Source organism: Jaculus jaculus, chromosome 2, assembly GCF_020740685.1.
Source record: "Jaculus jaculus isolate mJacJac1 chromosome 2, mJacJac1.mat.Y.cur, whole genome shotgun sequence".
Taxonomy (NCBI): domain Eukaryota; kingdom Metazoa; phylum Chordata; class Mammalia; order Rodentia; family Dipodidae; genus Jaculus; species Jaculus jaculus.
The window spans coordinates 4,741,246-4,812,180 of record NC_059103.1 but is presented as its reverse complement, the minus strand read 5'-3'; the positions used below and the strand labels follow the sequence as shown (position 1 = coordinate 4,812,180).

General features: G+C 45.9%; 2 protein-coding genes across 6 annotated transcripts in view; one reads left to right on the top strand and one right to left on the bottom strand.

Moving 5' to 3' along the window:
• Rac1 (Rac family small GTPase 1) overlaps positions 1-19,129 on the top strand; it is a 30,093-nt gene extending 10,964 nt beyond the window's left edge. For both annotated transcript variants that reach the window (XM_045144089.1, XM_045144088.1), the window contains exons 2-6: positions 5,428-5,499; positions 8,115-8,232; positions 16,574-16,636; positions 17,068-17,227; positions 17,480-19,129. In XM_045144089.1, the coding sequence (XP_045000024.1) occupies positions 5,428-5,499; positions 8,115-8,232; positions 16,574-16,636; positions 17,068-17,227; positions 17,480-17,610 (544 nt within the window). In that variant the 3' untranslated portion in view covers positions 17,611-19,129. The remainder of the gene's footprint in view (positions 1-5,427; positions 5,500-8,114; positions 8,233-16,573; positions 16,637-17,067; positions 17,228-17,479) is intronic.
• A 2,323-nt stretch (positions 19,130-21,452) lies between these two features.
• Daglb (diacylglycerol lipase beta) lies at positions 21,453-66,393 on the bottom strand. 4 transcript variants are annotated; one of them, XM_004666249.3, is made up of 15 exons: positions 66,258-66,393; positions 62,610-62,761; positions 57,897-58,068; positions 56,739-56,997; positions 53,109-53,231; positions 51,734-51,861; positions 49,097-49,223; positions 38,990-39,073; positions 36,414-36,491; positions 30,357-30,437; positions 30,148-30,275; positions 25,299-25,367; positions 25,142-25,214; positions 22,959-23,209; positions 21,453-22,873 (listed from the first exon to the last, which is right to left on the bottom strand). In XM_004666249.3, exons 1-15 carry the CDS (start codon positions 66,350-66,352, stop codon positions 22,675-22,677), a joined length of 2,019 nt encoding a protein of 672 aa, XP_004666306.1. In that variant the 5' UTR covers positions 66,353-66,393; the 3' UTR covers positions 21,453-22,674. The 4 variants fall into 4 exon arrangements, with proteins under 4 accessions (XP_004666306.1, XP_045000297.1, XP_045000298.1 ...); XM_045144362.1 differs by lacking the exon at positions 53,109-53,231; XM_045144363.1 differs by lacking the exon at positions 62,610-62,761.
• Positions 66,394-70,935: the final 4,542 nt, after the last annotated feature.

Genomic DNA, 70,935 nt, shown 5'->3' with positions numbered 1-70,935 from the left:
GCTTATGTGGGACCTGGAGAATTGAACCTGGGCCCTTTGGCTATAAAGGCAAGTGCCTTGGCCACTAAACCATCTCTCCAGCCTCCTTCCTTCCTTCCTTTTCCTTCCTTTCTGACAGTCTCATTCTAGACTAGGCTGTCCTGGAATTCACTAATGCAGCACAGGCTAGCTTTGAACTTGCTATAATCTCTTGCCTCAGATTTCCAAGTGCTAGAATTACAGCCTTGTACCACCGTGCCCTGCTTTAATTTTTTTAATTTTAACTTTTTTATTGATAGCTTCCACAATTATAGACAGTAAACCATGGTAATTCCCTCTCTCCTCCCACCTCACAAATCCACCCTTCTACAGGATAGGGTAGAGGAAACAGATAGGTTAACAAGTTGTATTGTCATGAGCTAGAGGAAGAGCCAATATAGAACAGACATAAGCTGTCTTCTAGTAGGTTCGTGCTTATTTTCTAGAGTTACAGTATATTTCAGGGATTAAAAAGAGGTTGATTTAGCTGAGTGTGGTGGTGTATGCCTTTAATTCCAGCACTAGGGAGGTAGAGGTAAGAGGATTGTCCTGAGTTCAAGGCCACCCTGAGGCTACATAGGGAGTTCCAGGTCATCTTGGGCTAGAGTCAGACCTTACCTCCATCCCCTCCCCCCAAATAAGAAGACATAAAAGTAGGATTGCTGTGAACTCCAGGTCAACTTGGGCTATAGAGTAAAGACACTGCCTCAAACAAATTTTTTTTTTTTTTTTGGCAATTCCAAAGTAAATAATTATTTCCAGAAATTCTGAAGCAGCATCAGTCGTGGCTGTGACCAAATGTGGCTTCCGTTCTCCATGTGTACACATGCTTGATGTTCTAGTGGGATGTTGACTTTGGCCACCAGAGTTCATTTTGTCTTTTGTTTACAAGGCTTGAATGAATGATGGAAAGGGAATAAGTAACCTTTCTATTTCATTTTTGCTAACCCAGTTTTAAAATTTAAGTAAAAATTTAGCAAAGGCATATATGCTAATCTGTAAAATCAAAGGTCTACATTCCAGGTCAGCCTGGATAAGAGTTGAGACCCTACCTCGAAAATCCAAAAAGAAAAAAAGGAGGGATGGCTCTAGTGGTTAAAGTGTTTGCCTGCAAAGCCAAAGGACCCAGATTTGATTTCCCCGGGACCCATGTCAGCCAAATGCACAAAGGGTGCACACACTGGAGTTTGCAGTGGCTGGAGGCCCTGGCGTGCCCATTCTCTCTCTCCCCCTCTTTCTCTGTCAAATAAGCAAATAAATATTTCTAAAAAGAAAGACCAAAAAAACAAAAAGCAAGTAAAAAGAAAAAGTCTGAGATTGGAGAGGTGGTTTAGCAGCTAAGGTGCTTGACTGCAAAGCCTAAGGACCCAGGTTCGACTCCCTAGAACTCATGTAAGTCACATGCACATGTATTTGGAGTTCATTTGCAGTGTGCGCCAATCCCCTCTCTCCCTTCCTTTCTCCTTTTCACTCTGCCTCTCTCTCAAATAAAGAAAAATAAAATTGTTTACTAAAAATAAAAAGTCTGTATCATTTAAAAAATATTTTATTGAGCTGGCTGTGGTGGTACACACCTTTATTTAATCCCAGCACTCAGGAGACAGGTAGGAGGATCACTGTGAGTTTGAGGCCAACCTGACACTACATAGTGAATTCCAGGTCAGCCTGGGCCAGAGTGAGACCTTGCCTCGAAAAAGAAAAATTATTTGCAAGGAGAGAGAGAGAGAGAATGGGCTCACCATGGCCTCCAGATGCATGTGCCACTTTGTGAATCTGATTTTATGTGGGTACTGGGGAATTGAACCTGGGTCCTTAGGCTTTGTAGGCAAGTGCCTTAACTGCTGAGACATCTTTGAAGCCCTTGGTTTTTTTTTTTTAATATCTTGTTTATATTTATTTATTTGAGAGAGGAAGGGAGACAGAGGAAGAGAAAATGGGCACACCAGGGCCTCTAGTCTCTGCAAGTGAACTCCAGACACATGTGCCACCTTGTGCATCTGGTTTTATGTGGGTACTGGGGAATCGAATCTGGGTCCTTTGGGTTTGCCACCAAGTTCCTTAACCATCTCTCCAGCACAAGAAAAGGAAATTTTAGATCATTTAAACACAGTTGCTCATATTTATAGTAATGACTTTAGAGACATAGGACAGGATTTAGAAGTACTAATGTTATTAAAAAAATTATTTTTCAAATATTTTTCTTTGTTTACTCATTTAAAACAGAGAGGCAGATAAGACAATGGGTGTGCCAGAGCCTCTAGCCACTGTACATGAACTCTAGAAGCATGTGCCACCTTGTGCATGTGGCTTACGTAGATACTGTGGAATTGGAGTTGGGTCCTTAGGTTTTGCAGGCAAGTACCTTAAATAATAAGCTATCTCTCCAGTCCCCATGTTGTATTTATTTGTGGGAAGGGGGGTTGAATATAGGCATGCCAGGGCCTCTTGTCACTGTAAGTGAAGTCCAAAGGCATGTACCACTTTGTGCACCTGGCTTTACATGGGGAATGGGAAAATCCAACCCAGGCAGGCAGGCTTTGCAAGCATTTTCCCAGTCCCACCCATGGCATGTGACTGATCAAACCTTTTAAAATTTTATTTGTGTGTGTGCATGTTTTTGAATTGTGTTTGAAGCAAGGTTTCTTGCTTGGCTGTTCTTTGCTGCCAGTTTATCCCCCCCCCCCCCCCCCCCCGTGGCTACTTTCTCCTTGTCCTGTATCTCAGTTCAGTTTCCTCAGTTCTTTCCATAGGGCACTCAGGCTCCTTCTAAAACCCCATGCTTTTGTGGAACTTAAAACCTTTTGTGACTTCCCAGGATCAATCCCATGTTCTTAACAAGAAAGAAAAGATGACAACTTCAATCTTCAATTTTTTTCTGTCCCTCCCCCAGTACTTCTTTGGTCTTGGGTTGGACAGGCCTTTTCAGCCCTGTGCCTTCACATCTGCTCTTGTGTTTCTTTCTCAATACTGTTCCCATTCCCTTACGTCCTAGGTGTACCTCAGCCACCTCTAACCAGTCCCATGATGAAGTGACATCTTTTCTGTACACTTTCAAAGCATCTTTTTTTTTTGGCTTTTCAAGGTAGGGTCTCTAGCTCAGGCCGACCCGGAGTTCACTGTGTAGTCTCAGGGTGGCCTTGAACTCTGCCTCCCCAGTGCTGGGACCAACCACCTTTCCCAGTTACTTTATGAGATGCTGTCCAGTGCAGTATCTTTCTCACCTGGTACCTTTCTTGATATAAAATGAGTTAATACTACTTTGCATTCATCTAATGTGTAAGAAAACTGAAGCATGTAATTATGTTAAAATATGCCTAAAAAATTACAAGTCAGGGCTGGAGGGATGGCTTAGCGATTAAGGCATTTGCCTGCAAAGCCTAAGGACCCAGGTTCGATTTTCCAGGCCCCACGTAAGCCAAATGTACACGGTGGCACATGTGTCTGGAGTTCATTTGCAGTGGTTAGGAGTCCTGGTGTGTCCATTCTCCCATCTCCCTCTCCCTCTCTCTGTCTCTAATAAGTAAAAATCTTGAATGTATTCTTTAAAAAAAAATTACAAGTCAGTGATAGAATTGATCCTGGATCTCGGACCCAGGCTTCTGGCTCTAGATTTTAAGCTCTTGTTCATGCCAGTTTGTTAGGCACAAGCCTTTCACAAGATGTATGTCCAGTGAGTCATTTCTTTTCAGAAAACTTTTTGGAATTGGAATTTACCTCCTGATGATGTAATGTTTGACAGTGAGGTCTTAGTGCTAGGGAGTTCCAACTTTAGTTAAAGCCCTTTTAATGTTGTAAATACAGTAAGTACTGAAGGGTTTGTGGAGACATTTTCACTTTAGCCTAAAGAGCATGAGACAAAATGAGGAAGAACTTTCTTCTTTCTGGGGAATCCTGATGTCCTGTAGTAGTCAGGCTGAACACAAACTCTGACAAGCCAGTGGAGGTGTGGCAGACCTACAGGAGACAGCAGGGAGCTGGGCCGAGCGGAGAGCATTTGGTGGATGAGTCTTAGAAACCTTGACGTCAGCTAGTGTTGTCAATCTTAGTGATTTTGTTTTTAATGGTACAGCGGTCTTATTTTTAGAGATACTTTTTAAAAATAATAAAAGCCAGTAGTTGGGAGGTTTTTCCACCACTGCTGCCTTGACATTTTGCCTGAGAGGATATTGGTAATATTGATATGATTTATCCCAGTACATACTTTTTTCTTCTCACTCTAGCCTAGGCTGACCTGGAATTTACTATGTAGTCTCAGGGTGGCCTCAAACTCACAGCGATCCTCCTACCTCTGCCTCCCGAGTTCTGGCATTAAAGGCATGCGCCACTGTGCCTGGCCCATTACATACTTTTACATGCGTCTCTTTTTTGGGGGGACTGGTCAATGTAAGATCTCACTCTAGCCCAGGCTGCCCTGGAATTCACTATGTAGTCTCAGGTGTCTTCAAACCCACAGCATTCCTTCTACCTCTGCCTCCTGAGTGCTGGAACTAAAGGCGTGCGCCACCATGCCAGCCTGTACTCCTCTTTTACTTTCTCTTTTTGTTTGGGGAGTTTTCTCCATCCCCAAGCTATTACTTAACATGTCTAGAATTTATTTATTTTTTTTTTTAAATTTTTATTTATTTATTTGAGAGTGACAGACACAGAGAGAAAGACAGATAGAGGGAGAGAGAGAGAATGGGCGCGCCAGGGCTTCCAGCCTCTGCAAACGAACTCCAGACGCATGCGCCCCCTTGTGCATCTGGCTAACGTGGGACCTGGGGAACCGAGCCTCGAACCGGGGTCCTTAGGCTTCACAGGCAAGCGCTTAACCGCTAAGCCATCTCTCCAGCCCATGTCTAGAATTTATGTTGTTAGCTTCAGTTTTGAAAGCGTGTGGTGACATGAAGATTGTGTGTGTGAAGGCAGCAGGTGCTCTTGAAGAGTTAGTGTGAGCACAGTGCTGTGGTGGGTGATTGACTCCACACACTCATCGCTGATGGTCCAGGGCAGGCTTTAGGGAGGTGATGGGAGTTGAAGCTGCAGGGGCAAGCCGTTTGCATATTACTATTAAGATGCTTCAGAATAGAACTTAACATTCTCGGTGAAAGGCTTCTATAGATGTACATAGAAGAAACTTGAGGTTCTAAAATGTTCCTCCTGAGTCTTGTATATTTATTTCTTGAATATTGGTGCTTGATGCTGATAGAATGTAATGGCTCCTCATTCTCCTCTCTGGGGAGTTGTATTTTAATTTCTTTGAATTTTAGGATAAAAATGTGGTTGTGTTAATAAAACTAATAGAAACCTCCTGTTTACTTATGACTGTGGATACTTTTAACTTTTCTAGAAATGAATACGGCAGAATAATGAAAGCTGGGATTACATTCATGTTGACTAAGCAGCCTTTTTTTTTCTTCTCTCCTTTAGAGCTGTAGGTAAAACTTGCCTACTCATCAGTTATACAACCAATGCATTTCCTGGAGAATATATCCCTACTGTGTAAGTATCTCCATTCGATGGGGAACTGACGGATGGGGGCTGTACTGTTCTCACTGCTCTGGCATTTGCTTTGCGGTAAAGCCCCCTTGCAAGTTTGTTTGAGGCTTCAGAAATATATAGGTCAATTTAATGTATAGTTTTCTCATGTGATGGGATAACTGCTTTTCCTGATTGATTTTTAGACATTCAGGAAACAAAAGAAAGTCAAATTAACTGGGTAATGGAAAGAAACCCCAAATTAGACAAAAGGAGCCTGGTAAAAAGTTCCATCCAAAGACAGTCCTTGTCCATGTGAGAGCTCATGGGAACTGGAGCATGAGGCATTCCACGGGTTTCAGTTGGTCTTTTCTGGGAAGTCATCAGTTGCTTCTGTGTAACTGTTTGCAGGGCTTTGGATTAGCATAGGGTGAGGGGACGGTGGAGTCCACAGTTGAGCTACTTACTCCCTGAGGATTGCAGGATGGGGTAAATAAGGAAGGGTGCTTTCTTTATGACCGTGCAAGTAGGCATCCTGATGCTCCTCCCTGTGGCTGTCCCCTGTGAACGCTCAGACTAGGGAGAGGCAGCAGCTCAGTCAAACCCCACTCTGCTTGACACAGCACACCCACTAAGCGCTCTAAAGAATCATGTACATTTTTCCCCTCTTCATTTTATCAAAATAGGTTCTCGCTCTAGCCCAGGCTGACCTGAAATTCACTATGTAGTCTCACAATGGCCTGAAACTCACAGCAATCTTCCCACCTCTCCCTCTAGAGTGCTGCTGGGAATAAAGGGATATGCCACCATATCTGGCTACATTTTATTTTTTTCTTTTGAGGTAGGGTCTCACTCTAGCCCAGGCTGACCTGGAATTTACTATGTAGTCTCAGGGTGGCCTTGAACTCACCACGATCCTCCTACCTGTGCCTCCTAAGTGCTGGGATTAAAGGTGTGTACCACCACACCCAGCTTATGCACATCTTTTAATTTAATTTATTTTAGAGAGAATTGGTGTTCCAGGGCCTAAACCACTGCAGTCAAACGCCAGATGCTTGCGCCACCTAGTGGGCATGTGTGACCTTGTGCTTGACCTTTTGTGCATCTTGCTTACGTGGGATCTGGAGAGTCAAACATGGGTCTTTAAGCTTTGCAGGCAAGTGCCTTAACCGCCAAGCCATCTCTCCAGCCCTCATGCACATTAAAAAAAAAAAAAAAAGTAACTGGAAGGGGCTGGGGAGATGGCTTGGCAGTTAAGGCATTTGCCTGCAAAGCCAAAGGACCTCCGTTTGATTACCCAGGACCCACGGAAACCATATGCACAAGGTTGTGCTTGCATCTGGAGTTAGTTTGCTGGGATTAAAGGTGTGCTCCACCACTCTTGCCTACACTCTCCAGAGGTTTATGTGGAGTTTACTTAAGAAGAGCATTCCTGCCGGCCATGGTGGCACATACTTTTTTGTTGTTGTTCATTTTTTATTTATTTATTTGAAAGCGACAGACACAGAGAGAAAGACAGATAGAGGGGGAGAGAGAGAATGGACGTGCCAGGGCTTCCAGCCACTGCAAATGAACTCCAGACGCGTGCGCCCCCTTGTGCATCTGGCTAACGTGGGACCTGGGGAACCGAGCCTCGAACTGGGGTCCTTAGGCTTCACAGGCAAGCGCTTAACCGCTAAGCCATCTCTCCAGCCCGGCACACACTTTTAATCCCAGCACTTGGGAGGCAGAGGTAGGAGGATCGCCATGAGTTCGAGGCCACCCTGAGACTCCATAGTGAATTTCAGGTCAGCATGGGCTAGAGTGAGACCCTACGTTGAAAACAAACAAACAAAAAAAATAAATAAAGAAAGAAGAGCATTCCTACTTAAATGAAGCAAAGATGGTCGGTCTCTGTATTTTGTGCCTAATTTTTGTTTATTGCCCCACCCCCCAGGGTCTCACTCTAGCCCATGCTGACCTGGAACCCTGGAACTCACTCTTGCTCCAGGCTGGCCCTGAACTCATTGCAGTCTTCCTACCTCAGCCTTCTGAGTGCTGGGTCTTAAGCCTGTGCCATCAAGTCCATCTTAAAGCAAGCAACTGAACTGATTACTTTTTCTCCACTGGTGATACTGACTTTGTAGCTCAGGCTGAACTCTTGATCATCCTGCCTCAGCCTCTTAAGTGTTAGGAATATAGGTGTTCAATATTTTCCTCATGAAAGCTAGCTTGGTCACTACATTCTACACATCACACTAGAATATCACTTAGATTTTGACTCTTCTTAATAGTATGGTGGCCTGTGGTTTAAGTCCTGTAATAGGTAAAAATAAATCCTTACCATTGTGACCTAAAACTTATGCAGTGTGTACCTTGGTTTAAATTGCAGCGCTTTTGTGTGTGCATTTGTCTCACTTAGCCCTAGCGCTTGCCTTTGCCTCTCAGCATGTTTCTTTCTTGGGTGTGCTTGGTTGGATCTCCACATACTTTTCAGCCAGGTTCACTTCTCTGTAGGCTCTTTGTTGTGCCTCAAGGGTGTTTCCTGTGGCTGTCAATCCCCTTACCTGCCTTCACCATCCATCTTACCTGGGATGCTGTGCAGGTACCACGTCTATGATTAACCTTTTTTTTTTTTTTTTTTTAATCTCATTCTACAGCTTTGACAACTATTCTGCCAATGTTATGGTAGATGGAAAACCAGTTAATCTGGGTTTATGGGATACAGCTGGACAAGAAGATTATGACAGACTGCGTCCCCTCTCCTATCCACAAACAGTAAGACTTGCACTGGATTTTTTTGTTTGTTTGTTTGTTTGTTTTTTTGTTTTTTGAAGTAGGGTCTCACTCTAACCCTAGCTGACCTGGAATCCAGTATGTAGCCTCAGGTTGGCCTTGAATTCAGAGATCCTCCTACTTCTGCCTTCGGAGTGTTGGAATTAAAGGTGTGTGCCACCACATGGCTGCACCTTATTTTCCATGTGTCTCTTTGAGTATAGTTCTTGAGTGTACAAGAAGTGCATATCTTTGTGGATTTGCTTGTTACCATGATCTGACTGTGTGACTCCCAACAGTTTCTTTATTTCCGTGGTTTATGCTTCTTTGTTCTTGGGATGAGTTGACACAGAACAGCCCTAACATATCCTGACACTTTCTGGCATTTGCTACTATTTGGCTTCTTGTGGGGGTGTCCAACCCAACTGCGTGTTGGCCACATGCAGCCTAACACAATGATAAACTTACTTAAAACGTGAGATTTTCGTGGTAGGGAAACCCGATTTGCATGATTTTCAAGAGTGCACTTGTAGAAGACAGCATTACGTTGCTTTTATTTTTTTAAGAGAGGGACAGAATTAGTATGCCAGGGCCTCAGACATTACAGTCGAATTGCCGATGCTTGTGCAACCTAGAGGGCATGTGTGGCCTTGCCCTTGCCTCACCTGTGTGTGTCTGGCATGGGATGGGGTCATTTGTCTTCACAGGCAAATGCCTTATCTGCTAAACCATCTCTCCAGCCTTTTTTTTTAATGTATGTATGTATGTATGTATGTATGTATGTATGTATGTATACATATGTATGGGGTGCATGTGCATATGTATGTGTGTTCACACCACGGGCATGTGGAGGCCAGAAGTTGATGTCTTCCACCTTATTTATTGATGCTGAAGTTCTCACTGAACCCAGGTATCTCCTATCCCTGTCTTGTAGGTTTTGGGACTATAGGCAGCCACCACATTCTCTTGGAATTTATGTGGGTACTGGGAACCCACCTCAAGTTCTCACTTTGGTGTGTCAAGCCTTTTCATCCACTGAGCCATGTCCCCAGCCCCAAGTCTACTCAGTTCTTACATTTTTTTTGTCTAGCTAGTGATAGTTTTAAACTTTTCTTTTTAAAAATATTTTTTTTGTTCATTCTTATTTATTTATTTGAGAGTGACAGAGAGAGAAAAGGCAGAGAGAGAAAATGGGTGTGCCAGCACTTCCAGCCACTGCAGACGAACTCCAGACGCGTGCGCCCCTTTGTGCATGTGGCTAACGTGGGCCCTGGGGAACCAAGCCTCGAACTGGGGTCCTTAGGCTTCACAGGCAAGCGCTTAACCGCTAAGCCATCTCTCCAGCACGGTTTTAAACTTTTCAATAAACCTCTTTTCTCCCATTGTGTACCTTTTGTTTCTTGTTAGAAGCATTGCAAATACAATCTATTTGAGCTATAGCAGGTTTTTTTTACAAAAGCGGTATTTATTTGATAAAGAATGGATGCATCATGTCTCTTGTCACTGCAAACAAACTCCAGACACATGGGCCACTTTGTGTGGGTAATGGGGAACTGAAGCAAACTAGTGCCTTAACTGTTGAGCCATCTCCTCAGCCCATGTAGTAACTTTTTAGTAATTGCCCTTGAGGTTAACTATAAGACAAAAGACCCAGGCGGGGTGGTGTACACCTTTAATCCCAGCACTTGGGAGGCAGAGGTAGGAGGATCACCTTGAGTTCAAGGCCACTCTGAGACTTCATAGTGAATTCCAGGTCAGTCTGGACTAGAGTGAAACCCTACCTTGAAAAACCAAAAAAAGGGATGATGTTGCATGCTGCTAATCCTAGCACTTGGAAGATAGAGGTAGGATCACTATGAGTTTGAGGCCAGACTGGGACTACAGAGTGAGTTAAGTGAAGTTTGAATTGGGTAGTTTCTCAGTTAATCTGATTAAGTATTAACACCCCTATTACCAAACAGATTAATTGTTCATTATCATTGGCAACTGTTTTTTTGGTGGTTTTTTGAGGTAGGGTCTTACTCTAGCTCAGGCTGACCAGGAATTCACTGTGTAGTCTCAGGGTGGCCTTGAACTCATGGCCATCCTCTACCTCTGCCTCTCAAGTGCTGGGATTAAAGGCGTGCACTACCATGCCTGGCTAAAATACCATGCGCCACCACATCCAGCTTGGTAACTGTGTTTTTATATGTAGTGGATTCTGAATAATTTCAGATTTAGAACAGTGGGTGGCATATCTCCAACTCAGTGGATATATCCGGAAGGGTGTGGCATCATTTCTGAGAAATGGGAGCCACCCTTTTATGACTCAGGGGGCACAGGGTAAGGCGAGGCCATTCTGAAGGAGTACTTAGGGCAAGTCAAAGGTGACTTGGCCGGAGTCCACCTTTGTGCCAAGGAGCAGAGATGAGTAAAATGGGCTCTTTCTAGATTGAATAAAGCTGTCCTATTTGATACTTGAAGTCAAAGTGGGTGTTGTCCTTATGAACTTAAAAAACTTCTTATATCTTGTCTGTATATGAAATGACTTGAGTAGCAAGAAGGTGTAAGACATTCTTGCTCATAAGTACTAACAGGAAGTCCCACAGATCAGCTTCTTTAATACACCCAAGGTATATTAAAGAAGTTGGGTAGTGAATGGACATTCTTAGCAGAGGAGAGAGACCCCAGCTGACAGCTGAAGACATAGCTGCTTGTGTTGCTAGGTAAGAAAAGTATCTTAGCCAGGAATGGTAGTGCACGCCTTTAATCCCAGCACTTGAGAGGCAGAGGTAGAAGGATGGCCATGAGTTCAAGGCCACCCTGAGACTACATAGTGAATTCCAGGTCAGCTTGAGTGAAACCCTATCTTGAAAAACCAAAAAAAAAAAAAAAAAAAAAAAAAACACCAAAAACTGTGGGGGGGAAGCTACCTTGATAAGTAAGGGTCAGCCCCCAAATACTCAAATATTGATGCCTGGAAAGTTTTACTCTTAAGTGCCACACTGTTAAACAAGACAGTGGATCTGGGAGTTTTAGGCTGGCACCTTGTTTTCTTGTTGGCCAAGGGTAACCCTAAACTTGGATAGCCTGTGGGCTCTGATTTTGGCTCCTTGGGCTGTACCCCTGTGTATGTGGCTCATCCAAGGTACTTGCTTGGATCCACTCCTGAAGGATGGGGAGGAGGATCTCTTAGAGTTTTGTAGAAAGAGATGTTAACATCTCTTGTGGGCATTTTAGGTCAGCATCCTTTGGTGGGCAGGTCTGTGTAAATAAATCAGTTTAAACTGTTGGTTCTATTTTGTTCTCCCAACATATAGTGAGCAGGTAGATGGTTGTTGTTTTCTGTTGAAATTGCACTCTTTGAATAATAACTAAAGGTCTCTATAGGCTAGACCAACCTGGACTGACTCTGTAGCCCAGATTGGCCTCCAACTCAGGGGAATTCTCCTGTATGTTTCCTGTGGTTGGATTACATTTGAACCATCATGCCCACTTCAAGCTTCTATTGTTTTAAATTAAGTAATCCTTAGGGTTTTTCTAGCTTTCAGTGAGCTGTCTTTGTTTTCTCTTAATATTTTGTCAGTTCTGCATACCTTCTTGGCATGATTAGAATCAAGGTGGGTCAGTGGAATGTGCAGGTTATATCAGTTTACATTGTTAGGCCACCCATGCTTCCAGAATGTTACCAGTGTTCAGTGGTATGAGTGGGAACATGAGCCAATATTACAAGGCCCTTGAATGTCTGACCCAGCGGTGCAGCCTGTTTGCTGAGATACTGGGCTTGTGTTGGCTTAGCCAGGACCCTAGCATTTTGCAATAGCCATTTCATTTTCCTTAAAGGTTTTTAAAAACTGGGCTAGTCTGATGTGACATGAGATAAACATAACAACCTCTCCCTTTCCTCTCCTGTATGTTTTTAAAAATGATCTCACTCTAGCCCAGATTGGACTGGAACTTGTAGTGAGTCTCCTGCCTCCTCCTCCTGAAGGCTGAGATTATAGTCACAAGTCACTGTTCTTGGCTATAATTTTGAGTTTCAGAACTCTTCAGCCTTTGTTATGATGGCTGTTAGAAGTATGTCTGCAAGGTGGAGGTCGCTAGGAACATACTATAGCTAAGCAAAATGCCGTGAAGGCGACACCCTTGGGGAACTGTTGTGTGCTCTGGTGAATGCTATTAGAAGGCAAAATGATTCTGTGTTGTGCATTTTAAGGTTAAGAATTTATCTGAGGAAAGGGAGGCTTACAGCTATGGTAGAAAAGCAGTTGTTCATATTGGCCAGGTGGGAAATATTTAATGATTTGGGTTTTTCTGTGCTTAGACAAGGTTGTGAAGTGATCTTTTGTTTCCTTGTGGTCACATGGGAACCTTGTCTGATGTCTAAGTCATTAGGTTCACAGGCTCACCTGGCTGGCCATTCTGTCCACACCTGCCTGTGTCAGGCTGTGGGAGGGAGGCAGCCTTCCTTTCTCTGGAGCTTGTTTTCCTGGAAGCTCCTCCCTGTGACCTGCTCCTGTTTTGTGTAGTTCTGCCTTCTCTCTGCTGGATGTATATGAACGGGTCTTTTTCCTGGGCAGGGAAGAGGGATGTACAGGTGGGAAACGTTTGGAAGTGAATAAAATGAAAATGACTGCTTTTGAAGTAGTGAGATTCCAGTCGTCTGTTCCTCTGCACTGTCTCTAAAACTGCTCCATTTTGGGGTCTATACCACTGACAGATTGGGGAGCAGGGGGGCGGGCAGATAGAACTGGTTGTGGCCATGCTTTTAACCATTCAGGGAGAAGCAGATTGTGCTAACAGGAGTTGATAAAAGTCCTTGAAGACTCTCACAGTCATGACAGGAATGGTGGGTCAGAAGTCTACTGGTGACCTGAGGGAAGTCACTGTTCACATCTCTGTGGTTAGAGGCCAGTGACCCTGTGACACACAAGTGACTTTAGGAATGTTTGCTGCATATAACAAGGAAGGGAGAAGACAGCAGCTAGGGCTGACCAGCACATGCATGTGCCAGGAAAGCAGAGGTGGAAGAGGCATCAGAAGCACAGTCATGCTTTCTGAAGCTGTGTTTAGGCTGGGGGTGGAGGAGAGAAAGGAATGAGGAAGGAACAGACAGATGGCATAATAATGTTCACGGGGCTGGGAAGTGGGAACGTGTGGCTCCTTTCGTGCATGTCTGTTCATCATCAAAAAAGAGGTTAACAAAATTGAAAAGAGGAGCTGGAGAGATGGCTTAGCACTTAAGGCCCTTGCCTGCAAAGCCAAAGGACCCTAGTTTGACTCTCCAGGACCCATGTAAGCCAGATGCACAAGATGGTGCATGTGTCTGGAGTTCATTTGCAGTGGCTGGAGGCCCTGGCATGTCCACCATTCTCTCTCTGCCCCTCCTCCCTCTTTCTCTGTCAAATAAATAAATAAATATAAATAAATAATATTTTAAAAAGTTATCACCAAGTAGCTGCTTTATCAACTCTGGAAGAGTCAGATTCGTTGGAGCAACAGTATTTTTCAGTCACGAAGTCTTAAGTCCAAGCCACTCTCAGAATGGAGGAAGGCAGGGACACTTGTGCATAGGAGACAGATGGGACTGCTTGCTGTTGGGCCTGGAAAGCTTCTCTGGGCTTGCCTGGAGCTCTCGGAAGGGCCTCACACCAGAAGACGCCATCAGCAGCACATGAGCAGGGCTCTATTAAGGGACACTAGAACATTCCAGGCCCTGGCAAGGGTCTGCTGCCTTCATTGCCCCTTTCTCCAGGCTTCACGGAGTCTTGATTTGGTGGCTGTTCGCTTTGAAAGTATGCTAGGTCACTGTTTGCTTTTGGATCTTCAGGGGGGTTGAGATAAAATTCTGATAAGAATAAATAACAGGTTACATTGATTTGATTTTCCTCAGTTTTTACTGAACTCAAACAAAGTTCTCATGCATTACTAGGTTGGAGACACATGTGGTAAGGATATACCTTCCAGGGGCAAAGACAAGCCGATCGCCGTATGTAAGACTTTCAGTTGACTTCTGTCTCAAGCTTCGTCTGTCCTCTTACTCCACTTAGTTCTCCTAGGAATTCTTACTGAGCCTCAAGTTCCTTGAGTGTTTTATATTTAATTCACTCAACATGGGGTTTGCTTGATGAAATAGGCTTTTGTTGGAGCCTGTTTACTTAACCAATTTGATCAAAGCAGTTAGTCAACTGTTTGCCTTCTCCCAAGTGGAAGGAGGGGCTCGCAAAGCCCCCTCTCCCCGGCTGGCTGGAGGTGTTGGTATGGAGTCCACCTGGCACTCAGGCGGGGTGGTGCCTGCTGAGCCTGATTAACCTCACTCCCAGGGCCTTCCTTCTCTGCTGCCGTGTCCTGTGCCGTGGGTAGTTGGGCAGCTGTGCTGTGCCGGTGAGCTAACACAGCCATGCTTTGAGGGGGTTGGAATCATTTTGGATGCTGGGAAGCCCTGGTGATTCTCAGACAAGCTTGTGCATGCGCCAGCATTGAAACAATGTTATTTATAAGAAGCTGTTGTGTGGGATATTTCTTTCCTTTTCAGATACAAGATACCAGCTGGATGGTTCAAGTGCTAGCTTGTGAATTATGTGTGCTCCACAAGATAGCATAATTGCCTTTTTCTTTCTTCCTTTTTTTTTTTTTTTTTTTGGTTCCTTTTTCTTAGGGATATATATATTTTTACCCCTTCTGTTTTTGGTTTTTCAAGGTAGGGTCTTGCTCTGGCCCAGGCTAACCTGGAATTCACTGTGTAGTCTCACAGTGGCCTCCAATTCTCAGTGATCCTCCTACCTCTACCTCCTGAGCTGGGATTAAAGCCATGCACCACCTGGCAGGGATATGTTTTATAAGCCTTTTAAATTTTTTACTTGAGAGAGGGAGAGGCAGAGAGAATAGATATGCCAGGGCCTTCAGCCACTGCAGATGAACTCCAAATGCATGCATCACCTTGTGCATCTGGCCTTCATGGGTCTTGGGGAATTGAACCTAGGTCCTTTGGCATTGCAGGAAAGCACATTAACTGCTAAGATAAGCCATCTCCAGCCCTATTTTTATTTATTTTTTTCAAGATAGGATTTCATTCTAGCCTAGGCTGATCTGGAATTCACTCTGTGGTCTCAGGCTGGCCTCGAACTCACAGTGATCCTCCTACCTCTGCCTACCAAGTGTTGGGATTAAAAAAGGCGTGTGCCACCACGCCTGGCTTCCAAGCCCTATTTTTAAATTTTTATTTGACATAAGGTCTCTAGCCCTAGCTGACCTAGCCCTCACTGTGTAGTCCTGGGCTGGCCTCAAGATGTATGCTGATCCTCTTGCGTGCTGGGATTGAATGTGTGTGCCACCATGCCCAGCCTAAGCTTAGCATTTTAAAAATGCTTGGGCATTGTTTTATACAAGTAAATATACATGGGAAGGAAATCTCAAAATTATTATATATAATATATATTTACATATATGTATATATATTCCATCAAAGTTTTCTTTGAGTATGTTTACTACACTGCTTTTCATTTACATCTCTACTTTGGCCATAGCTGCCCTAGGGGCAAGTTTTCCAGAGGCCTTGATCATGCTTGAAAAGCTGTGGCTGTGCCAGGGTGATTGGTGCTTATAGCCCACTTTCATACTAAAGTTTCCTTGGGACAGGGGAGCAAATCCTTGAGTCCCACTTTGTGCAAGGGATTGTGAGCAGCAGTTTAATTGGAGTTAGTGGTGATGCATGGATGTTTCTGGTGACTGTGCATGTGGGGAGCTTAATGAAAAGCAGGCATTTGTCGCCATGTTTAAAAAAGACACTGCTTTTGGGAACCTGCGAGGCCACAATTACAGAAGTATTAGAATGCTGTGTCTTGTTCTGTAAGATGTTTGTCACAAACATGGGGACCCGAATTTGATCCCCAGTACCTACGTGAATGCCAGGTGGTGGCACACTTGTAATCCTAGCTCCGGGAAGGAGCTTACTGGCCAGCCGTCTAGCCTAACAGTGAGCTTCAGGCCAGTGGGAGTCTTGAGGTGGATGGCATACCAGGGGACGACAGGGGAAGTTAACTTCTGGCCTACATGCCCACACCACTCTATCGATAGGGCCTAGGTGAGAGGTGAGCACGAAGAAGGCTCCTGGGATGTGACTGATGCTTCCCTAGCCTCCAACTGCTTCCAGCAGGGTTCTTTCCTTTCTCATGACTCACTGACAGGCTGTTTGCGTTTGGCAGTTAGCTGGTGGACGGGGGGCGAGTAGGGAGGGAGCAAGCTGCTGACATCAGCTGCTGGTCCCAGTGGACACACAGCACATCTGATCTGTCCCCAGCAGCATCAGGAAGCAGTGTACTCATCATCAGATGGCTTTCTAAATGTACTTCTTTCTTTTCTATAGGATGTTTTCTTAATCTGCTTTTCCCTTGTGAGTCCTGCATCATTTGAAAATGTCCGTGCAAAGGTAAGTTGGGGAAATAGAAAAAGAAATATTAAAATCTAAATTGCTCTCTGCTGCTAGGAATAGTCAGTTACTAAATGGGCTTTTTGCTAAATTTTCCATGTTACAACTTCAGCTTTAAGCCTTCAGAAGCAGGGTGTTCTTCACTCCAGTAACAAGTGCCTTGGAGCCGTTTAGTGAAAATAAGGGATCAGGGACCTCAGTGGAGACCAGCATGCCTTCATTTTTTTCTGTTCCACAACGTGCTTCATTGTTCTCCGTCTTGGGGGGTTCTGGCCTGCTAGGATCTTCCTCCTCGTTCTTTGAGGTTTGGGAGGTAGGTGGGAAGGCGGGGTGGGGTGGCTGGCAGTTTGGCACTCTTGTGTCGCTAGGTGAAGGACGTCTGCATGGTTAGAGAGTGGCACGATTTTGTTCCTTTCTTCCTTCACATCTAGTGGTATCCAGAAGTGCGACACCACTGTCCCAACACTCCCATCATCCTTGTGGGAACAAAGCTTGATCTTAGGGATGATAAAGACACGATCGAGAAACTGAAAGAGAAGAAGCTGACTCCCATCACCTACCCACAGGGACTAGCCATGGCCAAGGAGATCGGTATGAAGTCCTGTGCTTCTCCCATCTGCTTTGCAGTCTGTTCTCTTGTGCTGGGGGCGGGAGTCCAGTCTGAGGCAGTTTTTCTTTGGAGTCTTGCTTGCTTTGGGAAACCAGCTGAAACTTCTGAGCAGGGTTGGGGTTGACTCTCTTGAGCTATGCCATGATGGCAGGAAGTCCCTGGGTGCTGTGATGTTTCTTACTGTATGGTTAAATCAGATAGGGTGTATATCACCCTATGGCCATTTCTCCTAGGTGCTGTAAAATACCTGGAGTGCTCAGCGCTCACACAGCGCGGCCTCAAGACAGTATTTGATGAAGCTATACGAGCTGTTCTGTGTCCACCTCCTGTGAAGAAGAGGAAGAGAAAATGCCTGCTGTTGTAATTGTCTGAGTTCCTGTTCTTGGTCCTGTCCTCCGGAACCTTTGTACGCTTTGCTCAAAAAAAAAAAACAAAACAAAAACAAAAACAAAAAAAAAAAACAGTGGAGCCTTCGCATTCGATGCCAAGTTTTTGTTACAGATTACTTTTTCCATAAAACCATTTTGAACCGATCAATAATTTTAAGGTTTTGTTTTAAATGTAAGAGTTGAAACTTACATTCTATTAAAATTTAGCCCTAAAATGACAAGCCTTCTTAAAGCCTTATTTTTCAAAAGCCCCTATTCTTGCTCAGATTAAGAGTTGCCAAAATACCTTCTGAACTAAGTTGCGCTGTGCTAAGAACACTGAGCACTCACCTGCCGAGACGTTAGTCTGTGAGAAGACTGCAGCTTCTGGGTCAGGAGGTGCAGACCCTCCCAAGGAGCACGCAGCCCGGCCTCCTTAACGACATGTTGCCATGTAATGCATCTGTAACTTACCAGCCCATGTTCATTACATAACTTTGTACTGTATGTCATAGTGAGTGAGTGTAATACAACAGCTTAGCTCTGGATCAGTCTTTCTGATTTCCTAGTGAGTTTTCTAAAGTATCAGTTGACTAGCTTTTGCGGAGACTTTGAACAGAACTCTTGTTCCTGTCTCCTCTAATGAAGTATTTCTGTTCCTAGTTGTGGGTGTGTTGGATGGAGTGTGTGAAGCACGACGTGATCAAAGGATAAAGGCAGTATTTTGACAAAATACAAAATGGAAATTTTACACTACATTGTACATGGAGTAATTCAACTGAATAAAAGTGTCACGGGTAAAGGTTTTTAATGGTTAATTTCTGTCAAATGCAGATGATGAAGAAAGGTCGGTATTATCAGTGTCTTATCTTAAGCTTTTCCTTTCTCCTACACTTAATCATTTCTCCCCTAAATTGATCATCTAGTTCATTTTTAAACTGGTCATTCCCATAGTTGCTAACTTAGTGCTTCTCTTCTAGAACTCCTTAAATGAGCAGATGCCTCCTACTTGTACTAGAAGATCTTTCGGAGAACACACTAGTTTTTTTGTAGATTAGTGAAAGTGCATTCCTGTTTTCATGTTACTTTATTCAAAGCTAACAAAGTGCTTTCCTTAGTTTTCTAGTAACCAGGTGTAAAAATCATGTGTTGCAGCTTTACAGTTTTTAAGATATTTTAGACAAACTATGAACCTTAACATCACTGTCTTGCCAGATTACCAACACACTGTCACCTGACTAATACTGACCCTCTTTACCTCGCCCACACGGACACATGCTTCCTGTCGTGGCTTTGCCTAACAATGTTCCTTTGGGTCTGTGAACTGCTAGTGCTAACAATGTTCTGTACAACTTAACTCACTGGCAAGAACACAATGTTTGGACCTTTCAACCACTAGAACAAAATTTTTTAAATTGACAGTTGCAGAATTGTGGAGTGTTTTTACATTGATCTTTTGCTAATGCAATTAGCATTATGTTTTGCATGTATGACTTAATAAATCCTTGAATCATATAACTGGTGATGCTTGTGTTTTTGGAAACTTGATGAACAAGCTGCTGGTATGTTTGCCTCACTTTAAAATCCTGGGTTTTTGGAGATAGGGATTTTCACACTGGAGGGAGTGCCGCCTTCAGGGGAAAAGGTGGGTAAGCTCCCAGCCACACAACGCAGCATCTGTTGTTTGGGCCTGTTGGGAGATGCCTCCTTGGAGAGACCCAGGTGGGGGCGCTTGCCCGGGCGTGTGCTCGGAGAGCATGCACAGTGTGCTGGGCCAGAGCCCAGGGCTAAGGGTGTGTGGGTAGTGAGCTTGCACAGCCTGGCAGGGTAGACTACCATCAGATTACCTAAGGAGCCTGAGATCGTATATGAAATTGTTTTCCTTGGAGAACGTCAAATGTTTGTTTTGGTTTTTCGAGGTAGGTCTTGATCTAGACCTGGGATTCACTGTAGACTCAAGGTGGCCTCGAACTAATGGCAATCCTCCTACATCTGCCTCCCATGTGCTGGGATTAAAGGTATGTGCTGCTGCACCTGGTAGTGTTTTGAATAGTTTCTTTAACTAAAGGCAGTTTGGGGCTGGAGAGCTGATTTAGTGGTTAAGCGCTTGCCTGTGAAGAAGCCTAAGGACCCTGGTTCAAGGCTTGATTCCCCAGGACCCATGTTAGCCAGATGCACAAGGGGGCGCATTCGTCTGGAGCTCGTTTGCAGTGGCTGGATGTCCTGGCGTGCCCATCCTCTCTGTCTCTTTCTCTGTCTCTAACTGCCTCTTTCTCTGTCACTCTCAAAAAGTTTTAAGGCCGGGTGTGGTGGCGCACGCCTTTAATCCCAGCACTCGGGATGCAGAGGTAGGAGGATCACCATGAGTTCAAGGCCACCCTGAGACTACATAGTGAATTCCAGGTCAGCCTGAGCCAGAGTGAGACCCTACCTCGAAAAACCAAAAAAAAAAAAAAAAAGTTTTAAGGCTGGAGAGATGGATCAGCAGTTAAGGCATTTATTTGCCTGCAAAGCCTAAGGACCAGGGATTGATTTCTCCAGTACCCACATAAAGCTAGATGCACAAGGTGGCACATGCATCTGGAGTTGGTTTGCAACGGCTGTAGGCCCTGTTGCACCCAATTCTCTCCCTCCTTGCAGAAAAAAAAACAGTTTTTTTGAGGTAGGATTTCACTGTAGCTCAGGGTGGTGTGGAACTCACGGAGATCCTCCTACCTCTGCCTCCCGAGTGCTGGGATTAAAGGCGTGCGCCACCACGCCTGGCTTAAGAAGTAAGTTTTAAAATCTTAGTGCAAATCCTAAGAGTCTGCTTTTGATACTTAACCTCCACCTATTTAAGTGTTAGGGTTCTCTTGGCCGGTTAATCTTTTCAGATTTAGCCACTGCCTTTGAATACCAACTGTGTAAAAACCTGAGGGAGGCGCAGGGTCTCCTAACTCTTTCCCAAGTGCTTTCTCATCCCGAACACAGTGTTTTTATCCAAGTGAATAGCTGCTTTGAGGGCTTGACTTTTCAACAGTCATTCTACTTTTGCCCAGCTCTGTTCTCCTTACAGGGATGTACTTTAATAGTAACAAATTACGAGGTTTTCTTTTTGTTCATATGTAACCAGTGCTGGCCTCCAACTCACTATGTAGTTGAGGGTCTTGAACTCCCGAGTGTTGGGAGGATAGGTGAGCACCACCAAGCCTGGTTGATGCAGTACTGGAACTTGGGGCTTCATGCATGCCAGCCAGCTGTGCTGTGCTTAGTGGGCTCCATTTATGTAGAAATAAGGGGGCTGGAGAGATGGTTGAGGCACTTGTCTGCAAAACCAGAGGACCCAGGTTCAATGCTCCAGCACCCATGTAAGCCAAATGCACAAGGGGGAGAGCACATGCATCTGAAGTTCATTTGCAGTCACTAGAGGTCCTGGCACACCCATTCTGTCTCCTGCTTGCAAATAAATTTTTAAAGGTGGTTGTGGAAAGAGAAGAAACCCCCCCCTCAAAAAAAATAGTTTGGGGGTCTTTCAGTCTTCTGTTCATTCTAGAACTGTTAACCGTTTAATGGCATAGGGTGTTTTCTTTCATCTGTTTCCTCCTACATAGCCACATGAATTTTAGCCTCCCACCTCACTCTGTCCCCAGCCACAGATGGGGTCATTTGGAGCTTCTGTCCTCTTGGTCTTGGCTGCTCCTGGTCTTGCTCCCAGATTGTCACCCTAGGCTCATGTTTCAGGTCTGTCCCCAGGCTGGAAACAAACCAGACTGAAGTAGATCTCGGCCTTTGATTCCCCTCCCCTTAAGTGCAGGAATTGTGTTCAAGAGATACACCCAGTAACAGTTGCCTTTACCACGCATTTTAGTAGAAGCTTTATTTGAATATGTCCCTTTGCAGGTTTATCAGAGCAGTCCACAAATGTGACACAAGGTTTATCTCGAGGTCCAAGTTCCCTCTGAGGATTACAGATGGATCAGTCGCCACTTAGCACTCGGCTGTCAGCCACTAGCTGGTTAGCATTCTCTTTTCCACTGTGATTCATTCTCCAGCTACTGGATTGCTTCTCTCTCCCTTTCCTCATCCTTGTGGATACATTAATGCTTCTTATTTATAAGCAGAGAGAGAAGAGAGAATGGGTGTGGCAGGCCCTCCAGCCACTGCAAAGACTCCAGGCATGTGCACTGCTTTGTACATCTGGCTTTATATGGGTGTTCAGGAATTGAACCTGAAGCTTCGCAGGCAACCACCTTAACCACTAAGCCATCTCTCCAGCACCCAAGTTAATGCTCTTTAGAGAAGTCCTTTTATTGCCATTTTATTGAGCTTCTGGTGGGTGAATCCAGCTCTCATACAATCTTAAGTTCTTAAGTCACCGACCAGAATGTGAGTAAAACGTTTTTTGGTGTTTACATAGATGGGGGGGGGGGTGGATAAAGTATCTTGCTAGCCAGGTGTAATCCCAGCACTGGGAGATTGAGGTAGGGGGATAGAAGTTTGGGGCTAGCTAGCTTGGGTAACTGCTATAAAAGTTCCTGGAAACATTATGCATAGACATTTGCAGTGTGGAAGTTACTTTTAAAAAGGTTCCCTCTGAGCTCATCTGCAGCATCAGAACCAGAACACACGAAAACAATGAACTGGAGTTGCCTGAGCCACCAAACAGCAGAGATAGAGCCCCACAGCCTTGTACACAGAGGGGCGGGGCGGGGCGGGGCCTCCCCTCGGCTCAGTGTGGACCAAGCTTAGTCGTAAACTGCCCTCCTGTCATTCAAGTGCAGACTCTACTGTAGGACAACCCTGGGCGGGCGTGGAGACGAGGTGATGGTGCTGCTGGATTCTGGGGCAGAGCTCAGGCATCGAGGAGAGCTTTGTCCACGTGACTCGCACCTGAGCCTGTTAATGCTATGGTCAAAGTACTTGCTACAGACTGCTCAGTCACTCTGAAGTCCACTGGACTGTGACCATCAGCTTCCTGTTGATGGACACCAGTGTGCTGGCCTCACAGAAGCCATTCACATTCAGCAAGTCTTAACAAACAAGGCGCATGTTCTATGTGCTGGGGCAGTTTGTAGGCCTAGTCACACCATGTCCACGTTTGAGCCACCTTGTCCTGGGCAGGAGAGGCAGGCTGCTCTGTCAGTGACCACAGTGTCCAGGGCTCGCATCAGGATGTCTGGCATGTGGTCTGTCAGCATCTTTGGGCCTATGAGTATTCTGCCAAATTCTGCTTCGTGTGACCACCTCGCCCTGTACTGAGCAGCAGAACAGCAGCCACACCTTCAAAGGAAACAGCAGAGAGGCTCTTGAGTGGCCTGCAGCACATCCCTTCTGAGCGGACAGACCCACGCCGCCCCACACTCACCTCCCTGAGCTGCCCTCCTCCTCCAGGTGGATGATCCTGCCAGGAGGGTACAGATGGGGGTACTTGGTAGGAGAGTCCAGGGGTGAGTCGCTGGAGAAACTGTAGCCTGGGGAACAGCGTGTCAGCAGACTCTGCTCCCCAAGAAGAGGCTGCGCCAGGGCTTCCTGGTCACCCCCATCCAGTTCGGTTGGAAAGTTATCTGGGTTCCCCCCGAACAGTCCATACCAACAGCCGCGCAGCAGGATCTTGTACTGAGGGCAAGATCCAGAGACAACATTGGTCCTCTGTGCTGCACCTGCTGCCCACCACAGGACTCAGGCAGGGCTGGCCCCAACCATCGGCCCTGAGTGTGAGACTTGGAACAGCACTAAACAAATCCTGCTGGGTAGATGGGCCAGTGGGTGAAGGGCTTGCCATGAAAGCATAAGGACCTGAGTTCAGACTCCCAGATCCCATGTACAATGTTAGGCATGCTGGCATGAGATCTCAATCCCAGCTCTGGGGAAGGAGAGTCAGAGCATTTCAGGGACTCTGGATAGCTAGTCTAGCCAAGTGAGCGAGCTAGGGTCCAATGAGAGCCAAAGCAGAGAGCAGCAGGAAGACAACTGATCTTTGGCCTCCATCCACACACGCCACCCAGACTTGGAACGATGGTGCTGCCTGCAAATTCAGCTCTTGGAGGTGGAGGCAGGAGGATCACAAGTTGAAGGTTAGCCTTAGCTACATAGCAAGGTTGAAGACAGCCTGGGCTACATGAGACCTTGTACATGAGATGGCTTAGCGGTTAAGGTGCTTGTGAAACCAAAGGACCCAGGTTTGAGTCCCCAGGACAAAGTAATACATGTGTCTGGAGTTCATTTTGCAGCAGCTAGAGGTGCTGGTGCACCCATTCTCACTATATGTTTTTGCCTTTCTGTCTTAAAAGGGGGGTGGGGGCAAGAGGCTGGGCGTGGTGCTACACTCCTTTTAATCTTTTTTTCCCTAAAATATTTTATTTTTATTTATTTATTTGAAAGAGAATAGGCAGGAAGAGAGAGAATTGGTGCCCCAGGGCCTCTAGCCACTGCAAATGAACTCTAGATGCGTGCAACCCTTTATGTATCTGGTTTACATGGATCCTGGGGAATCAAACCTGTGTCGTGTGGCTTTGCAGGCAAACACCGTAACTGCTAAGCCATCTTTCCAGCCCCCTTTTAACCTCTCTCTTTTTTTTTAGGTAGGGTCTCACTGTAGCCCAGGCTGACTTGGAATTCACTCTGTAGTCTCAGGGTGGCCTCGAATTCACAGCGATCCTCATACTGTCTCCCAAATGTTGGGATTAAAGGTGTGTCCGGCACCCTTTTAATCTCTGATTGGAAGGCAGAGGTAGGAATATTGCCGTTGAGTTCAAGGTCTGCCATTCTGCTGGTTCTCATTTGACCATGCCTGAGTCCAGGCCTTGTCTTTTTTTCACAAGCTCTGGGGATTCTTGGTCTCTGCTCCCCTACAAGACTGGGGTTAGTTAGTGTGTGGCCACGCCCAGCTCTTTACATGTGTCCTGGGGTTTGAACACCCGGCTCTCAGGCCTCCTCAGGCTCTCATGCTTGTACAGGTAGTACCCATAACCACTGAGCCATCTCCCAGCTGTTTTTGTTTGTTTGTTTGTTTGTTTTGCAAGCAGAGAGAGTATGGGTATGCCAGGGCCTCTTGCTGCTGTAAACTAACTCCACACACATACTTTATGCACCTGACTTTTTGTTTTTGGTTTCTCGACATGGGGTCTCACTCTAGCCCAAGCTGACCTGGAATTCACTATGTAGTCTCAGAGTGGCCAAGAGAGAGAGAAAGAGAGAGGAGAGAGAATATGAATGGTGTGCCAGGGCCTCACTGAAATTGAACTCCAGATGCTGGCACCACCTGGGCATGTGTGACCTTGCGCTTGCCTCACCTTTGGAGACTTGAACATGGGTCCTTAGGCTTTCGCAGGCAAGCGCCTTAACCGCTAAGCCATCTCTGCAGCCTGTTACACTATTCTAACTTCATGTGCTTGCTCCGGCTCACTGCTTCCTTAAGGCATCACAGAGTGCTGGATATGATCTTCGTGGGGTGGAAGGAATGCTCGCCACCAGCATGAACTGCGGGGCTGACTGCAAGCAGCTCCTCGCAGCTCCACACACACCCTCCTCACACTGCACACTGGGTACCTTCGGCTTATTGCAGTGAGCTATCACTCGCAAGATCCTTTTCTTCAGATCCTCCATGTTGGTCACACTTAACCTGTTCAACAAAGGATGGGACTGAGCTCAGTATGCAATGCTGTCAAGTGGCCCAACCCACAGGCCACCCTTCTTGCACACTGACCTGGGAATCACATCCATTCCTAGGACAAGTGACACAATGAAGTCCTTGGAGAACTCGTAAAGGGATTTGCTGAAATTTCAAGTGAGAGAAACGAGGTTAGTCTGTGGTTCTGTTGCCATAATTGGCTTCAGGGACAGACTGACACTGTCGACACTTCAGGAAGGCTGGTCTCGCTGTTCCATGGCTCTGAAGGGGCAGAAATGAGTGAGCAACTCACTGGCCAGGCTTTTTTTTTTTTTGAGGCAGGGTCTCACTCTAGCTCAGGCTGACCTGGAATTCACTATGTCGTCTCAGGCGGCCTCAAACTCACGACGAACTTCCTACCTCTGCCTCCCGAGTGCTGAGACTAAAGGCGTGTGCCACCACGCCTGGCTTTGGCCAGGCTATTAAAACCACAAGAGACATGCAACAGAGGCTCCATAGCTAACTACCAAACTAGATCCTTGCAACCCAGCATCCCCATTTGATGAATCTCCCCATGGTGTCCTGACGAAAGTGTGGACAGGAGGCTAGCCCCTGCAGCACGCCTCAGGCTGAGTGTGAGGTGCAGGCCTGCGATCCCTGCCATCAGAAGGCTGAGGCAGGAGGAGCACTAAGTTCAAGATCAGCCAGGACAACTTAGTGAGACCCTCTCAGGAAACAAATCATAATAAAAAGGCCGGAGTCGGGGGTGGGGAGGAGGGAGGGTATTACCATGGGATATTCTGCCAAGCACACGAGAGGCCTATGGCTCAATCTTCAGTCCCTGGGGTGAGGGAGCAGAGGCCAGACCGCCCCTACACGTCTGTCATAGAGAGCTGGATCAATTCACAGCTCTCTTATGCAACACAACAGCGGCGTCTATACTGTATGATCTCAGGACACACTGTGCGAGTGCATGTGTGATCTTTTACCTAACTGCACATGCACACACATATCTGTGTACACGTGTGTGTAGGGAAGTACAAGGCACGTGTCTTAGAACAAACAAAAAGTAAGTAAAATTAAAAGTAATAAGTAATAAAAGTTGTGGACTGTGGTTCAAGGCTTGAGTCCCCAGGACCCACGTTAGCCAGATGCACAAGGGGATGCACGTGTCTGGAGTTTGTCTCTCTCTATCTGCCTCTTTTTCTGTCACACTTTCAATGAAACAAATAAAAATAAACAAGAAACTTGTGAGCCTAGATTAAAAAATAAAACAAAAAACCCCAGCACTCGAGAGGCAGTGGTAGGATGATCACTGCCCCTCCCAAATGACTCACCACTTCCCAACCTCTGATAAAATCTATCCAAGTGGGCTCGAGAGAAGGCGTAGTGGCAAAGCCCAAGAACCCAGTACCCACGTAAAGCCAGATGCACAAGATGGCACATGCATCTGGAGTTCATTTGTAGTGGGTAGAGGTCCTGGCAGGTCTAGTCTTTCTCTCTCAAATGAATCTTTTTGTTTTGTTTACTTTTCTTCTTTAAAAAAATCCTTCCTTCCTTCCTTCCTCCCTTCGCCTGGGGTGGGAGGGGCACACCAGGGCCTCTAGGCACTGTAAATGAACTCCAGATGTATGTGCCCCCTTGTGCATCTGGCTTACTTATGTCCTTGGGAATTAAATCTGTGTCCTTTAGCTTTGCAGGCCACCAGGTCTGGCTAGTAATTAATTTATATATATACATATATATAAGTGTATATAGTTGGGCGAGGTGGTGCACACCTTTAATCCCAGCACTCGGGAGACAGAGGTAGGTGGACCACTGTGAGTTCAAGGCCGCCCTGAGAATACATAGTGTATTCCAGGTCAGCCTGAGCTGGAGTGAAATCCTACCTAGAAAAACAACAATAATAAAATCTATCCAAGTATTCAAGTTGCTGACATGCAGCAGTTATAGGAAGTATATATCACCACTGATGAGGTCACAGTGCCAAAAATACCTACTCTGAATCCCATGAGCCCTTTAGGTATAGCTACCATTTTCAAAGAAACACAAATAACCTGGGGGAGGGGCCCAAAGTGAGGAGCTCAGTGACATGAAAGAAACAGGAACCCAAAACCAGACAAATTTTTCATAACAAATAAGGAAAATGTAAGAGGGGAGGGAAAAATCTGTACATTAAAAGAAATTATGGGGCTGGAGAGATGGTTTAGCAGTCAAGGTGCTTGCCTGCGAAGCCAAAGGACTCAAGATCTAAACACGTAAGCAAGACAAGGTGGCACATGTGTCCGGAGTTAAGTTTGCAGGAGCTAGGGGCCCTGGCGTACCCATTTTCTCTCTCTGCCTCTTTTTTTTCTCTCTAATAAATATATAAAACATTAAGACAAACACACACACCCAAATTCTAGTGCCCAGAGATTAACTAAAATAATATCATAAGCCAGGGGTGGAAGCACTCGCCTTGAATTCCAACACTTTGGAGGCACAGGTAAGTGGATTGCTGTGAGTTCTAGGCTACCCTGAGACTACATAGTGAATTCCAGGTCAGCCTGGGCTCTTAGATTAAGACCCTTCCTCGAAAAAACAAAACAAAACAAAACAAAATAATAAAATATATACATATAAATAAATAAACTGTGGGCTGGAGAGATGGCTTAGTTAAGTTGCTTGCCTGCAAAGCCAAAAGACACAGGTTCGATTCCCCAGGACCCATGTAAACCAGATACACAAGGGGGCACATGTGTCTGGAGTTTGTTTGCAGTGGCTGGAGGCCCTGGCATGCTCATTCTCTCTCTCTCTCTCTGTGGGTCTCAATTAAATAAATAAACTAAAAATGTTAAAAAGGGGGGGGGTGCTGGAGAGATGGCTTAGTGGTTAAGCACTTGCCTGTGAAGCCTAAGGACCCCAGTTCAAGGCTCAATTCCCCAGAACCCGTGTTAGCCAGATGCACAAGGGGGCACACACATCTGGAGTTTGTCTGCAGTGGCTAGAGGCCCTGGTGTGCCCGTTCTCTCTCTGTTGCTCTCAAATAAATAATTAAAAATAAAAATCAATTTAACAAAAAAACTAAATTGTGAATAAAAATACAAAGACAGTTACAAAGCATATTTACTGTAGCCAATGTAAGAACTGGTCTTGGGCACAAAGGAGGACAAACCAATGTTTAGGACAATGTAAAAATATTTTGAGCTCCTTATCTTTTAGATATATTAAAATAGTTACAGATGAAAAGACATGATGTGTCAGATTTGCATCAAAGCAATCTAGCTTCATGTACATATATATATGTATGCGTGTATACACACACATACATGCCATATTAAAAAATCATGTTGATAAATTACTGAAGCTGATTAAATGGAAGTTCACATAGGTGTATTTTTCTTTTTATTTATTTTTTTATTGTTGTTGCTTTGGTTTTTCGAGGTAGGATCTCACTCTAGCCCAGGATGACCTGGAATTCACTATTATGTAGTCTCAGGGTGGCCTTGAACTCATGGTGATCCTCCTACCTCTGCATCCCGAGTGCTGGGATTAAATGTGTGTGCCACCACACATGGCTCTTTTTACCTTAAATTTTTTTTTTAATTTTTATTTATTTATTTGTTTCGAGAGAGAGAAAGGTAGAGACAGAATGACATACCATGGCCTCTTGCTGCTGCAAATGAACTTCAGATGCATGCACCACTTTGAGCATCTGGCTTTATGTGGATACTGGGGAAACAAACTTGGATCCTTTGGCTTCCCAGGCAAATGCCTTAACTGCTGAGCCATCTCTCCAGCTCCTTTTCTGAGTCAGGTCTCCTACTTCATTAAGCTCAGAATTGCTGTTACTTTGGTTTGGGTCTCCCTTCCTCCCCTCCATCCCTCTTTCTTTCTTTGTATTGGTCATGTATGAGTCACTGCTTGTTCTTTGTCGGACGTAGGGTCTTCCTGTAGCCCAAGCTGACCTGGGACTTACTTGTTGCACCAGGCTGGCTTCGAACTCATGGTGATCCTCCTCCTACTGCCCCTGAGTGCTGGGGTTAAAGGCTTATTAGGCCTGGTGTATGATACTGGTTTTTTTTTAAGATTTATTTTTTTAGCAACAAATTCACTTTATATTTTGATAACCCACCCTATGTTCCTTAAGTTAATTTTGGATTTTTACATTACTAAGCATTGAAATGTTGTAGGTAAATGTCATATTTTTAAAAAATTACTTATTTCAGAGAAAGAGGCAGATAGCGAGAGAGAGAATGGGTGCACCGGAGCCTCTAGCCACTGCACACAACCCCAGATGCATGTGCTACCTTGTGCATCTGGTTTATAGAGGTTCTGGGGATCTGAACATGGGTCCTTTGGGATTTCAGGCAACAGCATCAACTGCTAAGTTATTTCTCCAGCCCAATAAAAATATTTTTGCCAGGCATGGTGACACACACCTTTAATCCCAGCATTCATTCAGGCTGAGTGAGATAGGAGGATCACCATGAGTTCAAGACCAGCCTGTAGTAAATTCCAGATCAGCCTGGGCTAGAGCAAGACCCTACCTTCAAACACCAAACACCAAAAAAAAAAAAAAAAAAGAATAAATAAATAAAATAGTTAATTTTGTTTTTTTTCAAGGGAGAGTGTCACTCTAGCTCAGGCTGACCTGGAATTCACTATGTAGTCTCAAGGAGGCCTTGAACTCACAGTGATCTTCCCATCTCTGCTTCCCAAGTGCTGGTAGATTAAAAAAAAAAAAAAAGTAATAATCCTTGGGTTCAAACGAATGGTAATCCTTCTGCTTTAGCACCCAAATACTTGGACTGTAGGCATGTGCCACCACACCCAGTTTATACACTATTTCTTCCACTACAGTGTTTCAAAACAGATTTTTCCTAAAAATGAGAAACGACCACCAGGTTCCACAAATGAAGGTGAGTGGCTGCGTGGCTCGTCCTGCGAGAGACAGAAGACCAACCTCAACAGCCCCCTGGGTGGGGAGAAGGCGTAAGCGCGGACTTGTGGGTAGGCGCTCCGGAGCATGATGGCTAACAGGGCCGCAGCTCCAGCACCCAGGCTGTGCCCTACGAGGACGAGCCGGTACTCCTGAGGGGCAGAGAACAGTGTTAAGGATCCAAACAGCAAACAGAATGGCAGGAACAGAATATATAAAATAAGCAGTCTCACAGGTACGATGCTGAATGCTTGGCTCAGAATCCCATCGTTGATGAGTCTTCGGTAAATATATCTGGCAGCCTGAGAGATACCCTGAAAACAGACAGGGTGGAGTCAGCCTGACTGGGAAGCAGGCACACACGACTATGTGGAGGGAATGGATGGCACAAGGAGCAGCCTTCCACAGAGACGTGCCTGTGCAGCTTCTGAGGCCACACAGTACCCACCAACAGATCTAACACAGCTTTCTTCAGAGAGGTGATTTGTAAGTGACCGATTTTTTTGTTGTTTTGGTTTGGTTTTTCAAGGCAATCCTCCTACCTGGGTCTTCCAAGTGCTAGAACTTAAGGCTAGAGCCACCAAGCCTGACTGGCTAATTTACTTATTTTATTTTATTAGTTTTCCCAGGTAGGGTCTCACTCTAGCTCAGGCTTATCTGGAATTCACTGTGTAGTCTCAGGGTGGCCGCGAACTTATGGTGATCCTCCTTCCTCTGCCTCTGAGAGAGTGCAGGGATTAAAGGCATGTGCTACCATGCCTGGCTTATTATTTTTTTTTTAATATTTTTTTACTTGAGTGAGAAAGAGAAACAGGTGGGGGTGGGTGTTGAGAATGGGCAAGCCAGGGCCTCTAGCCACTGCAAACAAACTCGAGATGTATGCGCCCCTTGTGCAACTAACTGGCTTACATGGGTCTTAGAGAGTCAAACCAGGATCTTTTTGCTTTGCAGGCCAACATCTTAACTGCTAAGCCATCTCTCCAGCCCTTAATTTCTTTTTGTTTTTATTTTTATTTATTATTTATTTGACAGAGACAAAAAGAAAAGGAAGCAGAGAGAGAGAGGGAGGGAGAGAGAGAATGGGTTCGCCAAGGCTTCCAGCTATTGTAAATGAACTCCAGATGTGTGCTCCCCCTTGTGCATCTCAGTCCTTCATTTTAAAAAAAAAAATTTATTTCTTTGAGAGAGAGAAAGAGCCAGAGAAATAGAGACAGGGAATGAGAATAGGCATGCCAGGGCTTCCAGCCACTGCAAACGAACTCTAGAAGCATGCTCCACCTTATGCATCTGGCTTACATGGGTCCTGGGGAATCGATCCTGGGTCCTTTGGCTTTGCAAGCAAGCACTTAACTGCTAAAGCCATCTCTAGCCTACTGATATTTTTTTAATGGTATTGGGAATTAAATCTTTATGCATGCCAGGCAAGCACTCTAAAACTGAGCCACATCCCCAACCCTTTTAGAATTATTTTGAAACATGGTCTCACTGAGTTGCCCAGGCTGGACTTGAACTTGCTTTGTAGCCCCAGCAAGCCTTGTAGGTTTGACTCTTGAGCCTTAGCCTCCTGAGGGAGACTGCAGGCATATACCAGCAAGCCTGCGGCCACATCCCCAGCAGTGGGGTTAGTGGTGCACACCACCATGCCCAGCATTTATATGGGTACCAGGGACCAAACGCAGGTGGTCTTCATGCTTGTGGGAAAGTATCTCACCCACTGAGTTATCACGCTAGCCATGAAAAGAGGCTTTTTCTTTAATTTTTAAAATGTATTTTTATATATTTGAGAGAGAGAAAGGGAGGGAGAGAATGGGCGTGCCAGGGCCTCTAGCCACATAAACGAACTCTAGATGCATGCGCCCCCTTGTGCATTTGGCTTACGTGGGTCCCGGGGAATCAAACCTGGGTTCTTGGGCTTTGCAGGCAAACGTCTTAACTGCTAAACCATCTCTCTAGCCTGTTTTGGTCTTTTGAGGTAGTGTCTCACTCTAGCCCTGGCTGATCTGGAATTTACTATGTAGACTCAGGGTGGCCTTGAACTCACAGTGATCCTCCTGCCTCTGCCTCCTGAGTGCTGGGATTGAAGGTGGGTGCCACCACGCCCAGCAGGACAGGTTTTGATGGAAGCAGCTCTGGCAGGCCCTATGGTGGTGGCTATGGAAGCCAAGGTTATAAATGTAGCAGAAAAGGTTATAAATGTAGCATAAGAGGGCCCCATTTCACAGCAACAGGGGTGGAGAGGTGTGGTCAGGCAAGCTTGGGCTAGCAGGCTTTACAAGCAAGTTCACTGTTGGGCATGGTGGCGCACCCCTTTAATCCCAGCACTCAGGAAGCTGAGGTCGGCGGTCACCATGACTTTGAGGCCAGCCTGGGTCTACAGAGTGAGTTCCAGGTCAGCCTGGGCTAGAGTGAGACCTCTGCTTTGAAAACAAACATACAAGCAAGTGCCTTTACGTGCTGAGCCACCTCTCCAGCTGCTGTGGTGGGCTTATTTAACCCTAGTACACTGGTGCTCACTGCACGATGAAAGGCTGAGACAGGAGAGTTCCAGGGAGCTCGTGGTGAGCGCAGCAAAGAGCAGTGCAATCGAGCCAGGAACTCTGCCTCCAATGAGGCAGACAGGTAAAGAGCGACCACAAAGCTGTCCTCCAACCTCTGCGTGTGTGCCATGGCATGTGTGCCTGCGCATACACACACACACACACACACACAGTAAAAATAAAACAAAAGAAAAGGGTGAGGGCTGCCGCATGAGGAGGTGCGTGAAGAAGTCTCAGACACCACATGGGGCTGTGGCATCAGCGTGGTGGGCGCTCAATGTCAAATGCACATCACTTATGACCCAGCAACTCCATTTCTAAGTGCGCACCCCAGGACCTGAGAGGAGCAGCGGATACAGCTGTGTGCCCACATTCACAAGGGCACTAATCACAACAGAGAAGGGGGCATGCTCAGCTGTCCATCAGTGATGGATGGATATGCTGTGTGTGGCACACCCATAAGAGGCAGAACGTTCAGCTGTAAGAAGCACTGTGATTTTGACATAAGCTACAACACAGGCAAAGCTTGAAAACATGATACTGCGATAAGCCCATCATAAAAGGGCAACCACTAAATAATTCCATTTATATAAAATTTATATATAATTTAGAGACAAAGCCAGGTGTGGTGGCGCACGCCTTTAATCCCAGCACTCAGGAAGAGGCAGAGGTAGGAGGATTGCCATGAGTTCAAGGCCACCCAGAGACTACACAGTGAATTCCAGGTCAGCCTGAGCCAGAGTGAAACCCTACCTTGGGAAAATAAAAAATAAAAAAATCACGGAGACGTAAAGTACCCAGAGGTTGCTAGTGGCCAGGGATGGGGCAGTTAATGTGAACAGACGCAGAGACTGCATATGGGACGATAAAAAGGAAAGCAGGGTATAGGTGGCAGTGAATGAGTACATGCAGAACTGTGCCAACATTTAATGGCAGAACAAATAGAACGGTAACTTTTATGCATATCTATATATAGTTTGTTGTATTTATTTATTTATTTGATAAAGAAGAAAGGAGACAGGAAGAGGCAGAGAGAGAGAAAAGAGAGGGAGGGAGGGAGGGAGGGAAGGATGGAGAGAAAGAAAGAGAGAGAGGGAGGGAGGGAGAGAGAATGGGTGCTCCAGGGCCTCTAGCCATTGCAAATGAACTCCAGATGCAGGCACCACCTTGTGCATCTGGCTTACTTGGATACTGGGGAATTGAACCTGGGTCGTTAGGCTTTGCAGGCAAGCAACTCAACTGATAAGCCATCTCTCTGGCCCTGTTGTACTTCTTAAAAAATATTTTATTTATTTATTTGCAAGGAGCCGGGGGGGGGGGGAATGGGCGCACGAGGGCCTCTAGCTGCAGCAGCAAACTTCAGATGCATGTATCACTTTGTGCATCTGGCTTTTTTTATATGGGTACTGGAGAATCAAACCCACATGGTTAGGCTTTGCAGGCGAGTGCCTTAACCACTGAGCCACTTCTCCAGCCCTGTATTTTTAAAAAATATTGTATTTTTATTTATTTTACAGAGCAGGAGTGAGTGAGTGAGGGAGTGAGGGAGGGAGGGAGGGAGGGAGGGAGAGAGAGAATGAATGCGCCAGGGCCTCCAGCCATTGCAAACCAACTCTAGACATGTGTGACCTCTTGTGCATCTGCCTAACATGGGTCCTGGGGAATCGAACCTGGGTCCTTTGGCTTTGCAGGCAAACGCTTTAACTGCTAAGCCATCTCTCCAGACCGAGCCCTGTATTTTTAACATTTTTATTTATTTGCCAGTATAGAGAAAGTATGTATGCATGGGTATGTGAGGGCCTCTTGCAGTTACAAGTAAATTCCAGATCCATGCACAACTTTGTGCATCTGGCTTTATAAGGGTATTGGAGAACTGAGCCCATACAGGGAGGCTTTGCAACTGAGGCTAACCACTGAGCATTCTCCCTAGCCCCTTTATCGTATTGTTTAAAAAATATTTTATTGGACCAGGCATGGTGGCACACACCTTTAATCCCAGCACTAGGGAGGCAGAGGTAGGAGGATCACCATGAGTTTGAGGCCAGCCTGAGGCTACATAGTGAATTCCAGGTCAGGCTGAGCTAGAGACCATACCTCAAAAAAAAAAAAAAAAAATACACACACACACACACACACACACGCACGCACACGCATACATACATACAAACATACATACATATTAATGGGCTGAAGGGATGGTTTAATGGTTAAAGCATTTGCCTGCAAAGCCAAAGGACCCAGGTTTGATTCTCCAGGACCCCCATTAGCCAGATGCACAAGGGGGCGCATATCACTGGAGTTCGTTTGCAATGGCTGGATGTCGTGGTGCACCCATTCTCTCTCTCTCTCCCTCTTTCTCTGTCAAATTAATAAATAAAATATTTAAAAATATATTTTATCTATTTACTTATTTGAGAGAGAGAGAGAGAGGAAGAGGCAGATAAATAGAAAGACAGAATGGGTGTGCCAGGGACTCTGGCCACTGCAAACAAACTCCAGATGCTTGTGCATCTGGCTTATGTGGATCCTGGGGAATCGAACCAGGGTCATTAGGCTTTGCAGGCAAATGCCTTAACCACTCAGCCATTTCTCCAGCCCTATTTTTTTTTTTAAACTTTCTGTGTGTGTGTGTGTGTGTGTGTGTGTGTGTGTGTATGGGGGCATGTATGGAGGTCAGAGGACAAGCTTGGGATGTTGGTCCTTGCCTTCTAGCTTGAGACAGGGTCTCTCTTGCTGTCTCCTGCAAATGCTGGACTAGCTGACCCACAAGCTCAGGGTTCTCCATCAGGACTATAGACACTTGGTACTTGTGACTGGCATTACGTGGGTTCTGAGCTCTAGACATCAGTCTTGCATAGTAAGCATTTTTAATCACTGAGCCAGCAAGTGCTTTTACCTCTGAGCCATTGCCCCAGTCCTATTGTGGGTGTTTTGTTTTGTTGTCCCATTTTCTTTTTTTGGTCCTTTTCAAGTAAGGTCTCACTCCAGCCTAGGCTGATCTGGAACTCACTCTATAATCCTTACGTCAGGATTAAAGGTAAACCCACCACGCCTGGCTTCCTATTGTTTTTGAGAGTCTTCCTATGTAGCTCAGGCTGGCCTGGAACTGGCTGAATAGCTAATGCTGGTCTCAAATTTATGATCCTGTCTCAGCCTCCCCACTGCTGAGATTACAGTTTTGTGCTCCACATTATACACATTGTTGCATGATTTGATACAATTTGTTTTGTTTTTATGAGGCAGGGTCTTGCTCTAGCTCAGGCTGACCTGGAATTCACTATATAGTCTCAGGGTGGACTCTCAGTGATCCTCCTACCTCTGCCTCTGCTGGGATTAAAAGCGTGTACCACCATGCCTGGCTTTGATTTAAAACATTTTTACCACCTCTCTCCTGTTCTGGGTGAGGCTTCTCCTCCCTCAGGAGGAGCTCTTTCCACCCCTACGGTGCAGGATGAGTGAAAGTGAGAACTTAGGGGATCCCACAGGTGGTGTCCCCTGAGGTGGGATCTATCTCTACTGCTGTGTGCTATTCTCCATGTGAACAATGTTCTTTAGGGAGGATAAGTCATGCTGCCTCCAAATACCCACCCAGGCTCCAGCTAGATTAGCCCATGTCTATGCAGAGGCCTGCCTGTGCCCCACCGCACAGGATGGATGGGGTGAGGGTCAGCAGAGGACGGGAGACCCGCTGAGAGCACAAGGACACACTATGTTGTCACGGGCTCACGTCAACAGGAGACAGCCATGCGGTACCTTGTGGGCCACACAGTCCTCCATGTCGGTGTCCAGCTCCAGGCTCTCACTCTCTGCAGACAGGTCGGTCAGGATGTCCTGGGGAGAAGGCACAGATAGTGTCAGCCTGTGGCTCGGCAGGCTGGGCCAAGGACCTAAGGCCGAGGGCCTCCTCTCCAGGAAGCGTGGAGGGATGGTGGTCAGTGCAGGTCCTTGGATAGACAGGTGAGAAAGACAGACACCCGATCTCAGCCAAGGAGTCCTGGCAAGGCAGGAAGCTGCTGTGTAAGGTGGTCCACGGACAATCACAGCCCAGAGCTTGTGGCAAGGTGTTTGTTTTTTTAAATTTTTATTTGAGAGCAAGTGTCTGAGAGACAGAGAGAGAGAGAATTGGTGTGCCAGGGTCTCAAGCCAGCACAATGAAACTCCAGACGCCTGCGCCACCTAGTGGGCATGTGTGACCTTGCACTTGCCTCACTGTGCATCTGGCTTGTATGGGATCTGGAGAGTTGAATGTGGGTCCTTAGGCTTTGCAGGTAAGCACCTTAACCGCCAAGCCATCTCTCCAACCCATATGGCAAAGTTTCAAACAAACCCACAGTCAATGGCTCACCAAACAACAACAGGCTAAGAGGCCAGTAAGACAAGTAAGGGACCCACAGGAGGGTGCTGGGCACAGCTACAAGAAGGCAGAGGCAGTGGTCACTTGGGTACCAATGCCTCCCCGAGCTCCAGACCTACACTGTTTCATTTTTGTTTTTAGACAGGGTCTTACTCTGTAGCCAGGCTTGCTTCAAACTCCTCCTGCCTCTGCCTCATGAATGCTATGATTAAGGCATGTGCCATCATGGACAGCATATCCCTATTTAAAAAGCCCACAGATATGATGGAGAATGGAATTTCAAAGGGGAAAGTGTAGGGAGGGAGGGAGGGAATTACCATGGGATATTTTTTTATAATCATGGAAAATGCTAATAAAAATTAAAAAAAAAACAGCCCACAGATGATTCACTGAAAACACGGAACAGTGTGCTGTGCAGAGGGTGAGCAGGCCACAGAGCACCCAGGAAGCCAGTGGGAAATAAGGCTTGTGGTAAGCTGTGGGGGGCACTGGAGGATTCGGAGAATGATGTAAGTACTGAACGCTGTGCATCAAAGACAAACCACAGCAGGGCACAGGGGGGCACAACTGTAATCCCAGGGCTGGGCTGAGGCAGAACTGAGACTTCAGGGTCAGCCTGGGCTACACAGTGAGTCTCTCAAGGACAGACTGGGATGATGACAAACTAGACAGGGATAGATGGCAGGAAATCTTTCCCCTCCTGCAGGGAAAGGACTGGGCAGAACGCTGGTCATGGCACTGGGGCAAAGGAGACAAGTGACATCCAAACAGCCCAGGGCTGTGGTGTCTTAGGTGATGGGCTATGCAATGAGGGACAATGGCAGTGTTTTGGCAGTACTAGAGATTGAAGTCAGGGCCTTGCATGAGCTGGGCAGAGGCTCTTACTGCTAAGCCATGGCCCCAGCCCCCCCAACCCCCCTTTGGCCGATTCTAGGCAGGAGCTCATACTGCTGAGCCACATCCCCAGTTCTCCACTGGCAGAGCCTTTTACTGAATTTTCAATTATGAGATATGGTCTAACAAAGTTGTGTAGGCTGGCCTTGAATTTGCCATTCTCCTGCTTCATTCAGCCTCCAAAGTAGCAGGGATTTTAGGCCTCTGCTCTCTTCAAAGAATACTTGAGAGAACTAGAATGAGGCTCCCTGAGGAAGAACAGACCTGGCCTGGAACCCAGGTGGCCCTTGAGAATGCAGATACCGGATCCTGGAACAGGACTGCCCAGAGGCAATTAGAGACAATCAGAATTGGCTGAGGGCACCAACTCTGGAGTCTTACCACATTTTCTTGGTCAGCAAAGAATGAGGAAGTGAGAGTGAAGGGTGGCGGAGGAGAAACCAAAACGCAGAGGCAAAAAGAGGGACGGCAGCTGAAGAGGGAGTGGAGGAGGGAGGAGAGAAGTCAATGGGCTGCAGCTAGAGGAGAGCTCACTGAACTCAGAGAAGCCAGCGGCAGAGGTACTGGCAGGAACTTAGTATTCAGTACGTGGGACAGTTTCACTAGGTAGCCTAGGCTGACCTCAAATTTATGACTGTCCTGCCTCAGTCTCTCAGGTGGTGGGATAATTGGTGGGCAGTACCATGCCAGCGTCTGACTTTTGACACAAGACTGACTTAACTTTCCCACCTGGCTCTAGGTGCAGGAATTCAGGAACAGACATCTGGGAGTGGGAACCTCAGCTGGGCATATCCAAAGAAGGTTGGCAGAAGGTGAGGCAAACAGGTCTCCCTCTTGGGCCCCTTCTAGACCTGCTGGCACCCCTGCTGCCAATGGCTCATGGCTCAGCGGAAAGAACCTCACCCATGTTTGCAAAGGGACTGTTTCACAACCCCCAACTCCCTTCCGCAGTTTCTGGCCTCGGTGCTTCCCCTGTTGCCTAACAATGCTTCCTTTTGTTCCTAAGGGGGCATTTTTCTGCCATGGCTCGCTGATCCACACTCCTATGCCCACCCAGATTCCAGGTGTGATCCGTGATTACCTGGAGAGACATGGTCCCTCTCACAGCAACCACAACAGCCTCCTTCCTGTGATCCAGAGCCACTAAGAAGGGCAGCTCGTATACCTGAAAGACAGAGAAGGATGAGGCTAATACAGAAACACGCAGAGTGTCCCTAAGGACACAGCAGTAGGGTACACCAAAGAAACCTGGGTTCCTGTGACCCATCAGGGAGGAGCCCACCCACCAGCCATGGAAATGCTTGGATACTCTGTATGAAAGAAAATCTGCTATTTGGCATGTTTTTTTTTTTTTTTTTTTTTTTTTTTTGAGGCAGGGTCTCATGCAGGCCAGGTTGGCCTTGAAATCCTGATCCTCCTCCCTTCACCTCCCAAGGGCTTGGATTACAGTGTGTGCTACCATACCAGGTGAAACTGTCTTCCTTCTTCGCCTACATGACCTTGCCCAGTCAGATCTACTATACTGTTCAACAGTGAGTGGTAGCACATGCATGTTCCTAACACTTGGGAAACTGAGGCAAGAGGATCATGAGTTTGAGACCAGCCTGGAGTACACGGCAAGACCTTTTATCAAAACAAACAGGCCGGGGGGAGACTTCTGGTTAAGATGGCGGCGTAGGTACCACGCCAAAGCAGCCTAGGGGGGGGAAAGACCAAAAAAACTCAGCAAAATACACACTTTTACTAAAAAGTGAGGTGTATAGGAAATTGAAGCGGCAGCGGAAAAGTAGAAGAGTTCCAGAGCATCCAGAGCCTGCACAGGCGGGAAAAGTGGCTCCGGCAGCTCGGCTAACCGCCGCGGCCGCGGTGCAGCAGAAAGCCGCCAGACTCGGCTCGAGCCGCAGGAAAAGCCAGGTGCGGGCGCTTCCCCTCACACTGCGCTCTCCGCAACTCGGGAAACGTGAGGGGAGAGTGGCAGACCGCGAGGTAGAAGAACGCTTGGAGCAGCGAGACAACCAGAGCAGCTGCGGCTCCCTCCCCTCCCCCACTGCCTGAGCCCAGCTCCGGGGAACAGAGCAGCAGCCCGGGACCCGGCCATGCCAACTTGGGCTGACAGCGGGACCCAAGCAGGAGCAGAGTTCGGGAGCAACATCAGCAGCTCCAGCACCGGTAACAGCGGCCCCAGCAGCAGCAGACCCAGGAGTGGCAGCAGCGGCAGACTCGGCAGCAGCAGCTTCAGCAGCAGTGGTGGCTCCAGCAGTGGCAGCTACAGCAGCAGCAGAGGCAGCAGCAGCGGCTCAGTTTGCCCCGTAGGAAAAGCCAGTGCCCAGCTCCAGAAATCAGAACAGCAGCCCGACGACCCAGGCAGCAACTTGACTGAGACCAAAATCACCCAAGGTAACAGGGATTGCACCAGGGAAGGGTCTCACTTGGTTACAAGCTGACTTGGATCCCTCAACAGACCAGAAATCTTAACCTCTTTGTTGATAGAGGATCTGGTCGTTATAATAACTACTCTTGCATACATACTCGGGGCTGTTTTTGATTGAATGTGTACAGTGTTTTAGTTAAATTTTAGAATCTACCTGTATTTTATTCCACTCAGCCTGCTTGAATACTCCTATAGCAGGGAAACTCAACCCCTAAGAACATCTTTGTAGATACTCTGAGAGTCTTAAGAGCCACACCTAACACCTTAAGGTCCTACCCTGAAAATATATAACATCAAATCAATTGATACAGCTAAGAATACACAGCTAGCTAGAAAATCCAAGCATTAATTTAATCCAAGATGCAAAAATATATACATTATAACACAAGAAACACTAAAAAGCAAGACGACATAAATCCACCTAAAAGTATTAATGCATCAGAAATGTCCTCCAGTGAGAAAGAGTTAGAGGAAATGCCTGAGAAAGAGTTCAAAAGAATAATTATAAATATGTTCAAAGAGGTCAAAGAACACATGAAAACAATCAAAGAAGAAATCAAAGAGGAAATGAAAGGAATCAAAGAAGAGGCAGGACACCAATTTAATGAAATAAAGAAGGCAATACAAGACATAAATAGGGAAATAGAAATAATAAAGAAAAACCAGTCAGAATTACTAGCAATGAAGAACACAGTTAATGAAATAAAAAACTCTGTAGAAAATCTCACCAGTAGGATGGATGAGGGAGAGGACAGAATATCTAAGCTAGAAGACCAGGTGGCAGACCTAATGCAGTCCAACAAAGAGAAAGACAAACTTATAGAAAAGTATGAGTGGGAATTTCAAGATATTCGGGACACTATGAAAAGATCCAATATAAGAATTCAGGGCATAGTAGAAGGAGAAGAACTCCACTCCAGAGGCATAGTAGGCGTCTTCAACAAAATCATAGAGGAAAATTTCCCCCAAATTGGGAAAGAGGTGCCAATGCAGATACAGGAAGCCTTTAGAACCCCAGCCAGACAAAACCCAGAAAGAACCTCTCCTCGCCATATTATAATCGAACTTCCAAACACACACACCAAAGAAAAAATATTGAAAGCAGTTAGAGAGAAAAATCAAGTTACTTACAAAAGCAAGCCCATCAGGATTACAGCAGATTATTCAACACAAACTTTTAAAGCCAGAAGGGCTTGGAGTGATATATTCCAAGTTCTGAAAGATAACAACTGTCAACCAAGGTTACTTTATCCTGCAAAGTTATCCATTCAAATAGATGGAGAAATAAAGACATTCCATGACAAAAGCAGGTTAAAGGAGTATTTGAAGACAAAACCAGCTCTACAGAAAATACTTGATAGAATCCTCCAGGCTGAACAAAAGGAAAAGCACACATATAAGGAACCTAGAAAAAACAAGCTATACTCAAATACCAGTTAACAGAAGAGAGCACAGGTAGAACGAGTAACACACACACACACACACACACACACACAAATGGCAAACATAAATACACACCTTTCAATAATATCTCTTAATATCAACGGTCTCAATGCCCCAACGAAAAGACATAGATTTGCAGACTGGGTTAAAAAGCAGGATCCTACAATTTGTTGTCTCCAAGAAACTCACCTTTCTACAAAGGATAGACATTATCTTAGGGTGAAAGGTTGGAAGACGGTGTTTCAAGCAAATGGGCCTAGAAAACAAGCAGGGGTTGCTATCCTAATATCAGACAGGGTAGACTTTAGTCCGACGTTAGTCAAGAAAGATAAGGAAGGTCACTTTATATTGATTAAGGGCACACTCCAACAGGAGGACATTACAATCCTAAACATATATGCACCTAACATGGGGGCTCCCAAATTCGTCAAACAAACACTATTAGAACTAAGGTCACAGATAATACCAAACACAGTGGTGGTGGGTGACTTTAACACCCCACTCTCATCAATTGACAGGTCATCCAGGGAAAGAATAAACATAGAGGCATCTGGACTAAATGAGGTCATAGAAGGAATGGACCTAACAGATATATACAGGACATTTCATCCAAAGACTGCAGAATATACATTCTTTTCAGCAGCACATGGAACATTCTCTAAAATAGACCATATATTAAGACACAAAGCAAATCTTAACAAATTCAGGAAAATTGAAATAATTCCTTGCATTCTATCTGACCACAATGGAATTAAACTACAAATCAGTAGCAAGAAAGGCTATAGAGCATACACAAAATCATGGAAACTAAACAATACACTACTAAATGATGAGTGGGTCAATGAAGAAATCAAAAAGGAAATCAAAAAATTTATAGAGTCAAATGATAATGAGAACACAACATACCAAAATCTCTGGGACACAATGAAGGCAGTTCTAAGAGGTAAATTTATAGCCTTAAGTGCCTATATTAAGAAATTAGAAAGGTCGCAAGTAAACGACCTAATGCTTCGCCTTAAAGCCTTGGAAAAAGAAGAACAAGGCAAACCAAAAATCAGAAGACGGGAAGAAATAATAAAGATTAGGGCAGAAATTAATGAGATAGAAACAAAAAGAACAATCCAAAGAATTAATGAAACAAAGAGTTGGTTCTTTGAAAGGATAAACAAGATTGATAAACCCTTAGTAAATCTGACCAAAAGAAAGAGAGAAGAGACGCAAATTAATAAAATCAGAGATGAACAAGGTAACATCACAACAGATTCCAGAGAAATTCAAAAAATCATAGGGACATACTATAAAAGCATATACTCCACAAAGTATGAAAATCTGAAAGAAATGGATGATTTCCTTGATCTATATGACCTACCTAAATTAAATCAAAATGAGATTAATCACTTAAATAGACCTATAACAAACATGGAGATCTGAACAGTTATCAATAATCTCCCAACTAAAAAAAGCCCAGGCCCGGATGGATTCACTGCTGAATTTTACCAGACTTTTAAGGAAGAGCTAACACCATTGCTTCTTAAGCTTTTCCAGGAAATAGAAAAAGAAGGAATTCTACCAAACTCCTTTTATGAGGCCAAAACCAGGCAAAGATAGAACAAAAAAAGAAAATTACAGACCAATCTCCCTCATGAACATAGATGCAAAAATTCTCAACAAAATATTGGCAAACAGAATACAAGAGTATATCAAAAAGATCATTCACCCTGACCAAGTAGGCTTTATCCCAGAGATGCAGGGATGGTTCAACATACGCAAATCTATAAATGTAATACATTACATAAACAGGTTGAAGGACAAAAACCACATGATCATCTCATTAGACGCAGAGAAAGCATTTGACAAAATCCAACATCCCTTCATGATAAAAGTCCTACAGAGACTGGGAATAGAAGGAACATATCTCAATATAATAAAGGCTTTTTATGACAAGCCTACAGCCAACATATTACTAAGTGGGGAAAAACTGGAAGCTTTCCCACTAAAATCAGGAACAAGACAAGGGTGTCCACTGTCCCCACTTTTATTTAATATAGTTTTGGAAGTCTTAGCCATAGCAATAAGGCAAGAGACACACATAAAAGGGATACAAATTGGAAAGGAAGAGCTCAAGTTATCATTATTTGCAGATGACATGATTCTATACATAAAGGACCCTAAAGACTCTACTAGCAAGCTGTTAGAGCTGATCAACACCTACAGCAATGTAGCAGGATACAAAATAAATACACAGAAATCAGTAGCCTTCATATATGCTAACAACAAACACACAGAGGATGAAATCAGAGAATCACTCCCATTCACAATTGCATCAAAAAAAAAATAAAATACCTTGGAATAAACCTAACCAAGGAAGTAAAGAATCTCTACAATGAGAACTTTAAAACACTCAAGCGAGAAATTGCAGAAGACACTAGAAAGTGGAAAAACATCCCTTGTTCCTGGATTGGAAGAATCAATATTGTGAAAATGGCAATCTTACCTAAAGCAATCTACACATTTAATGCAATCCCTATCAAAATTCCAAAGGCTTTCTTCATGGAAATAGAAAAAACAATCCAAAAATTCATTTGGAATCACAAAAAACATCGAATATCTAAAATAATACTGAGCAACAAAAAGAGGCTGGTGGTATCACCATACCTGATTTTAACCTATACTACAGAGCCATAGTAACAAAAACAGCATGGTACTGGCACAAAAACAGACATGTAGATCAGTGGAACAGAATAGAGGACCCAGATGTAAGCCCAAGTAGCTATAGCCACCTGATATTCGATAAAAATGCCAAAAATACTCATTGGAGAAGAGACAGCCTCTTCAGCAAATGGTGTTTTGAAAACTGGATATATATCTGCAGAAGGATGAAAATAGATTCTTCTCTCTCGCCATGCACAAGAATTAAGTCCAAATGGATTAAAGACCTTAACATCAGACCGGAAACTTTGAAACTGCTAGAGGAAAAAGTAGGGGAAACCCTTCAACATATTGGTCTTGGCAAAGACATTCTGAATACAACCCCAATTGCTCAGGCAATAAAACCACAGATTAACCACTGGGACCTAATGAAATTACAAAGATTTTGCACCGCAAAGGACACAGTGAAAAAAGCAAAGAGGCAACCTACCGAATGGGAAAAAATCTTCGCCAGCTATATATCTGATAGAGGATTAATATCTAGGATATACAAAGAACTCAAAAAGTTAAATAATAAGGAATCAAACAAGCCAATCAAAAAATGGGCTATGGGGCTGGAGAGATGGCTTAGCAGTTAAGCGCTTGCCTGTGAAGCCTAAGGACCCCGGTTCGAGGCTCGGTTCTCCAGGTCCCACTTTAGCCAGATGCACAAGGGGGCGCACGCGTCTAGAATTCGTTTGCAGTGCTGGAAGCCCTGGCGCGCCCATTCTCTCTCTCTCCCTCTATCTGTCTTTCTCTCTGTGTCTGTCGCTCTCAAATAAATAAATAAAAAATGAACAATAAAAAAAAAATTAAAAAAAAAAAGGGCTATGGAGCTAAATAGAGAGTTCTCAAAGGAAGAAATACGAATGGCATATAAGCATCTAAAAAAATGTTCTACATCACTAGTCATCAGGGAAATGCAGATTAAAACTACATTGAGATTCCATCTCACTCCTGTCAGATTGGCCACCATCATGAAAACAAATGATCATAAATGTTGGCGGGGATGTGGAAAAAAAGGAACCCTTCTGCACTGCTGGTGGGAATGCAATCTGGTCCAGCCATTGTGGAAAACAGTGTGGAGGTTCCTAAAACAGCTAGAGATTGATCTACCATATGACCCAGCTATAGCACTCCTAGGCATATATCCAAAGGACTCATCTCATTTCCTTAGAAGTACGTGCTCAACCATGTTTATTGCTGCTCAATTTATAATAGCTGGGAAATGGAACCAGCCTAGATGTCCCTCAACAGATGAGTGGATAATGAAGATGTAGCACATTTATACAATGGAGTTCTACTCAGCGGTAATGAAAAATGAAGTTATGAAATTTGCAGAAAAATGGATGGACCTGGAAAGTATTATACTAAGTGAGGTAACCCAGGCCCAGAAAGCCAAGCGCCACATGTTCTCTCTCATATGTGGATCCTAGCTACAGATGACTGGGCTTCTGCGTGAGAATGAAAATACTTAGTAGCAGAGGCCAGTAAGTTAAAAAGGAGACATAAAGGGTAGAGAAAGGAAGGGAGGAGGATACTTAATATGTTGATATTGTATATATGTAATTACAATGATTGTAATGGGGAGGTAATATGATGGAGAATGGAATTTCAAATGGGAAAGTGCGGGGGTGGGGAGGGAGGGAATTACCATGGGATATATTTTATAATCATGGAAAATGTTAATAAAAATTTAAAAAAAAAAAACAAAAAAAATACAGGCCTAGGACTGGAGAGAGGGCTTAGCAGTCAAGCACTTGCCTGTGAAGCCTAAGGACCCCGGTTCGAGGCTCGATTCCCCAGGACCCACGTTAGCCAGATGCACAAGGGGGCGCACGCGTCTGGAGTTTGTTTGCAGTGGCTGGAGGCCCTGGCGCGCCCACTCTCTCTTTCTCTCTCTACCTGCCTCTTCTCTCTCTGTCTGTCACTTCCAAATAAATAAATAAATAAATATGAACAAAAATAAATAAATAAATAAATAGGCCTCCTTAGCTGGGGCCTGGCTCACAGATTATTCATGGGCACATGCAATTTCATGCTGACCAGCCACAGGCTGTCCCTGAAGGCCAGGTGCTGCTCACCAGACTGCCAGGGTGCACTGCCCTGTCACCTACTGGGGTCAGCCCAGGCTCGGCTCGGCTATGTCATGAGGTGACCAACATTCTCTTCTTTGTTTAAGTCCAAGCAGGGTTTTGGGTATTGTAAGCGTCATTTTTCTCTTGTTTTGGTTTTTCAAGGTAGGGTCTCACTTTTGCCCAGGCTGACCTGGAATTCACTATATAGTCTCAAGGATGGCCTCAAACTCATAGCGATCTTCCTACCTCTGCCTCCCGAGTGCTGGCATTAAAGGAGTGCGCCACCACACCTGGCTAAGACTTTTTTTTTTTTTTTAAATTATTTTTGTTTTTTGAGGCAAGCCTGACAAGACTGGCCTTTTTTTAATGTGAGACTGAGGCGGGGTGGGGTGGGATGGTGGAATTGGCATGTCAAGGCCTCCAGGAAATGCAATCAAACTCCAAATGCATGTGCCATTTTGTGCATGTGTGACTTTGCACACTTGTGTCACCTTGTGTGTCTGGCTTGCGTGGGACCTGGAGAGTCGAACATGGGTCCTTAGGCTTCATAGGCAACCATCCACCTCAACTGCTAAGCCATCTCTCTAGGCCTTATTTATTTATTTATTTTAGCCCTTATTTTTTTTTTTATGAGAGAGTAAGGTATAGAGAGAATTGGCACACCAGGGCCTCTAGCCAGTATAATGGAACTCCAGGCATGTGTGCCACCTTACATGGCTTCTAGGGAGTTAGACCTGGGTCCTTAGACTTCATAGGCAAGTGTCATCTCTCCAGGCCTTAAGACAATTGTGTGTGTAAATATAAATATATATATATAAATATAAAATACATATATATGTATATATATATTTTTTTTTTTGAGAAAAAGAAGCAAAAGACAGAGAGAGAATGGGCATGTCAGGGCCACCAGCCACTGCAAATGAACTCCAGATGCATGAGGCCCCTTGTGCATCTGGCTTTTGTGGGTCCTGGAGAATCAAATTGGGACCCTTTGACTTTGCAGGCAAATGCTTAACTACTAAGCTATCTCTCCAGGGCCCCTCAAGACTATTTTTGATGTAACTCAACACCCAGAGCAAAGGGGCTGGAGAGAGAGCTTAACAGTTAAGGCATTTGCCTTCAGAGCAAGGACTAAGGACCCCAAAAACCTGCTGTAGGTAACTGGTCTTTATTTAAAAGACAGTCTAGTCAGTAAAGCACCTGCCTTGCAAGAATGAAGACCTGATCTTGATCTCCGGTACCCACATAAAAAGCTGTGTATGATGGTAAGTGCCTGTAATCCCAGGGCTGAGGAGGAGAAAGGAGATTCCCTTGGACTCACTGGCCATCCAGCCTAATTGGTGAGCTTAAGACCAATGAGAATTCCAAAACAGGTACATGGACCACCAAAAAAAAAAAATGTTTTTGCCAGGTGTGGTGGTGCACGCCTTTAATCCCGGCACTCAGGAGGCAGAGGTAGGATAACCATGAGTTCGAGGCCATAGTGAATTCCAGGCCAGCCTGAGCTAGAGTGAGACCCTACCTCACAAAAACAATAACAACAAAATGTTTTGCCAGGCATGATGGTTCATGCCTTTAATCTCAGCACTCAGAAGGCAGAGGTAGGAGGATCACTATGAGTTCAAGGCTACCCTGAGACTACTTAGTGAATTCCAGGTCAGCCTGGGCTAGAGTGAGACCCTACCTTGAAAAACCACACAAACACACAAAAAGGGGTACATGGCATACTGAAGGAGGACACCTGACATTGTCCTTGGCTCTATACACATATGTGCCCACAAATGTATGAACACATTCGCACAATATAAATTAAAAAAAAACATTAAGTCAGTCATGGTGGTGTGCCTTTAATCTCAGCACAGGGAGACTGAGATAGGAGGATCACTGTGAGTTCAAGGCCAGCCTGAGCTAGAGTGTATCAAGTTTGGTCTGGAGTAGAGTGAGACCCTGCTTCAAAAAAAAAAAAAAAGAGAAAAAGAGAAACAGTATGACATTTCTAATGAAATTATGTTGCTCCATTTTATTTATTTTTTTTGAGACAGGGTCTCACTAGAAATTGATACCTAGACCAGGCTGTCCTTGAACTCAAGGCCATCCTCCTGCCTCTGCCTCCCGAGTGCTAGGGTCATAGTTGTACCCCATCATGTCTTGCCTTCTTGCTCCATGTTGTGTTTAACCTAGGCTTTTAGCATGGATTTAAGGCCTGTGTGGGCTTCAGGGTAGGAAATGGTTCACAAAAGTGTACATGAATTTTATGAAGAATAACTCATGCTGTGTGTGGTGGTGCATAGATCTGTAATCCCAGCTACTCAGGAGACAGAGGCAGAAGGTCACAAGTTCACACTACCTGCTTGGACCACTTAGTGAGACCCTGCCTCAAAATGAAAAGAAAGCAGAAAAGCTGGGAATGAAGCTCCACGCTAGAGGCTTTGCCTAGCGTGCACGAAGTCCTAGATTCCCTCTCCAGGCTTCCAAAGGCGTACCTCTTGTCAGAGTCTCCAAGGACTCTAGGACCCAGATTAGCTAAGCACCATTGTTTGAGGCCTACCTTGTCGTGAAAGCTGACATGGATAAAGTCCCTGTACTGCAGCCCTGTGGTTTTCAGGATGGAACCAAAATGGCAGCTGAGCTGGTCACCTCCAACCAAGTCGTACTCTGTTGTTGCGCTTCTGCAACTAAAAGGGAAAAAGAGGTGAATGTACCAACATGAGCTCCTTCACAACAAACAACAGTTCTCACTGTCCAGTTTCCCCAACAAATGGGAGGAGCAGAGCTGACAATTCCCAACACAGTCTGACTAGCACAGCAGGCTTTTCTTGAGGCCCTGGGATGGAGCCCAGAGCCTTGTACATGTTAGGCAAGTGCTTTATCTCTGGGCAACAGCCCTTGATTTCTGACATAGGGGCTTGCTATGTAGGCCAGGCTGGCTTCAAATTTGCAATCCTCTTGCCTCAGTCTCCCACGTGCTGGGATTATAGGCATATTCCACCCACTGTACGTGGCTAGAATGACTTTTAAAAAATAAACATTTCTTGACCGCAGCGTACTGTAATATCTCTATCACACCTTCCAAGGCTCAGGGTCTAATGCGGAAGAGGTGGCAGAAAGAATGTAAGAGCCAATGGAAGGGTAGAACTCCTTACAACGTGCTCCCTCCAGACACAAAATGGCCTCAATATCCATGACCTCACAGTGCCTGACACTACCTACACAAGAGCATCATAAGAGGAAGAAAAGATCATGACATCAAAATAAAAGAGAGACTGATTGAGATGGGGAGGGGTATGATGGAGAATGGAGTTTCAAAGGGGAAAGTAGGGGGAGGGAGGGTATTACCATGGGGTATTTTTTATAATCATGGAAGTTGTTAATAAAAATTTGGAAGAGAGCCAGGTGTGGTGGCACACGCCTTTAATCCCACCACTTGGGAGGCAGAGGTACGAGGATCACCATGAGTTCAAGGTCAGACTGACCTAGAGTGAGACCTTACCTCAAAAAAAAAAAAAAAAAAAGGCTGGGCAAGGTGGCTCACGTCTTTAATCCAGCACTCGGCGGGCTGAAGTAGGAGGATCACTATGAGTTCTAGGCACCCTAAGACTACATAGTAAATTCCAGGTCAGCCTGGACTAGAGTGAGACCCTACCTCAAAAAAACAAAAAAGAAAAAAAGAAAAGAAAAACTGGGCATGGTGGCACACACCTTTAATCCCTGCACTCGGGAGGCAGAGGTAGGAAAATCACTGTGGGGGTGAGGCCATCCTGAGACTACAGAGTGAATTATAGGTCAGCCTGGGCTAGAGTGAGAATCTATGTCAAAAAAATAAAAAGAATTGGGCATGGTGGTGCACACCTTCAATCCCAGCACTTGGAAGGCAGAGATAGAAGGATTTCAGTGAGTTTGAGGCCACCCTGAGATTACCAAGTGAATTCCAGGTCAGCCTCAGCTAAAGCAAGACCGTACCTTGAAAGATAAAATAATGAAAAAAAGGAGGGGCTAGAGAGATGGCTTAGCAGTCAAGGTGCTTGCCTGCAAAGCCTAAGGACCCTGATTCAATTCTCCAGTACCCAAGAAGCCAGATGCACAAAGTGGCACATGTGTCTGGAGTTCATCTGCAGTGACTGAGGCCCTGGTGCACCCATTCTCTATCTCTATTTGCATGTCTCTCTCAAATATATATGTTTTTTAAAGAGGGGCAGGTGACACTGTTTAGAGGTTAAAGTTGCTTCTTCACAACGTCTGTGGGGCAGGGTCCAACTCCCCTACCACCCACATAAAGCTGGATGGGCATTTGTCTACAATGGTGAGAAACCTGGTGTGTCCATACACACACACACACACACAATTTTTTAAAAAGAACAGAAAATATGAACTGAGAGACATCACAATTTTGCAACCATTCTGCTAATGACTGATTCACAAATGCAGATAACAAGCTGGGCCTGAATTCATGGGCCTGTAAAACCAGCTACTTTGGAGCCTGAGGCAGGAGGAATGCAAATTCAAGGCCATCCCAGCTGATTTGCAGGGCACCCCTCTCAAAAATAAGTAAAAGGGGCCAAGGATGTGGCTCAGTGGTGGAACACTTGCCTAGTGCATTGTGAGGCCCTGGGTTCCAGTTTAAATTTAATTATTGGGGCACTCTGAATACAAGATGCATATCAGTTAATAACCAATCATAGAGTTCCTGGTTTTTACAATGTACTTTTCCTTGTTCTGAGGGAATTCAAGCTGAACTGGAAATAAAGAGGCCTGGGATCTAGAAGGACCACGTGTGATGTGACGAGTCAGAACTGGTGGCTGTAGACAAAGCACTCGGGACTTTGTTTTGTCCTTACACGCTTCTGAAGTATTTCAAAATAGAAGGCTTCCCCCCCTCCCCAAGGCAAGCCCAACAGATTGTCTTTTTTTAAAAAAATGTGAGAAAGAGAGGGAGAGAGAGAATTGGTGCACCAGGGCCGCTAGCCACTGCAATCGAACTCCAGATGCGTGTGCCCCTGTGCGCAGGTGCGACGGTGTGACAGCTTGTGTCACCTTACGCGTCTGGCTTCCTATGTGGGCCCTACAGAGCAGAGCATGAGTTTTTAGGCTTCTTAGGCAGGTGCCTTAACTGCTAATGTCTCCAGCCCTGGAACATTTTTTAAAAAGAGAAATGTGGATACGGGAGGCCCACACTGTGCCAACCTACCAGTCGCCACCAATCTTGCACAGCCCTGTGAATGGGTTTCTGTAGATGTAGAGGGGCCACCCATAGGCAGCCGCTGCAAACTGCATGAAATGATGACAGTTTTCCAACTCTGCATCCAAATCAGCCTCCTGGAAGGAAAAAAAGAAAGCAAAACCCAAAAACTTTCTATGGGACGACAGATGCTGAGATCTTAGGCTGAACTCAACTCCTGATGTTTCCCGCTTTCCCTCACTGACTCTCAGACTCCTGTGGGGAAAGCCATTCCTCCAGTACTCTGGGAAAAGACTCCTCCAGAAATGGAGGGAGGGAGACAAGAGCCGAGGGCCCTGGTGAGACGGCCGGTGCACCCTCCCTGGGGGCCTTTGCAGCCTTCCACCTTGCAGCACGTGTGTGACGTCGGTGACTGGTTGCCTGAGCAGAGGAACAGGTACCAGTCTATGTGCAGTTCCTTCCTTCCTCCCACCCTGTCTTCCCTCCTTCTCCCTTCCTCTCTTTCTATTCTGTTCTGCTTCATATACACGGTGTAGAGCAAGCTGGCCTGGAACTCATGAACCTCCTGCCTCTGCCTCAAGTGCTGAGAGTGAGGTGGGTGCCCAGCAGGAACTGTTTCTGCTCCCCTACGGAAGAAAGAAAACACGTTGGGATGGGGAGGATGGATGGACTTGGGTCTCAACCTAAAAGGAAGTTTTCTGAATTATAGAATTCAGCAGTGAATTTCTTGCAATAAGAGGTTTGAAAGCAAGTTCAAAAAACTACCCAGATACGGGCTTCCACTTCCTGGAATCTGGGAGACAAAGTTCAAGTAGGATTCCAGCCCAGTGGCCACTTGTGTTTCCCCTTCTGTTTCTCCCTTCCTCATCCTTTCAATGTGTGTGTGCGCGTGCACGTGCCACGGCATGTGTGTGGAGGCTACAGGACAACTTTAAGGTGTCTGTGCTCCACTTTCTTTGAGACAGGGTCTCTTGCTCTTGCAAACAAAGGGTCAGATTGCAAACAAACAGCAGACTAGCCGGCCAGCAAGCTTCAGATTCTCTTCTTTGCCTCCCATTGTTGTAGCACATAGGGATCACAAGACGCATGGGGCACTTTGCTTATGCGGGTGCTGGAGAACTGAAACAAGCTTTGCAAGGCAGGGAGTGCCTTTAAACTGAGCCATCTCCCAGTCCTTTTTTTTTTTTTTTTAAATTAAACAAAGTTTTCACTCTGTAACCCAGGGAAACACTATGTAGCCTGGGTTGGCCTCCAATGAGTGGTCCTCCTCCTCCTCCTCCTCCTCCTCCTCGGCCTCCTGAGTGCATGGGACTACAGGAATATGCCACCATACCCAGAGGCACAGATGTTAGAAGTGTACAATCTGACAGACATTTGGGATTACCTGAGAATTTCCTGGGGAGTAGGTGGCTGCCTCTCGAGACTCCCGCAAGACACTGACATTACCCTGCTGTTGATGGAGAAGGGCAAGGCCTGCTGCGATGTCGCTGGGCACCAGGTCTGTATCCTGAGTGTGGAACCACAATGGCCTGTGGTTAAACTCAGGAGGGATTTCCCAGGAACTCCTTAAAATCCAGTCTCATGTCATTCACAGGCAAACATACATGCACACAGACACATTTACATGCTAACTTTTGTTTTGTTTTTGCCTCACTCTAGCCTGGGTGACCTGGAACTCTGTAGCCCGGGCTGGCCTTGAACTCCTGGTGATTCTACCTCGGCCTCTGGAGTGTGTTGGGATTACAGGTGTGAGCTACCATACCTGGCTGTAAAAAGGTATCTTTTTCCCCCTTGTTTGTGTGGCTGTTTGGTGTGTGAACTCGCATGTGCTCATGCGGCACCCCATGCACTCACCCACGGCAGGGTGCGCTTGCCTGCGGTGGCCAGAGCAGCACATCCTGCCCCACCGCTCCAGTGCCCATTCTTATTTCAGCCAGAATCTCTCACTGATCACAGAGCCTGCCATCTCCATGAGCTCCAGGGACTCTCGGGTCTCTGCTTCCCCTACGGAACTGGGAGATGGCCAGGCCCCAACTGTTTATGTGGGCCCTAAGAACTGAATTCAAGTCTTCTTGCTTACGCAGGAAATGCTCTTAACCACTGAGCCACCTCTTCAACCCTGTAAAGTTTTTTTGTTTTGTTTTGTTTTTGAGGTAGGGTCTTGCTCTAGTCCAGGCTGACCTGGAATTCACTATATAGTCTCAGGGGTAGCCTTGAACTCACAGTGATCCTCCTACTTTTGCCTAACAAGTGCTGGGATTAAAGGAGTAAGCCATCACACCTGGCTGTAAAAAGGTATTTTAAACAGCATTTCCTTAAAGGAACTTCTTTTAGGTGTGATCTGCATATGTTTTAACATATTGCCCTCAGACAATTTTATTAGCTTGATCTCTAGATCCCAAACTTCATTTTATATGTGTGTGTGTGTGTGTGTGTTATTTATTTACTGACTTATGAAAGAGAGAGAGAGAATGGGTGCGCCAGGGCCTCCAGCCACTGCAGACTACAGATGCATGCACCATCTTGTGCATCTGGCTTACATGGGTACTGGGGAATTGAACTTTGGTCCTTAGGCTTTACAGGCAAGTGCTTTCACCGCTAAGTCATCACTCCTGCTCTGACTTAACTATTTATAATGTAGTTCAAATCTTGTTAAGTAAGGTAATAAACGGTGAAATTCTTTGTCTTGCTAGCAATGCATCAAGTAAACCGAAGTTTATGCTGCCATTTCTTAAACTGCTATGTTGACACACTCTTTAATAGATGACCCCTGGGTGTACTGGACCCCAAAGGAACCTGCAACTAGTAAAGCACTGTGAGGCCCCTGACCCTCTTTCTTCAGGGAAGATGGAGAGAAGTGAGAAGTCTCCACCAGCTGGGTAGGTGGCACACACATGGAATCCCAGAACTCAGGAGGCCGCGATAGGAAGCTTGCAAGTTCCAGGCTGACCTGGGCAACACATTCAGACTTTGTCTGAGAGAGAAGGAACAAGAGAGTGGGGCAGGAGCGAAGGCAAGCAGATACTTCTTCCCGGAAGAAAGGGGCTGGGTGTGGTGGTACCTGTAATCCCAGCACTCGGGAGCAGAGGCAGGAGGATCACCATGAGTTTGAGGCCACCCTGAGACTGCATAGTGAATTCCAGGTCAGCCTGAGCTAGAGCAAGACCCTACCTTAAAAAAAAATAAAAATAAAAATAAAAATTCTTGCTAGAGAATGGCTCTATCAAGTTACAAAAAGGAAAGGACTTCTGGAGACTAGCAAGATGGCTTAGCAGTTAAGGTGCTTGCCTGAAAGGCCAAAGGACCCAGGCTCAATTCTCCAGGACCCACATAAACCAGATGCACACGTGAGTCTGGAGTTTGTTTGCAGCAGCTGGAGGTCCTGGTATGCTCATTCTCTCTCTCTTTCAAATAATAAAATAATTAAAAATTAATTAATTAAAATAATAATAATAAAATAAAAAAGAAAGGACCTCTGGGGCTCTGAACTGTTAGTTCCTCCTTTGGTGGGTTATGAAATCCTTTGAAAATAGCTGCCTCCTTGTTGTCCTTCCTCCAAGGGGACACACTTCTCTAATCCTGCAGAGGCTACTGCTTTGTGGACTATTGTCACACCATGGGGACAACCCTGAAATGTGCAAAGTGAGATGCCACAGAGAAGTGAGAAAGAGACAGAGAGAACCCTTCTCCATCATTTGGTCTCAATACTGAAAAGCAAAACAAAACAGTAATTTACCACAGAAAATATGCAAGAACAAAACAAAATCCCACAAACTAGACATAAAAGAAAAATGAGCATTTCCAAGTAACTGAAGAAATCATTCTAGAATGGTGACACCCCTTTGTACTGCAATAACTCAGTTCCTCAAGAAGTGGAAAAAAATCCACAATTTCTTCATGATGCAAAGTAAGAAATCTCTCTGGTGGTATCATGGTACCTGCTGACCCCCACAGGAGAGGACACTAAAAAGACAACTGGCAAGGGCTGGAGAGAGAGCTTAGTAGTTAAGGCACTTGCCTGCGAAGCCTAAAGATTTAGGTTCAATTCCCTAGGACCCAACAAAGTCAGATGCACAAGGTGGCCCATGTGTCTGGAGTTCATTTGCAGTGACTAGAGGTCCTGGTGAGCCTATTCTCGCTCTCTATCTGCCTTTTTCTCGCTCTCAAGATAAGTAAATAAACAGTTTTTTTTAAAGACAATTGGCAAATTACTCCCCAAAGAGATGGCTTAATGGTAAGTGCTTGCCTGTGAAGCCTAAGGATCCCGGTTCGAGGCTTGAATCCCCAGTACCCATCTGTGGTAGTTTGATTCAGGTGTCCCCCATAAACTTAGGTGTTCTGAATGCCAGGTTCCCAGCTGATAGAGATTAGGGAATTAACACCTCCTGGAGGGAGTGTATTGTTGGGGGCGGGCTTATGGGTGTTATAACCAGTTTCCCCTTACCAGTGTTTGGCACACTCTCCTGTTGCTATTGTCCACCTGATGTTGGCCAGGGGGTTACATCCACCCTCTGCTCATGCTGTCGTTTTCCCCTGACATTTGGAGCTTCCCCTCTAGCCTGTAAGCCAAAATAAACCTCTTTTTCCCACAAGCTGCTTTTGGTCAGGTGATTTCTACCTGCAATGTGAACCTGTCTGCAACACCACATAAGCCAGATGCACAAGGTGGTGCACGCATCTGGAGTTCATTTACAGTGGCTGGAGGCCCTGATGCGCCCATTCTCTCTCTGCCTCTTTCTCTGCCTGTAGCTCTCAAATAAATAAATAAAAATAAAGCAAATTCAAAGACTGGATACTAAAATGGACACGTGACTAACCAAGAACACCACTGAGCAGCAAGACAAGGGCTGAAAGGGCCAGGCCACCCAGCCTGCTGCCCACCCAGCTCATTCAGGCAGTGTCTGCCCCAGCCCCACACCCAAAGGGTCCAGGACCCTGACAGCCACGGCACGCGGCTGGTGCAGAGTGCTCATCTTCCCACTGAGGCATTATGGAAAGAGACCCCTCAGCTTACTGAAAAGTAGGTTGAGAAAAGCTCTGCCGTACTAGAAAATGCAACTCGAGTGTGGTCATCATTCCTGATGCAACAGCATAAGAACTTCACTCTGGTTTCCCACACGCTTGTGGCTGCTGTCTTGAGGCCATTAAATAACTGGCTCGACTCATTACTATCCAGGTGGCCAGGGCCAATGGAGGAAGGTGGAGCCATTTTACCCCCCAGGGGGTCAAAAACAACGACAATGGTGACCACAGTGGCAGCAATGATGATCCAACTGCAAAACAGAGAGTGGGAGAGACTCTGTGACTGAGGACCCCGCCTCCGGACACACAGCCCAACGCCCGCTCCTCAGTCTCCTCTCCATACTCCCAGCACCCCACTGAGGCAAGCAACTCATTTCTTCTGGCAAGTTCCTCGCAAACCCATAGTTAACCCAGGACGCACAAAGACCAGAGTGATAAAAGTAAAGACCACAATGGAAACCGGGAGCTGTGTGGTGGGCAGTGACAACCTAGACATAAAAGCCACCAGAGCTAGTTCTCCAGGGCCTCTGTCTGTGACCCTGCCCCTCAACTCTTTGGGGATTCAAGGTCGTCCAGGTAAAATCAAAAGAACTTCCATACTATGGGACGCTCAGGGGCTCTGTTCACACGTGGCACATTCTGGGTTGCCCACAGCATGTGCGGTGCTGTGAGTTCACTGGCACACCTGCTGGGAAGATGCACCTCCAAGAGGGGACTCTGCTGCCCCCTGGCTGTGTGGCTCAGGAAAGGTGGCGACAACTCTAGCCTTGGTTTCCTGATTCATAACACACCGGGACAGAACTAGATGTAAAGACCTTACTCTGAACCTGACTAGAGTGTTGTAGGCTGTCTCAATTCCTAGCACTTTTATTTCTTCTTATTGCACCTTAAACCTCTGCCCTTGTTTTGGACTTTTTCTTTCTTAACAGAGGGAAGCAGGAAAGCAAGCGCTAGGAAGAAAGAGAACACCCACCAGTGCGCGACCGCAGATGAATGGCTCCCTCTGTGCTGAAGAGTGTCTCTGAGGACGCGTGACTTACAGGAAAGACCAACGTTAGCTATGTTACCAAGTTCACATCAAGCTGGCTGTCATGTTCCCCAGAAATACATCTGCCATGAGAAGAACCTAAGAGAAGGTGGAAGGCCTCACCTGACGACGACGGTTGCAATGATGCCATTCACAACTGTCCTGTCACACTGAATGCCTTCCGCTACCCAGGCGGCCCCCAGCGAAGCCCAGACCATCTCTGGCAGGAAGAGCGCCAGGCGGATGTACAGCAGTTTAGACATAGACTTCCGCGGTCCAGGGTTACAAATGGTTCCTGAAACAGAGAAGAATCAGCTGCTCACGGCCTCCTTCAGAGGACGGGCTCCCTCGCCACCGGAACAGCAGCTGCACTGCGCCGCGCCGCCCCCACCGCCCGGCTCCTGGCACACTTGGAGAGCCGTGCCCAAGCTGGAAGAAGTGACTGAATGAAGGGTGGGAAGCACAACAAAAGCCTCAGATTTTTCTTCTAGACTCGGTGGGGGCTAAAACCACCTCTTGGCTTTTGCTAAGGGGGCCACATAATCACCGTCTGAGCTGGGATGCTTCTAACGACAAAATGGGGTGCTACTGATGCTGGCAGCGGCATCCACAGAACTGTCCCAGGCAGACAGGTAAATGCAGCCTCTGAGTCCTAACAGCCAGGAAGACAGGCTTCTAAACACCATGCTAAATAGACTTATACCCATTATTTAATCCTCACAACTGTGGGCGAGTCACTAATTCATTTAACAAACGAGGAAGCTGAGGCCCAGAGATCTTCACAGGTCTTCTCTATGATATAATCAAGTCTGCATGACCCTGGCTCTTTGTTCCAGGGGCCCCACTTTTATGTAGTAAATTATTACTCTTGCATGCTGGGGAAAGAACTCAGTGCCTTGCACACACTAAGCAAATGCAGTGCCACTGAGCTACAACCCCAACCCTAGGATGAAAAATTGTGATGTGTGAGACCACCTGAACAAGCCTAACATTTTTTTTTTTAAAGCTTTATTTATTTATTTATTTATTTATTTGAGAGCGACAGATACAGAGAGAAAGACAGATAGAGGGAGAGAGAGAGAATGGGCGCGCCAGGGCTTCCAGCCACTGCAAACGAACTCCAGACGCGTGCGCCCCCTTGTGCATCTGGCTAACGTGGGACCTGGGGAACCGAGCCTCGAACCGGGGTCCTTAGGCTTCACAGGCAAGTGCTTAACCGCTAAGCCATCTCTCCAGCCCAAGCCTAACATTTAAAAAAATTTTTTTAATTTATTTGCAAGGGCGGGCAGATATGAGAATGGGCACACCAGGGCCGCTAGCCACCACAAACGAACTTCAGAAGCATGCACAACCTTGTCCATCTGGCTTACGTGGATCCAGGGGAAACGAACCTGAGTCCTTTGACTTTGCAGGCAAGCACATTAACCAACAAGACATTTTCTAGCCCCTAATATTTTATTTTTCTCAATTTTTATTAACATTTTCCATGATTATAAAAAATATCCCATGGTAATATCCTCTCCCCCCCCCCATACTTTCCCCTTTGAAATTCCATTCTCCATCATATCCCCTCCTCATCTCAATCAGTCTCTCTTTTATTTTGATGTCATGATCTTTTCCTTCTCTTATGATGGTCTTGTGTAGGTAGTGTCAGGCACTATGAGGTCATGGATATCCAGGCCATATTGTGTCTGGAAGATTGCATTGTAAGGAGTCCTATCCTTCCTTTGTGCTCCATCATGTCTGGAATTTTTTGAGAGAGAGCTTCACTGTGTAGTCCAGGCTGAATTCAGACTCATGGTCCTTTAGCCTCCGTCTCTCAAATACTAGAGTTACAAACATAGCCTTGGCCCCAAGTTACATTCCTATTCTTTTTTTTTTTTTTTTTTTTTTTTTTTTTTGGTTTTTCAAGGTAGGGTCTCACTCTGGCTCAGGCTGACCTGGAATTCACTATGTAGTCTCAGGGTGGCCTCGAACTCACGGCGATCCTCCTACCTCTGCCTCCCGAGTGCTGGGATTAAAGGCGCGCGCCACCACGCCCGGCTTATATTCCTATTCTTAATGATTTTTCTTCTCTGAGAATGAATCTGGAAAGGTTGGGAACATCCCTGCTTGATTTCTGAGGCTCTTAGGATGAGCAGTCTGATGACTAATAAAGAACTGCATCCATAAATAATTCTTCATTCAACACAGGGCAGTATGACGTGTCACTGTGTCAGGATGTATGCATATCAGTTTGTAGGTGATGACAGTCAACTAGAAGAATGGACAATGAATGAGCGACATAGTGAGGATCTTTACAGTTGAAAGGTGAACTGTGGCAGATGTCAGCTCCTGACAGAATGTAGAAGTGGGAGACATCAATGTACAAGGTTTCACAGGAATAAGGGCTCAGGGTTTCAGATGACTAAAAAGCCCAACGCATGCTTGCCCCCTGGCCCAACACAGGAAACAGCTCTAAGTGCTTCCTGTGCACGCCTAGGTTCTAGAGTGAAGCAGGCCCTGGGTCTGTGATTGGTTTATCTCCAAGTCCTCGTTACCACTGGGGCTCACTGCTGCAGAGGGAAGGATCTGACTGTCCAGTGTATCTTAGCAACATGAAACTGTTTAAAACAGCATGGGTACACCAGGCTTCTCACCACCACACACGAACTCCAGAGAACTCCTGAGTTCTAGGCCAGCCTGGACTAGAGCAAGATCCTACCTCAAAAAATAAAGAATAGGGTGGGGAGGGAGGGAATTACCACGGGATATATTTTGTAATCATGGAAAATGTTAATAAAAATTAAAAAATTTAAAAAAATAAAATAAAATAGTAAAAAAAAATAGTTAAACTTAAAAAAAATAATAATAAAGAATAGGGCTGGAGAAATGGTTTAGTGGTTAAGCGCTTGCCTATGAAGCCTAAAGACCCCGGTTCGAGGCTCGATGCCCCAGGTCCCACGTTAGCCAGATGCACAAGGGGGCGCACGCATCTGGAGTTCGTTTGCAGAGGCTGGAAGCCCTGGCACACCCATTCTCTCTCTCTCCCTCTATCTGTCTTTCTCTCTGTGTCTGTCGCTCTCAAATAAATAAATTAATTAATTAAAAAGTATTTAAAAAACAAAAAAAAATTTCAACTTTGAAAAAAAAATAAAGAATAGAAAACTAATAAAAAAGAATAAAAAAATGAAAAAAAAAAAAGCAGTATAAAGGGTAAGCAACTGCTTGGAGAGAGATTCTTTGGCCAGAAGACCTAGGTAGTGTGCAGTGAGCCCCAGAGACCCGGCTGCTGTGAGTTACCACCTATGCGTGGGTGAGCTTTTCAGTAATGCCATTGCCGGAGCCACTCATACCCACCCAGGCAAGCCCACTCTGTTCTGTAAGTAACTCCAATGACCTCACTGGGTCACCAAAACTGGATTTGGTGCAATTGTACTTGAGTCTGTGGTCTGTGCCCTGTCTGAAGAAAACAGAGTTTGAGACTCCCCAGGAAAAGTCTCATGTGACATTGTTTGTTTTCATTTATTTATTTGAGAGCGACAGACAGACAGACAGAGAAAGATGGAGGTAGAGAGAGAGAATGGGTACACCAGGGCCTCCAGCCACTGCAAACGAATTCCAGATGCATGCACTTCCTTGTGCATCTCGCTTACATGGGTCCTGGGGAATTGAACCTTGAACCGGGGTCCTTAGGCTTCACAGGCAAGCGCTCAACCGCTAAGCCATCTCTCCAGCCCTCATGTGACATTGTTAATGGGTCCAGTACACAAGATTTTGTTTTGGGTGGTGAGAATGTTCTACTGTGTTGATAGTTATGCAACTATGGAGGTACTAAGAACCACTGGTGTGTGCTTTAAACATGTAAACTGTATGCAGATGATATCTTGAAGAAACTAGTAAAATTTAAAATATGCATAGAGGGCTGGAGAGATGGCTTAGCGGTTAAGCGCTTGCCTGTGAAGCCTAAGGACCCCGGTTCGAGGCTCGGTTCCCCAGGTCCCACGTTAGCCAGATGCACAAGGGGGCGCACGTGTCTGGAGTTCGTTTGCAAAGGCTGGAAGCCCTGGCGCGCCCATTCTCTCTCTCTCCCTCTATCTGTCTTTCTCTCTGTGTGTCTGTCTCTCTCAAATAAATAAAAAAAAAAATTTAACAAAAAAATAAAATAAAATAAAAAAATAAAATAAAATATGCATAGAGCCAGGCATGGTGGTGTATGCCTTTAATCCCAGCACTTGGGAGGCAGAGGTAGGAGGATCGCTGAGTTCAAGGCCACCCTGAGACTACATAGTGAATTCCAAGTCAGCCTGGGCTAGAGACCCTACCTTTAAAAACCAAATAAATAAATAAATAAAATAAAATGAAAAATATATGTGGGTTGCCAGGCGTAGTGGCACATGCCTTTAATCCCAGCACTTGGGAGGCAGAGGTAGGTGGATCGCCCTGAGTTTGAGGCCACCCTGAGACTACATAGTGAATTCCAGGTCAGCCTGAGCTAGAGTGAAACCCTACCTCAAAAAAAATATATATATATACGCGCGCACCCCCCCCCCACCTATATGTATTGTATACACATACATACATATATACATACACACACACACATATACATATAGATAAATAGATAGGCTGGAGAGATGGCTTAGTGGTTAAAGTGTTTGCCTACAAAAGCCAAATGACCTAGATTCGATTTCCCAGGACCCAAATAAGCCAGATGCACAAGGTGGCGCATGCGTCTGGAGGTTATTTGCAGTGGCTGGAGGCCCTGGCATGCCCATTCTCTCTACCTGCTTCTTTCTCTTGCTAATAAAAATGAATAAATAAAATACATATCACATAGAAAAAGTTACGCTTTACCTTTCATGCTGACACACACGATGGCCAACACAATACATATGATAACTGCCAGGAGAACGAGGAGCACAATCAAGTAGGTGCTGAGCAAGACTCCTCCAGCACAGTCCAGCTTCCCTCTGTGCATGAGGTACAAAGTCAGACTGCCAAGCCACCTGTGGACAAGCAGAGTGGGGTAAGAGATGCAATCCAAGGAGCACCTTTGTAAACCATGATATAAACAAGTAGAGGGAGTTAACATTCTCCAAAACAACACTGAAAACGTGCACTGCAGGGCTGAAGAGATGGATGGTTTAGTGGTTAAGGCATTTGCCTGCCAAGCCAAAGGACCTCAGTTAAATTCCCCAGGACTAACGTAAGCCAAATGTGCAACGTGATGCATGCATGTGGAGTTCATGTGCAGTGGCTAGAGGCCCTGGTATACCCATTCTCTTTCTTTCTCTCTCTGCTTTTTCTCTCGCTCTCTCATATAAATAAAAAGAATTTTTTTAGTTGTACTTTGAGCTGGGCGTGGTGGCACACGCCTTTAATCCCAGCACTTGGGAGGCAGAGGTAGGAGGATCACAGGGAGTTCGAGGCCACCCTGAGACTACATAGTGAATTCCAGGTCAGCTGAGCTCATCAAACTGCCCAGTAAGCACTTCTTTTACTCTTCATACCCATATATTAATGCTACTCTCAAGTTTGGTTTTAAAATGCTGCTCTTTTCAGATGTCAGTGACCTTGAGATGACTCAAAAGGCACCATAGTGCTGAGAAGTGACAGAGGAGTTCTCAGCACTGAAATATCTCTATCACATCTTCCAGGGCTCAGGGTCCATTGCAGAAGAAGTGGTAGAAAGAAAGTAAGAGCCAAAGGAAAGGTAGGACTTCGTACAACATGCTCCTCCAGACACCAAATGGCCTGGATATCCATGACCTTGCAGTGCCTGACATATAATATCATAATAGGAGGAAAAAGATGATGACATCAAAATAGAGACTGGGTGAGAAGGGAAAGGAGTATGATGGTAGAGAGTGGAGTTTCAAAGGGGACGGGAGGGAGGGAATTACCATGGGTTATTTTCTACAATTATGGAAGTTGTCAATAAAAATAATTTTTTAAAAAGTGGACTGTGAGCCAGGTGTGGAAGTGCATGCCTTTAATCCCAGCACTTGGGAGGCAGAGGTAGGAGGATCACCGTGAGTTCGAGGCCACCCTGAGACTTTGTAGTGAATTCCAGGTCGGCCTGGGCTAGAATGAGACCATACCTTGAAAAACAAAACAAAAAGTGCATTGTGAAGCTGGGTGTGGTGGCTCACGCCTTTAATTCCAGCACTTAGTAGGCAGAAGTAGGAGGGCTGTGATGAGTTCGAGGCCACCCTGAGACTGCATAATGAATTCCAGGTCAGCCTGGGCCAGAGTGAGACCCTACTTTGAAAAAAAAAAAAAAAAAAAAAGATGGGCTGGAGGATGGCTTAGCAGTTAAGTGCTTGCCTGTGAAGCCTAAGAACCCTGGTTCAAGGCTCGATTCCCCAGGACCCACATTAGACAGATGCACAAGGGGCCCACGTGTCTGGAGTTCATTAGCAGTGGCTGGAAGCCCTAGCGTGCCCATTCTCTCTCTCCCTCTCTCCCTCTCTCCCTCCCTCTGTCTCTCTCTCTCTCTGTTTCTTTCTCAATCTGTCACACTCAAATAAATAAAAATGAACAAAAAAAAATTTTTTTTAAAGATGTCTTGGTATTAAAAAAAAAAAAAGATGGCTCATCAGTCAAAGCTCTTGTTTGCAAAGCCTAAGGACTCAAGTCTGATTCCCCAGAACCCATGTAAGCCAGATGCACAAGGTGGTGCATGCATCTGTAGTTTGTTTGCAGCAGCTAGAGGCCCTGGCATGTCCATTCTCTCTTTATCTGCATATTCCTCTCTCTCAAATAAATAAAAAGTAAAATATTTTAAAAAACATAAAACATGCAACATCAACCTCTGGCCTGCACACATACACATATGTGCCTGACACACATCAACACACACCACACAAACACAGGAAAAATCTACTAAGAGCAAAAATAGTGGCTAGTGGCCCGTGCATGGCTCCTTCTTATTATTTAATCTATGCTTAATATAATCAATCCATGTTTGGCCTTACACAAATCCGGGCATGGTAGCATATGCCAGTACTGCCAGTTACTTGGGAGGCTGAGACAGAAGGTTCACAAATTAGAGGTTAGCATGAGCTGTGTAATGAGATCTTGCCTCACAAAAACAAGGAAATAGGGCTGGAGAGATGGCTCAATAGTTAAAAGCACACTTGCTTGCAAAGTGTGATGGCCTGGGGTTCAATTCCCCAGTATCCATGTAAAGCTAGATGCACAAAGTGGTGCATACATTTAGAGTTCATTTGCAGTGGCAAGAGGCCCTGGTGCATCGATTCCCTCTCTCTGCTTGCAAATAAGTAAGTGAATGAAAGTGGTTAAGGTGCTGGCCTGCAAAGCCAAATGACCCACGTAAGCCAGTTGCACAAGACGACACATGCATCTGGAATTTATCTGCAGCAGTTGGAGGCCCTGGCACACCCTTTCTCTACCTGCCTCTTTCTCTGTCTCTGACTTGGACCTTACTCTGTAGCCCTAGGCTGGCCTTAAACTCACAGCAATCCTCCTATCTCAAACTCCCGAATGCTGAGACTTAAAAGCCACCACACCTGGCTGGTTGATGAATTATAAATAAGAGAATCTTTATACGTGCAGTTTAACAACTGGTAAACAGTACGTGCAACTCAAAACCAAGAAGTTAATTATGCAAACACGTTTCACGGTGAGGACTAATGAACTCAAAAGAAGTCTTGTGGCCTTCTAACCACATTTTGTAATTCAGGGTTGGACAATGAAAGCCAGCACCCAACAACATGTTAACATCGACTCGAACTCCGCTAAAAAGGGACAAAAATGCCCCCTTATAAAGCCCTGAGCTCTCTCTCTCTCTCTTTTAGGCAGGGTCTTGCTCTAGCCCAGGCTGACCTGGAATTTCACTCTGTAGTCTAAGGGTGGCCTGGGCCGCACCTCGATCCTCCCACCTCTGCCTCCCCGGTGCTGGGACGCCCTATTAAAACCTTGAACTTTTGAAGTTTCACAGGGGGTGGGGTGGGAGGCTGAAGATTTGGCCCACTGCCAAAGCACCTGCCGAACATGCATGAGACCTTTGGTTCGGAGCACATGTGGAGGGGGTGAAAGTGTAGGACTGGACCAGATCACTTGCTTTTTCTTCGCTGTCAACTTTACGACGCGAGGGCTCTGTGGTCAGGAAACACTCAAGGGCACAATGATGCCCGCAAAGCATGGCCCTTAGACGCAGAAAACTCCCTGGGGCGCCACAGCTCCTAACACGCATTTTTTACACCCTTCCCCCTTGAAGATGTTATCTCACAACACTGACACCGGCCCTCGCCAGACGAGCTGGGAACGGAACCCGTGGCCCCCAACGCCGCTTGCCTGCTTCGCACGGATGCCACATCTTTGCAAGACAGCAGCTTCGATGCCAAGCCCGTCCTGCCAGCAGCCGGGCAGGGCTGCAGCCGGGCACAGGCGGGGGCGTCGGCCCTCCTCGGCTCTCCGTGGTGTCCGGGCACCCACCGCCCTCCCCCGCCCCCCGAGGGACCCGGACCCCGCGCTTACCACAGCACCCGGAGAAACAGCTCGAAGACCCCCGGGAACACCAAGTCATCGCTGGCTATGGCCCAGCGCCGGCCGAACAGCACCATCCCCGGCATGGCTGGCGCACGTCCCGCCGCCCACTCCGCGGATGGGAAGAGCGGCCCGCGACACTGCGCAGGCGCCGCCGCGCGCGCACACGCACACTCACACGCACGCGCGCACGCGCGCTCCGCGCCGGGGCCTGCGCGTGCGCATTGGATGACCTCGCCGCCGCCCCGGCGTCCGCCCAGGCGCCGAAGCCGAAGCTGGTCGGTCGCTGTTGATTGCGGAGCCAAGTTCTTCCTGGCAATGCTGCTGTTTAGCTGATAAGGATTGTATAAGCCGGAAGAGAGGCTCGTTATTCCCAGCGAGTTTGGGGCGCGGTGGCGCACGTCTTCATATGCCAGCAGTCGGGAGTTCCAGGTCAGCCTGGGCTACGGTCCCTACCTCAAAAAAAACAAAAATAAATAAATAAATAAACCAATGACGAGTCCAGGATTCATACCAAGTTTCCTGAAAACAGCACGCCTTTAATCCCAGCACTCGGGAAGCAGAGGTAGGAGGAGCGCCGCGAGTTCGAGGCCACCCTGAGACTACAGAATGAATTCTAGGTCAGCCTGGGCTAGCGTGAGACCCTCCCTCGAAAAACAAAACAAGAACTCTGAAACTCCACACAGCAGCTGGCAGAGAATCAGGCTTCCTTCCCACACCTCTGCTTCCCCCGGCCTTGGCCTGAGCCACCTCCATCTCTTCCCTGGGCTGGGCTCTGCACTGCTCTCCATTCTGCCTTAACAGTATCCAGGGCGACCTTGTTGCACTGTCAGAGGCCCGACTTATGCCTGGCCTAGGACTTGCAAGGCTAATCTCGAACATCAAATACATCGTAACCCCTCTCAGAGACCTTTTCTTGGAAGTCCCGCACCAAAAGCTTGTAACAACATACTGCACCTTTCCACCTCTTCCTTCACTCACACATGCAGCTCATTCGTACCCTCAAGCTCTAGACTCCCTGTTGCCTCTGCTGAGGAAGTTCCTACTGCAGATATTTCTATATCTCTCCATTCAGGCCTCACTCAGTTCTGCTACTATTTCAAATAGGACTCCGTGGACCAGGTCACCTAAAAATGCACACCCTTTGGTTCCTATTTTAAATATTTTACTTATTTCAGAGAGACAGTATGGACCAGGGCCTTCTGCCACTGCAAAGGAAACACATGTAGGCCCATGTATCCATGCAAAATAAACCCATATGCAAAAAAGAGGAAAAATCATTATTTCCTCATGCTAGTCTGGTCATTGATTAGTTTGCCCACACTTCTTGACATACTACCAGAGAGGATAGCTATCCCCAAGCTATCTTGCTAATTAGCAAAAGCAGAATATTTCACCTGGCTTGTGGGCAACAGGGTCAAGTGAAGTTAAATAGTGTTGGGAAGATCTCCTTATTAATTTATTTATTTGCGGGGGTGGGGGGGGACACCAGAACCTTCAGCTGCTGCAGACTCCAGACACATGTCACTTTGTGCAGGAAGATCTCTCTCTCTCTCTCTTTTTCCCTTTGTCTATTTTGGTTTTTTAAGGTAGTGTCTCATTATAGCCCAGGCTGACCTGGAATTCACTATGTAGTCTCAGGGTGGCCTCGAACTCACAGTGATCCTCCTATATCTGCCTCTCGAGTATTGAGATTAAAGGCATGCACCACCACACCTGGCTTCCTCTTTAAAAAAAAATAAAAAAATTATTTGTTTATTTGAGAGAAAGAGGCAGAGAGAGGGGGAGAGAGAGAATGGACATATCAGGGCATCCAGCCACTGCAAACAAACTCCAGACACATGTGCCACCTTATGCATCTGGCTTACGTGGGTCCTGGGGAATTGAACCTGGGTCCTCTGGCTTTGCAGGCACATACCTTAACCACTATGACATCTCTCCAGCCCTAGATTGCCCTTAAAAAAAAAAATTTATTTACAAGAAGTGAGAGAAACTGGACCCACCAGGGCCTCTAGCCACTACAAACAAACTTCAGATGCATGCACCACCTTGCACATTTGGCTTTATGTGGGTACTGAGGAATTGAACTCAGGTCGTTAGGCTTTGCAGGCAAGCCCATTAACCACTGAGCCATCCCCTCAGCCTCGGAAGATCTTCTGTTAATGCTTGGCTTCATCATATTTTAATGGACTTTACAATACATAACAGAGCACGTTGCAGGCACTTGATAATACCTGATGAATGGATAGCCTTATGGACCAAATGTAAGAGTAAGTGGAGGGACTGAGAGGCGTGGGAGCATGCACTTTGTACAGTGTAGGGGAATAACCCGGGGTGGCAAAGAGGGAAGCCAGAGAACGGCCCCAGGACATGAGTGTCGAGACTGAAAGATCTGTGAGCCCGTGTATTTTTAGATAAGGCTGTTTCATCAAGCTTTATGAAAATTCAGCTTTTTGTTTGTTATGCAGTAGCGTCTCAATCTATTCCAAGCTGACCTGGAACTCACTCCAAACTGGCCTTGAACTGAGGGCAATCCTCCTACCTCAGCCTTCTGACTACTGAGATTACAGGCATGTGCCACCATGCTTGGTGATTTTTTTTTCAATTTTTTGTTCATTTATTTATTTATTTGAGAGTGACAGATAGAGAGAGAATGGGTGCACCAGGGCCTCCAGCCACTGCAAATGAACTCCAGATACATGCGCCCCTTGTGCATCTGGCTAACATAGGTCCTGGGGAATTGAGCCTTGAACTGGGGTCCTTAGGCTTCACAGGCAAGCGATTAACCACTAAGCCATCTCTCTAGCCCTCTGTTGATTTTTACATGGGATCAAACCCAGATACTCCAGCTTGAGCTGTGAGTGTTTTATCCACTGAGCCTTCTTTTCAGCCCCAAGCTTCATGAAAATTCTGGAGCCAAGTATGGTGGCTCACATGCATAATCGTAGCATTTGAGGATTGGAGGCAGGAGGATCAGGAGTCCAAGGCCAGCCTCGGTTACATGAGACCTTGTCTCAAACACCTGAAAGTGGAAGCGCGTTGTACGCCTCTCTGGCCACTGCTCTCTTCTGACTGCAGCTTCATTTTCACTCAGTTTCAGCCTGTTGTTGACAAGGAGTGGCATCACTTTTCAGAATCAGAACTCTTTTTTAAAAAATTTTTTTGTTTATTTTTATTTATTTGAAAGTGACGGACAGAGAGAGAGAGAGAGAGAGAGAGAGAGGGGCAGATAGAGAGACAGAATGGGAACGCCAGGGCCTCTGTCCACTGCAAAGGAACTCCAGACACGTGTGCCCCCTTGTGCATCTGGCTAAAGTGGGTCCTGGAGAATCAAGCCTCGAACTGGGGTCCCTAGGCTTCACAGGCAAGCGCTTAACCACTAAGCCATCTCTCCAGCCCACAGAATCAGAACTCTTTTAGGCAGGCACTCCTTCAACTGTCCTGCAAGTTACAAGGGAGTGTCTTAGACAGTCCTGACCTCCAACATGTTCTGATCACATGTCAGCCAGACGGTATTAAGTGGGCCGCATGCTGACAAGCCAGATAGTCCAGTCAGAGACTTCACACACCTCCTGCCGGGGGATGACTTCAGGTAGTACTTGAAAGACTGGTGAGATAGGGAAGGTGGTTGTTGACTTTGGACAGGTGCCTCATCTCATCAGTAAACCTCATCAATAAAGCTAGCCTGGGAGATCAAGAGATGGTTGCTGGTAAAGTGCTTGCCTTGTCAGCGTGAGGACCTGAGCTCAATCCTAATCCTCAGAACCCAAGTGAAAAAATAAATAAAAAAAGAAGCCAGGCGTGGTGGCGCACGCCTTTAATCCCAGGACTCAGAAGGCAGAGGTAGGAGGATCACCATGAGTTCAAGGCCACCTTGAGACTACATAGTGAATCCCAGGTCAGCCTGAGCTCGAGTGAAACCCTACCTCAAAAACAAAACAAACAAACAAACAAAAAAATAAAAATAAAAAAGAAACCAGGCATGGTGGTGCACACCTTTAATCCCAGCACTTGGAAAGCAGAGGTAGGAGAATCGCCGTGAGTGCAAGGCCACCCTGAGACTACATATTGAATTCTAGGTCATCCTGGGCTAGAGTAAGACCCTACCTTGAAAAGCCAAGAGAGAGAGAGAGAGAGAACTAGAGAAATGGCTTAGCCTACAAAGCCCAAGAACCCAGGTTTGATTCCCCAGGACCCACATAAGGCAGTTGCACAGGTGGCACATGTGTCTGGAGTTCATTTGCAGTGGCTAGAGGCCCTGGAACACCCATTGTCTCTATCTCTCTGCCTCTTTCTGTCTCTCAAATTAACTAAATAAAATACTTGGCTAGGTGTGTCAGCACATGACTTTAATCCCAGCACTTGGTAGGCAGAGGTAGGAGGATCACTGTGAGTTTGATGCCAGCCTGAGACTACATAGTGACTTCCAGGTCAGCCTGGGCTACAGTTGCGGGGCTCCTTCCCGCTCAGTAGTGCCGAGGGAAGGACCAGGCCTGCTGGTTCCTCCCTAGGGGTTGAGGGGATGATGAGCGTCGGACGACTCAGAAACCTCTCCTGGCCACCGGAGAAAAACCACACTGAGTCGGGAGTCTTTTCCATGCAGAAACAACTCGCTTTATTACTCTGAGCAGTTGCCTATATCATGTTGGGGACAAAGGCGGGGATTTTA

What these genes read in the sequence shown, in the direction of transcription:
- Daglb (XM_004666249.3), bottom strand. Translation starts at nt 66,352, where the DNA reads ATGCCGGGGATGGTGCTGTTCGGCCGGCGCTGGGCCATAGCCAGCGAT. An exon ending in CGTGTGTGTCAGCATGAAAG is followed by an intron (nt 58,069 to 62,609) that starts GTAAAGCGTAAC and finishes TCTCTGTTTCAG; the next exon opens with GAACCATTTGTAACCCTGGA. An exon ending in TGCAAGATTGGTGGCGACTG is followed by an intron (nt 49,224 to 51,733) that starts GTAGGTTGGCAC and finishes TTTCCCTTTTAG; the next exon opens with TTGCAGAAGCGCAACAACAG.